Below are 72,089 nucleotides of genomic sequence, written 5' to 3'. Positions count from 1 at the left end.
GAGAGAACGTGGGTTTCTGACTTCTCATGGAGAACACATTATGCACGGAGAACTGGTGCGTGATCTCCTAAATGCGTTGCTTTGTCCAAAGAAGGTAGCGATCATAAAATGTAGCGCCCACAAGAAGATCACTGATAAAGTGGGTCAGGGAAATGCCTTTGCGGATAGTATAGCAAGACAAACGGCTATGTTTCGAACTGACTCCCCCATGTACGTGACAAAGTCTCAAGCTGAACGATGGAATGATGCTAGAGCTGAGATATTAGATATTCAGAAATCAGCTACTGAAGCTGAACTTGCGGCATGGGCAGTAGATGGGGTGCTAGATGATGAAGGGTGTTGGAGAAGCAAAGACATGGAGAAATGGAAATTGCCTGCAGCTTACTTGCAGGTGATGGTCCAAATGGCACATGGGTTGGCACACGTGGGGGCCCTTGCAATCACTCGACTGTTGACACGAGTTTGGGAGCATCCCGAGATTGCCAATACTGCTAAGAGAGTAGTGCAGACCTGTCTGATATGCTTGCAGCACAACCCTGGAAAGGGGACCCATACTCCGAAAGGAGGGTTCGTTCCACCTTCTGCACCATTCGAGGTACTCCAAATGGATTATATCCAGCTTGAGCGCTGCAATAACCTGAAGTATGTTTTAGTGGTGGTATGTGCTTTTAGTAAATGGGTTGAGGCTTTCCCCACGAAAGACAATACTGCTTTGACAACAGCTAAGGTTTTGCTCAAGGAGTACTTCCCTCGATTTGGAATTTGCAAATATCTGTGGAGCGACAATGGGCCTCATTTTGTCGGGAAAATAGTGGAATATGTGTTGAAGGGGTTAGGGATTCAGCAGAAGTTTCATGCTGTGTTCCACCCTCAATCTGCAGGTCTTGTTGAGCGGTACAATGCCACGTTGAAATTAAAACTGGCCAAGATCGTGGCGTCCACGTCATTAAAATGGCCGGATGCCTTACCGCTAGCATTGCTCTCCTTCAGATCAATACCCCATTCTCGAACGGGCCTCACACCATATGAAGTGGTGTTCGGAAGGCCGATGAATATCTGGGGGGTGCCTAAGCCGCGATTGATACATGATGTGCCTTGTGTAATGATGAACGACTATTTGGCACGATTAACAAATGATTTGCTTTCTATTCATCAACAGGTTCGAGAAGCGCTCCCTGACAACTCTACTGGAGAGGGCCATGATCTTCGTCCTGGGGATTTTGTGATGATTCGGTCGTTTGAGAGGACGAATAGCTTGGAACCGAGGTGGCGTGGCCCTGAGCAAGTCCTTCTCGCTACTCGGACAGCTGTACGAGTGACCAACAGGAAGCGGTGGATACACTCAACCCACTGCCGTCGTGTTTCTCCTGATCTGGCAAATCCTGTTGTGTTGACCGATTACAAAGAGATTTTGGAAAAGGAAAAGAGCCCAGCTGTGACGTCGGCCGAAGTTGAGGGAGCCTTCCCGGACCACACTGCTTCTGGACGAGAGCGTTACAATCTACGGCCACGATAAAGAAGAGTTTCTTTTTGTGTTTTTATGACTGGTTGGTTACCGCTCCAGGTTTGTGAAACGGAAACCGGGAATTCCAAGGGGGGGGGATCAGTTCTGCCAGTGTAGCGACACCCGTCTTGGCCCGGAGAAGAAAACAACGGCTACCTCGGAGTTCAGCACCATATTTTTCTTTTTTAGGTATACACGCATGTGTATTTGAGACTTTGTGACCAATTCGAACTATTTGAGACTCTGCAAGAACTTTTTTGAACTATGGCATCATCAGCATCACGAGATAAGCGACTCTTGGGTGCCATTCTCTTTGTTTTCACTATTGTGGTGATTGCTGTAATAGCCTGGGTAGTTGAACTTGTGGTACCTGCACGCGAACATTTGCTGCCGACTACCCCGGCCCCATCTGAACATTTTCATTTCACCCTGCCCTATCACGAAGAACGGCACCGACAGACTTATCTGAACAATAGCTTTATTCAGATCCTACATCATACACACAATATGACAAATACCTCAAATTGCTGGGTGTGTGGGATGTTGCCTGGGCACCAGAAGAAAGGGGGTACTCCACTCATTCCTCCCCCGTTTTCGCATAATGGATCCTGCAATGCATTGTATACTCTCCTCTTTACTTTGAGATGGCCCACAAAAGGGGGAGTGCTTTTCCGTTTGAATAAATTGTGTCACCATGACCGGGATGGGTATCCACAAGCTGAGGGTACTCGATTCAAATGGGAGGAATACCGTCCTGACAATGTGTCTGCTTCACGAATTTACAGCAATCAGCGAAGTATCAATGTATCGAATGCACATGTCATTAATGTTATTGCTACTAAAGCGGACCTATGTATACGCAATAAAGGTGTAATTTCTGTTGGGAAAAGTGAATGCAACACCACACTCACATTTGACAGTCCTAATGGTATATCGTTTGTGACATCCCGCAATACTTACTTCATCTGTGGAACGAAGGGTTATCATCAGCTTCCGTTAGGATGGTCAGGCACTTGCTACGTGTCTTTTGTATTACCTCCTGTATTCATTGCCCCACCAATGTATCACAATAACTACATTTTATATCATGACTTTGTTTTAAACCGTACCAAACGCTCTGTTGTTTTGGATGAGATAGATCAAACGGACACTACTTTGCAGCAGTATGTGGACTTTAATTTGGGCCTGTTCTCCTTCGTTGGGGCAGCTTTGAACAGTCGAAAGATCCGACGACTGACCCGTGTGGTTGAGGCTGTGGCTAATGATACTGCAATAGCACTTGGAAATATCACTGAAGAAGTACAGATTTCTAGAATTGTTGCGCTCCACAACCGAATGGTTCTAGATGTAGTGTTAGCTGACCGTGGGGGGGCATGTAGAATTATCGGAAGTAGCTGCTGTGTCTATATACCTGACAATTCACCATCTGTATACGATGCTATCACGAAGCTACATAAGATAGCCGCTGAAATACATCCGGATAATGGTACTTGGACTCTGTCAGGATGGTTCTGGTCAATACTCACCACTTGGGGATGGAAACTGTTAACGATTCTATGTATCATTGTGGGGATTCTGTTCTTTGTATGCTTATGTATCCAATGTGGCCCAGCTTTATGTTCTATGTGCTTATCAGTCTGTGTACCATCGAGACGAGCTCTTACTCATGACAAAATGATGCTTCATAAAGAAGTAACACAAATAATGCTAATTGAAATAGAAGATGAACACCCTGACTATGTCCACTATGAGGTAGCTTCAGCTAAACGCTAAAAGGGTCGTCTGTCGTATTTTGACGATGGCTGGGTTAGCGCTTAGCTTTGCTACACGTTTCTCGCTTAAATTGGCTATACATAGAAACGCCATTTTATATGTAGCGGCGGCCATTTTAGATCATGAGCGGCCTCGTGGCCAGCGTGCCCTTTAGTCCTTTGTCCGTTCCACTGACCACTTGAGTCTGCCCAGCAACAGGCTATTTTTAGTATTGGTCAAGCTCACACATGCGCAGTTCACACTGACCAGTCACTCCTTAGGAATGTGCCGCAAACTGACCAGTGGGTTTGAAACCCTCCAATGAGCTGGCAGTATTCCAAAACATGCCCTTATATGTACATAATGTTCTGTACCTTTGTGCCGCGTGTTCGTTTTATTACCTGTAGAATTGTATAAAAGAGGGGGTCACACCGATGTTCGGTGTGATACCTCTTGCATTACCGAAGGGTGCTGTATGAGTGTACCACCACCCCATGGGGTCTTAATAAACTTGTTCTTTGACTTTTACAGTTTCCGTGCCAACAGTTCTTCCAATGTATGTGGGTTATCTTCGGAACATGTAGGCCTTGGGAACCCGATACTACATAATGAGCCCCTATATGTTGAGTCTGTATCATGTTAAATGTAGTCGGAAATTTTGAAGCTTCCAGGAAGTAGGGAGTGGATATATGTAACAAGGTAGTCACATGGAGTTGTGCATTGTCTAGTTTCAAAGTTTGATAACACAGGAAGGTGTTATGTTAGGGAATTCTTGTGTGAGTCACGTTGAATAAATAGCATTAGGTATTCTTGTGAAACTCTGGCCTTAATTCTCAGGAGCAGTAGTCTCTACATGTGTTTTATCCCCAGAGAAACAGGTTTGCTTTCTGCTTGAGAGAAGGATAAGGTAGAGGGAAATGCTACTTTATCGGCAAAACGAAAGCGTGTGTAGAGTAGAGGTAAGCGCTGCCTACTGGAAATACAGAATTCTTTCATGTACGGACAAACTATCACTTTGGTTTTTGTGAAATAGACAATGGAAATGTGTTTTGTGTAGTAACTAACTGATTTTAGATGTATAAAATATATCACTAATGCACCAATAAATTTTGTAAAGGAGAGGTCAGCAGAAGCAAGAGTAGAGCTGACATCAGCAAGAGTCGCGCTGGGATAGGTCCACGTGACTGATGTATATAGTTCTGATTGGCGTGTTAGCAAGAACCACGCTGGAATAGGTTTGAGTGATTGTGATGTATACTGATCTGATTGGCGTAATAATGTGAGTCATGCTGGGATAGGTCAGAATATTGGAAAAGTCTGAAAGGGGGAGTACGATTTTGTTTTGAATAAACAACTGTAAAAATGGATTATTACTATGAACAAGACAAGGAGAAACCTTCATGGTTCAAGAAAATTAAGAATCTTTTTAAGAAAGACAAAGAAACAGTCACTAGAGAGGGAAAAATCCTTCCTCCGCCTAAAACGCCTGCATCATACATGATGACGAAATATGGCCTTCATACTTGTATATGGCTAGAGAATTGGGTGACATATACTAAAAATGATGGAGTATTGGCATTTCCAGAAATAGTTTGTTCAGCACAGCGGTATTACGAAATCTAAGAGAGAAAATGATGAAACTTTAGCCGAGACCTAGACCAGCACAATTTAAAGCTTTGATGGAATGGGAAGATGAGATGTATGAAAAAGAAAGATAGATTCAGAGATACAAAAGAAAACCAATGTAGTCCAAGAGGATTATGGGGAACTACACATGAGAGAAGGAAGAAAAGATGGAGATGTGCTGATATGTGGGATGGAATGTATCCTATGTGAACAATTGATGAGACAGTAGCGAGAAAGTGTACAGAGAAAAGAATCAATGTGGGCTAGCTAGTTAGAGGGAAGAAGAAGTTTTTTAAGTGACTCAGGTACGTCAGCAAAAAGATAAGGAAAAAGCACTGTTTTCCTTAGAAAGCCCTCACCCACCGACCTAGTCGGTGGCATGCTTCATCATCGGGCCCACCACAGTGGCACCGAATGTGCCCCGGGTGTGCTACAATGCCAGGTGACTGCGGAGCTGGTATATTGCTGAGTGTGCAGTGAAGGGATGTGATACGTGAAGTTTAAAATGCTATACAAGAGGTCCCAGCACCCGAGGGTTAACAATATTTAATAAACTAGGCCTCTGTTAGCTGATTAAAAAGGCAAAAGGACGTTAAAGGAGTGTTACAATGACCTCCGGCGTCCAGTGTGGTCTACATGTTTCAGCCAGTGCCTCCTGGGACCTAGATATCGGGCGCCGCGGATGGACTACTAGGTCCCAGGAGGAACCAGACCGAACTACTCGATCTCTTTCTCTGCCAGGCGACCCATGAGGCTTTTTACTGAGAAATAACAGAAAAAGCTTGAGGGAATCCCCCTCTAACAGTTATAGCACCTTAGCGTGCGCAACACATAGTAAAAACCAGACACACACTTAAGTTAAGTTTATTATAATTTTGCACTTTTTCACATTTCTCTTTGGTCCTGAGGAAAGCCAGCTTAGAATTAAAAGGCACTGGCTGAAACATGTAGACCACACTGGACGTCATTGTAACACTCCTTTAACGTCCTTTTGCCTTTTTAATCAGCTAACAGAGGCCTAGTTTATTAAATATTGTTAACCCTCGGGTGCTGGGACCTCTTGTATAGCATTTTAAACTTCACGTATCACATCCCTTCACTGCACACTCAGCAATATACCAGCTCCGCAGTCACCTGGCGTTGTAGCACACCCGGGGCACATTCGGTGCCACTGTGGTGGGCCCGATGATGAAGCATGCCACCGACTAGGTCGGTGGGTGAGGGCTTTCTAAGGAAAACAGTGCTTTTTCCTTATCTTTTTGCTGACGTACCTGAGTCACTTAAAAAACTTCTTCCCTCTAACTAGCTAGCCCACATTGATTTATATATATAATACTGGGGATACGGGCTAGCTTACCTAGTCCTCTCTCTCTCGTTGATCTGTATTACAGAGAAAAGAAAACATCAAATATCAGAAAAGAGTGGTTGTGGAATTAGTGACACAGAGGATGAGGTGTTGGAGGACATTCTAAATAGGAGACCCCTCCATATCAACCAGCTTCTGCAGTGGCGACACCAAATGCACCACCAACGAAGATTGGAGTACCAGAAACCCCAAAACGATATTCCGAAGTAAAAAGTACATCTGAAAAGCAGGAGATAATACAAATTGGAGAACCTATTACCTCTGAATTACAAAGATCAACAAAAGAATTAGCTGAAAAAACAAAAGAATTAACGAAAACTCTAGAAGCTGTAACTGTGCCAGTAACTATAGGTCCTGTAATACCGGTCTTTGAGAAACAGAAAATAGATCAGCATTCGTTAAGGATTCCTTTGAATTCCAGTATGCAAAAAGTAAGAGAACAAATGTATCCTGACCTTAATGAAACAAAGAGTACAATTAGAATGACACCACCTGATTTAACTATGAATCAAAGTCCAATGGATAGATTTCTTATGGGTGCAGACGCAGCAACAGAAACTCTGGAACGTAGTATAGATAAAATGAAGTTGTCTAAAACTCCAGTAGGACCAGCAGCAGAAGAATTGAATGATTGGGTTAAAACTTTACAAAATAAAGATTCAGAACCTAAACTTTTGGATGCGGTTAGATTGAAAATAGACATGGAAGAAATGATTATCGGAACAATTGGGACAGATAGACTAAAATCATATCAGGATGAAGAGCTGATGTTCATGTGTAAAAGTATAACTTGGAGAGCAAAAAATGTACATGATAAACAGCACATGAATTAGGGGTAGAATTTGCAAAAATAAAAATATTACAGAAACCTTCCAGAGTGAATTTCACCGAAAAGGATATAGAAAATGTAAACACAAAAATGTTAACACACAGCAGGAAGATTGACACAGATAAAAGAATTAATTGTATTACTGAGAAAAAGGAAAGGCAACCGACAAAACATCCTTAGCTTTCCCGGTTAAAGAAAAAGAACCAGTGGTAGCAGAATATCCGATGAGAGAAATACCGGGAGGAGGATATGTACACGTACCATGGACTAGACAAGATATATTATCATTTAGGAATGATTTTCCAAGATAACGAGAAAAACCTGTAGAATGGTATAGATAAGTAGATAGGTTTGTGAAAGTTTCAAAGGTGTTGTGGGAAGACTTAGATGGATAATTTGATATAGTTGTACCTGCAGATTTGTGGACAAAATGTAAAACTACAATTGATTGGCCAAGTGAGGAATATTCAAGTGATTCAAAAACAAGTGCTCCAGGTCCAGAGGTAATGAGGAAATATGACCAAGTCATAACCTTTTAAAAAAATAAAATTCCGCCAAAAGAAACTGATTGGGTAAAAATTGATAGAACTACTCAAGAGGCTAAAGAATCTGTACATGCATATTATGAAAGATTACTTTTAGTTTTCAAACAATATAGTGGATATGAGAACTTGAAATAGAAGGATATGAGTCACTTTGTATATCGATTTGTGTTTGATTTGAGACCTGAAATAGGTGACATGATAAAACATCACATGATGTGTTGGCAATCCAGTTCAGTTGATGAGGTATTGAGGTATGCAAAATATTATAGTGATGATATAGAAGCTAGACAATGTAAGCTTAAAGAAAAGGCTATGTGGGCACAAGTAAAAGTTGTAGAACAACAAGAAGCGCAATTAATCAAACTAATGAAATGGGTCAAACAAAAATGAAAATTAACAACAATTAAGGAAAGGGACAAATGAATATAGATGAGGCTAAAAAGAAATGGCTGTATCATAATTGCGGAAAGATAGGGCATTGGAAAAATGAGAGTAAGTTACCTCCAAAAGTTAATCCCGAAAACAAATCATTTAATCCACAGGTGCAGAATGAGGTGAATCAACAATCACCACCTCAACAAAAGGTAGTTACTCAACAGAGTCAGGTGCCTCTCCCACAGAGTGTTAATATTCAGAAATACAGTGCAGAGACAGGATTCTACGGAGGAGAGCAAGTAAAAAGATCGCCGCATGCAACTAGTGTTTCGCAGTATTGGTTGAGACCGGATGGAAATTACTCAGGTGAGAGTTATTGACGGTGCCTAGGAGAGGAAGAGGAGTGTGTGCTTGGTGCAACTCTAGGGGTATATCAGTATGGTCATTTTGTGAATGAACGGTGAATGGTGTAAATGTTACTTTCCTAGTGGACACAGGTTCTACCCGTTCTACAGTTAGATCAGTAGAAATTCAAAACCTTCCTCTCTCAGGGGAATTTATCCAAGTTGTAGGTGTGACAAACAGGCAGATTAAACCCCCTCTCACACAACCTGTGGAGGTGGAAATTGGTTCTTTTAAGGAAATGCATTGCTCTGTAGTATGTGATAGCAGTCCTGTAAATTTGTTTGGACACGATTTACTCTGCAAAATGAATTGTGCCATTTACTGTACACCAGATGGCATTGCTTTCTAGACAGCAGATAATGATATTTTGTATAAAATGACAATGTCGATAATAGATTCAGAGAAGAGTGAAACGTTCTCTGTGTTTTACAAAGAGAACATTCCCAATGAATTAAAAGGATCAGTTAAAGAGGAGGTGTGGGATTTTGCAGGAGAAGAGATAGGTCTAATGAAAGGAGTAAGCTCTGTAAAAATTACTGTAAAAGAAGATGCCATTTACCCAAATATCCCACAGTATAAACTGACACCAGAAATTATTGAAGGAGTAACTCCAGTAATTAACAAAATGATTGAGCAAGGGATCCTGAAAGAAATAATGAGCAGTCCATGTAATTCGCCAATAATGGGACTGAAAAAGCCAAACAGAACTTTTAGAGTAGTGCAGGATTTAAGAAAGGTAAACAACATTTTTATTCCAAGTTGTCCTATTGTACCAAATCCGGCTGTGATATTATATCAAATTCCACATGATGCAGAATGGAAACACAGTCATTTATTTGTGTAATGCATTCTTTACAGTTCCATTACACCCTGACAGCCAGCCAATATTTGCATTCAGGTTTGGTAGGCGTATTTTGGCATGGTGCCGAATTCCTCAAGGGTGTACTGAAAGTCCTTCCATTGTTATTCAAATACTGAAGAAAGCATTAGAAAATTTGAATATGAAATCTGTTTTGGTTTAATATATTGATGACCTTATAGTGGCATCAAGGACCAAATAAGCTTGCATTTCTGATACCATTGCTTAGCTGAATCCTTTGGCAGAGGAGGACATAAAGTGTCATCATCAAAATTACAGTTTTGTCAACAAGAGATGCAGTACCTAGGTCATAAGATTGGAAAAGGGATGAGAAAAGTAAATATTGAAGGAATCAGGATTATAAGAGGAATGAGTCCCCCAAAAGACACAGAAACAGGTGAGAATGTTTCTTGGAATGGTTGGTTACTGCTGACAGTGGATAAGTGGATTTTCAATAATTGTAAAGCCTTTACAGCGATTATCTAAAGGGGATGTGAAAGACCCTATAGTGCTGAATGAAAAAGAAATTGAAGCTTTTGAACAATTGAAAAACTGTTTGTGTGAAGCACCACTGTTAGGCGTGCCTGATTATGAAAAAGAATTAGAACTGTATTGCAGTGAAAGAGATGGGTGCGCATTATCGGTTCTGGTTCAAAGGCATGGAAGAATGAGACGACCAATTGCATATTTTTCAGCTGTTTTGGATCTAGTAGCACGAGCACTGCCTGGATGTCTAAAAGCTGTGGCTGCTACAAGTGTGAATTTGGAACAGAGTGAAGGAATTGTGATGGGATATCCAGTGAAAGTCTATATGCCACATTCAGTTGAAATACTCCTTACTAGAATGAAAACCCAATACATGGCAAATAGTCGTTTGACCAGATATGAGAAAGTAATTCTGGGAGCAGACAATGTCACGGTTGCAAGATGTGTAAATGTGAATCCTTCCACTTTATTGCCTGATGCATTGGATGTTGAAGTCAAAAATGACATTGATCATAAATGCTTGGATGTGCTTCAGTATTGTACAAAACCAAGACCTGACATCAAGGATGAACCTTTGGAAGAATCAGATTATGTGTTGTTTGTGGATGGTTCAGGTTTGAGAACAGATGAAGGAGCTTTGAGTGCTGCATATGCTGTATGCACAGTGGCAGCTATCATGGAAGGATCTTGTTTAAGAGGATTACATTCCGCCCAAGTGGCCGAGCTGATTGCTTTAATTAGAGCATGCAAATTGGGAAAAGATGTCTTAATCACTATAGTGACTGATAGTCAGTATGGTTTCGGAGTTGTCCACGACTATGGACAACTATGGTCCCAAAGAGGATATATGACTTCTAAAGGATCTCCCATAAGAAATGGTGAATTTGTGAAAATGTTGCTTGAGGCAATACAGCTGCCTAAAAGGATTGCAGTTGTAAAATGTGCTGCACACAAAAATGGAGATGATTACATCACTGAAGGAAACAGGTTTGCGGACGCTATAGCTCTATACTGTGCTAGACACATGGCATCCATGAATAGGGGAAGAGAAAAAGAACATGTTTCAAGTCCTTTGATGCTTAATAACATAGTTGAGACCTGGCATGAAGTGAGACAATTAAAAGAAGAGGCAAAGGGATGAAGAAAAAGATAAATGGATAAAAGCAGGTTGTAGACAAAGAGGGGAGGATGACATTTGGGTTTACAGAGATGAAAGACCAGTTATGCCTGATAGCATGATCTCTAACATGGCCCGGATGTACCATGGACAGGCACACATTGGCAGGGATGCAATGATTAGAATTTTCAAAGAGACTTGGTATAATCCAAAGTTTCGTATAATTGCGGAAAGCTTGTGTCAAAGATGTCTGATATGTCAACAATTTAATCCAGGAAGAAAAACTGTTGTAAGTCTGAGATCCATAGGACGGGAGGGAGGTCCTTTTACCAGAATGCAATTAGATTTCATTGAGATGCCACCATGCAATCGATTACGTTATGTCCTTGTGATTGTTTGCTTATTTTCTCGATGGGTGGAGGCATACCCAACCAGGAGGAATGATGGAGTCACTGTAACAAAACTCCTTGAGAGAGAAGTCATCCCCAGGTTCGGATTTCCAGTGACAATTGAAACAGACAGAGGAAATGACTATGACACTACCTAAACATAGGCAATCCCTAATACTAAGGGATTCCTTGTTGGAGCTACACCTCGCCACTCACCACGGACCTTGCCAGAATCAGCCTGCTGACTTGCCAGAATCAGCCTGCTGACCCGCTGCTGCTCGCCGGACCCGCTGCGCGGGTCCCGCTTCGCGGTGTCAGCGGCTGCTGCTTGATAGTAAGGGGATTCAGCTGGTGACCGGCAGGGCTGCGAGGAAACAGCGGGTGGACTCCACGGACCAGGAGTCCCCGCGCGCCCGATTCCAGCTGGGCTCCTCTCCCTGCCGGCCCCGCCTCCACCCATTCCAGCATTTAGAGGCTCTCTGCCCCTCTCTCGGTGGATTCCTTGTTGGAGCTACACCTCGCCACTCACCACGGACCTTGCCAGAATCAGCCTGCTGACCCGCTGCTGCTCGCCGGACCCACTGCGCGGGTCCCGCTTCGCGGTGTCAGCGGCTGCTGCTTGATAGTAAGGGGATTCAGCTGGTGACCGGCAGGGCTGCGAGGAAACAGCGGGTGGACTCCACGGACCAGGAGTCCCCGCGCGCCCGATTCCAGCTGGGCTCCTCTCCCTGCCGGCCCCGCCTCCTCGGTAACCCTAGGCTATCCATAAAGAAGAGCGGACATACCCGCTGCGCGGGAGCGCGCGGGAGGGTGCCGGGAGAAGCCCGGGACAAGGGCGGGACCGTCTGTGGCCGTCCGGGGCCGGAAGAGGCCGGGCTGGGCCTGACCGCTTTCATTTGCAGACCGGAGGACACTGTTCTTTACATAATGGATATGGCAACAGAAGCTGAAACTCCGGGGAAAAAATTGAGATTACGTAATGGTTCCCTGGAGAATTACTTTCCCAAGAGGAGTGAGGGAGATAAGGATTCCATCCTAGCGGAGCGTAGGGCAGAGCGGCGCCGCTCTGTTGAGAATATGAAACACAGACCCCTCACTGATAGTCTACTTGAATTGAACCGGGAAGGCGATTCGAATGGCCTATGTGAGGATAATGTAAGTCAAGATGGAATCCCCCTATTGTTTCGTGACTTTGTAGCGACTCCTTGTTTGCCCGAGGATAATATTATAATTGTTTCACCCACCCCTAGTGTTAGTCGTGTGGCCGACAAATCCAAATCTAGGAAGCAGAAAGCTAACATTTATCCTGTCGCCCAGATCCATCGCCCACCCCCTAGTAAAAAAAGAAGGAAGCAAAGGGTGGTAACAGGTAAAACTAAAACATCGCACGTTGATTTTGGTAAAGGGATTAAAACTCCGACCACTACTGAGACTCCTACAGCAGTTGAGCAGGAACACACTCCACATGTAGTTGCTTTACCGGGTCCTTGTCCATCCTTAACAACCGGACGAGATGAGGTTCCTGATAACAATACGAGAGTTACCCCACCTATCACTTCACCACCACTGCCTTCTTCAGTATCAGGGAACCTGGAATTTTTGTTAAGATCTCTCCTTCTACCCATTAATGAGTCTATTAAAAAGGTGGAAATTAGATTAACAATATTGGAAGCCGCCATAACTAGTATGGCTACCCATACCAAGAATAAAGGAAGTATGGCGGCACAGCCCACACCCCCTGCTACTCATACCAAAAATAAAGGAAGTGTGGCGGTACAGCCCATACCCCCTCCTACCACACCTCAAAGTAAATCTAGAATTCCTCCCACTCCAGCTCTGACTAAGCAAACGTGCCAGCCCCCGGGGGGAGCTGTGCCCCCAACTCCTAATACACCGCCATCTAAACAACCTGAAACATCAGCTACTGAGTTGGGAGCGGGCCCCTCAAAACCATCCATAAAGGACAACCAAAGCACACATGGGGATGATGGAAAAAGTAGATTGCCTCATAAAAAGATCCCACAAGTAGAGATCCCCCCAGAAGCTGTGCCCTACGTAGTGATCCTAACGGGGGTCCCGCAGCTATCTGAGAATAAGAAGGAGGGATTTTCCGACCTTAAAAACAAAATTATCCATTGGTTAAGGCTGCATAGGCCGATAGCACCTAACATAGATGGGGACATAGTTCATGTTAGACGGATCAATTGGCTGGGGAGTAGAACCAAAGATACTGAGGGAGACCTAGTGGTGGTCAATTTTAGAGACCCTCGGGCAGTTGATTACATCCTAAACTGGCCACCTGGGAGTAGCGAAACCTGTGTTATCCCACGGGCTTTAACGTATTTTTATCCCAGGTCAAAAGTTACCAACTCTAAACATTCAAACAGACCACAATGTTATAGGCCGCCCTTTATTCCGCCCTACATTAATAATCAACCTCAGTATGGTCATCAGCTGACTAGGATGCCAGATCTACACCCCGCCTGGTCCATGGTCCCCCATAGACATATGCTGAACCAGGGTCCCAGTATGAACCACCTGATGCCCTTTACCCCGTTGGATACCTACAATCGGTTTTCCCAGCTGTCAGGCCTGGAAGACTGCGATTGAAGGTGGGGGCAAGGGGGGGGGGGGAAACGATAATGAACCTCCAGGGGTTGAGGATTCTCGTCCTCCCGGGGGTAGCATTGGTAATGAAGAAGATAGTCTATCTACTGACCGCATGGTGACCACCAATGTAATAACAGAGGATTCTAGGCCTATTGGGCCCGTGTTGAGCACGGATGGCTGCTCAGCAACCCTCACTTCACTAACCCAGGAGGGGGGGCGCCCTTTGACTAGGGTGGTTAATGAGAGGTTGCCCAAGGTGGGTCACACTTCTATGCCTAGAGGAAGGAGGGAAATAAACCTCCTCTCCTGGAACATTGCTGGGCTAAAGAGGAAGTTAGATATCCCGGAGTGGCACACACAAATTGAGCAGTTCGATGTCTGCCTGTTTCAGGAGACATGGAGTTTTGTTCCGCTACACAAATCGGGGTATACTACCCACTGTGTGCCCGCAGTAAGTAAGGGAAAGGGCAGACCATCGGGCGGTCTCATAGTCTGGATAAAAATAGATCTGGATTGGGTGGTTACAAGACATAGTGTGGAGTGTAATGATATACTCCACCTCTCGGCAAAAGGAGGGGAGGATGTAGTCAGGCTTGACCTTTTTAATGTTTATGCAAGAGGGACACAGGGTGACTCTCCCTCTTTGACCCTAACATCCTTGGACTTGACCTTAGCCAATTGCCCCTGCTCAGCTAAAATTCTGGTGGGGGGTGATTTTAATTGTACATTTGAACCCCTTCTCGGAGACGACCCTTTAGGAATCGAAGAGGAGGATTCAAAATGGTCTATTCCATCTCTTTCCCTGCCCCCTGTTAGAAAGTGGTCGCCTAGAGCCATACAAATTAATGCACTGACAAGGGACCATAAATTAAGAGCCCTCAATGGTAAGACTATATCCGATCAGTTGGGGGCATGGACCTTTAATAGACTTTCGGGCCCGTCCAGAATCGATTACATCCTAATGGATGTTGGATTCTGGCCGGACCTGATTGACATGGAGGTCGTCCCAAGCCAGGATAGTGACCACAATCCCCTGTGTTGCAAGTTTCACTGGGGTGTGCTGAATGACAGGCGAGGGATGGTCATCCTAAAAACAACTAAAGAAGTTATCCCATTTAATAGCAATCGTAGACTGAAATGGGATAAGGCTAAGATCAATGAGGGCGATATAGGAAGCATCAAAGCAATGGTTGAGGGTTTGTCTTCTACCTTAGAAATATGGGTTGGTGAAAATCGGACTGTCAATCCCCAATACCCCTCCCTTGACTCTGCCTATAAAACCACAATAGATCAAGTTGGCCAATTTTTTATCTCGAAGAGGAAAGGTAATAGGGCTCCTGCTATACCCTCTACTCTTAGTAAAATATGGTACAACGACCTTTGTAAAAGTAAAAGGAAAAAATTGACAGAAGCTCTGCTTTCAGGGGACCCTCCACTGGTTAGAGCGGCCAGGAAGGATTACCTGAAAGCATTATCACTGGCCAAACGGGAGTGGGAGGAACAGCATTGGCAGGATCTTTCCAATGCAGTGAGTGGCAGGAACCCAAACCTCTTTTGGGAATTGGTCAATAGAACAAGGCAGAGAAGATCGCAACCATTGGCTGATCATATAACTTGCCAGCAATGGTTTACACATTTTTCATCTCTATATGGAGACTCGGAAGAAGCAACTAGTTCAGGGGTGAATAGCCAGGGTGATGGGGACTCCATGGATGATAACGACCTTTTGTTTTCAACGGGTGAAGTAGCATTGGCGATCAGACACCTAACCCCAAAAAAAGCCACGGGGCAGGATGGAATCCCTGGGGATCTATTGTTGGCGGATCCGGAGGCCTGGGCTAAACTAATCGCGATTATAATGAATCTGATCACGAGGGGACACCAGGTCCCAGACTCCTGGAAAGGGGCTGAGGTAGTCACTGTGTACAAGAAGGGGGCTAGAGATGACCCTGCAAACTACAGACCCATCAGTCTGATAGATATAATTCAGAAAGTGGTCGGCAGGGTCATCATTTCAAGAGTAGGCGACTGGATAGAGGAGGCTAGTATCCTCTCCCATTTACAAGCGGGTTTCAGAAGGAAGGTAGGTACGATGGACCAGGTCTTTCGTCTGTTCGCCATATATTGGAAGGCGGTTACTATTATGAAGGGCAGTTTGTATATGGCGTTCATTGATCTTAAAACCGCATTCGACCTGGTCCCTCGCACAAAACTATGGGGAATTCTAGGAGAGATGGGTATTCCCAGTGGTCTTCTGAGCCTAATTGTAAAGCTACACGAGGGGAACTATGCGAGGGTGAGATGGGGATCCCAGGGTCAACTTACGGATAGGATCCCTGTGCGAAGAGGAGTGCGTCAGGGATGCGTCATGGCTCCGACCCTCTTCTCCCTATTCGTAAACGGAGTGGTGGACCATCTAATGGGGGAGGAGTCGGACGCCCCATCCCTGGCGGGGGAGAGAATCCCCACACTTCTCTTCGCTGACGACACCCTATTAATTTCTAAATCCCCGGTGGGCTTGCAAAAACTCTTGAATAGGTTTAGCTCCTTCTGTACCACCAGAGGCTTAACCATCAACACATCGAAAACCAAACTGATGGCCTTTGCACCCTCGAAAAGATTTAAAAATAATTTTGTGCTTAATAACGCCCCCCTTGAACTGGTTGAGTCTTTTGACTATCTTGGTGTCCGGATTAACAGCCACATGACCTGGAAGGATCATTTGTCTAAAATGCTATTAAACCATCAAAGAGTATCTGGGGTGACGCTGAAGGAGATCCGTGAGTCATCCAGCAAACCGGTCTCCCCAGCTATGACCATCTATGAGGGCCAGATCCTACCCGCAGCACTTTATGGCTCTGAGCTATGGGGGTTTGAAGGGATTTCTGACTTGATGAGAGCGGAAAACATCTTTTTTAGGAAAGTGGTAGCTCTCCCCACTTCCACCCCAATGATCCCTTTAAGATTAGATCTGGGCAGAAAAACAGTAAAGGACCTGGTGAGGCTTCGCCCGTTGTTATTCTGGTCCCGATTAAGAAGAACTGAAGAGCTGGCAAAGTATGCAGAAGGGCTAGATGAACTACTATTACTGGACACCTGTAAAAAAATAGGATGGCTAAACAATCTGAAGGAATTGGTTTTCAGTTTGGGTCTCAGAGAGGCATGGGAGTTGCAGTCACCACCACCGAAAGATGTCATAAAAAAACTATACTGGGACTGGGTACAGAATAACGTTATGAGGTCTAGGAATCTGGGTACTCTCACTGACCAATTTTTGTCTTTTAAGTGTATGCGTAAAATGGAACCCTTTTTAGATTTAATAACCAAACCATTGGACCGAGCGCTGTACCTAAAATTGCGTTATGGGACGCTCCCGGTGCATGAGTTTACGGGTAGATGGAAGAATACAGATGCTTGCTCGCGTGGTTGCCCGGGCTGTTCGGCCCCTAAGGAATCGGTGGCCCACTTGTTTTTCGCCTGCCCAGCTTACAAAGGGGCACGGAAATTCTGGTTGAAACCTGTCTGTAGGGAACTAGGGCTGAGGTGCCATAGCCAGGCATTACGTGTCCTTTCTACAGACTCTTCATCTGCCAGTATGATCTGTGGGGTGGCCAAGTTTTTAGGAAGTGCGTGGTTGACACGTTGCCGTTTGCTGAAACTTCAAACTGGAAGTCCCACTATTTGAGGACGATTTTACTGCCAGTAAACTGTTGAATGATGTGCCCACGCTTCTACTGTATTTTATAATCTTTTATTAGAATTGAAATGTTATGTATTTGTATTTGTATTCTTTTATGGTGAAAAATTGCCGAATAAAGATATTAACATCAAAAATACTAACTACTTAGGCGTTAGGAATATATCTTACCTTAATCACCGTAGACAGCACATTACCTCCCACACCTGATTTGTTTTTGCTGCTATAATTGTTATTATAATGTCAACTGTTTAATTCTTCTATGTCCCTAGGTAATCCCCTTTCTAACCTCCCTGATAGCTCTCTGCCCTACCTCTATATATGTTTTGTTGCTATAAATGTTACCACTATGTCAATCTGTTTTCCATATGTTAAGCGCTCTGATACCCACGGGTCATGTCCGCGCTATATAAAACACTATAAATAAAATAAATAAAAGTCACTTTCAAAATGAGATCATACAATTGATATGTGAAGCATTTGACATTCAACAGAAATTGCATTGTGTTTACAGACCAGAGGCTTCTGGGGTAGTTGAACAAATAAATGCAACAATCAAAAACCGACTGGGAAAAATGTGTTTGGCCACAGGATTCAAATGGCCTGATGCTTTGCCACTTGTTCTAATGGCCTTAAGAAGCATACCAGACAGAAAAACAGGTTTGAGTACTCATGAAATACTGATGGGACAAGTAATGAGACAAGCATTTGTACCTGTCATCAAACTGCTGACAATAAATGATGATCTTATACTGGATTATTGTAAAGGACTGGCTGATGTAGTGACTTCTGTGTTTCACCAGGTTGGAACTGATGCGAATACTCAGGAAAAACATCTAGCTCATGACCTGAGTCCTGGAGACTGGGTCTGAATAAAGGTGCGCAGAAGAAGAAACTGCCTGGTTCCGCTTTGGGACAAGCCACAGCAAGTGATTCTGGTCAGCACCACAGCAGTGACGTGCGCAGGTGTGAAAAGTTGAATCTGAAGATCGACATGTGGGTTGACATCTGGAAGAGATAAATACTAGCTCAGGCTCTGACACAGAAAGTGAAACAGACAGAACTCCAGATCCAGAAGTTCGACCTGTGAGGCGAAATCTGGAGATATCAGATACAAGTTCCTCATCAGAAGCAGAGACTGAGATAATTGAAATTCCAGATCTTGAAGATCGACCTGTAAGTCGACATATGGAAGTATCAAACACCAGTTTGGACACTGAGAAAGAACAACGTAAAACTGGTGAAAGTGAGAACTCTGCAAATCAAACAGAAAATTCTGAGAGATGGAATATTAATCTTGAAACTGGTGAAACGGAACTAACTCACGATGAGGATGAGACTCCAAGCACCAGTCATGGGAAGATTCCTTGTAAAGGAACTGATTTAACAAAAGAAAAACAAGATTCAGTTGTGGAACCTGAAATCATAAAGTTCAAGATAAGAGGAAGTGAGATAAGATCGGAAACAGAGTCTGATGAAAGTGAAGGAGAGTTCAAGCAAAGAAAAAGTCCCAGGAAAAGAGCTTGGAAAATTTAACGTGTAATAAAAGAGCCTGAAAGTAAAAAGCCAAGTATAGGAGATAATGCCGTAAAGAAATCAAAGGTCTGAGGTTCAAATTGATAAATGTGAATAGAAATCAATAGGAACAAGTGAATGAAATAACCAGTCAAGAGGATCAAATAAAAAGAAATAAAGACATTTTGCAAAGGCCAAAAAGAGTAGGAGACCTAACCTGAAATATAAATCACCTGAGTGGACTTATGTTGCACTACCTGATATAGAGGAAGTGGAAAGTAGTCAAGAGAACCAAGGTGACTTTGGTGAGAGAAAAGATGATTAGAAATAAATGGTGTTTGTACTGGAAACCAAAGGATGACACAATAAAGAAGGTCGATAAAGTTGAAAAGAAAGAGACATTACGAAAAAGAAAAGAAATTAAAGACATACTTACAAGGAGTAAAAGAGATATTACAAAAGAGAAAGATTTAAAAGGACACATATTTTTGGTGTAATATAAAAAAAAAGTCTGAAAGAAAAATAGAAGATCTAAGGGCCATATGTATCATTCCAAATTGCGATCGCAAACGTCGAAATTCACAGAATTTCAGCGTTTGTAAACGCAGTTTGACTCAGTGGTATGTATGGGAGCAAAACTGCCTCGCAAAATAAGGAATCGTAAAATTTGTGATTCCTTATTTTGCAATTGCATTTAAGGAATTGCAAATTGCTATTCCTTAAATGCAATGTAAGAAGCACAGAAAAAGTGCAATTTGGCATTAAGGAATCGCAAATTACCACCAACTTCAAGTTGGTGGTAAATTTGCGATTTCTTTGAAAAGTACACTTTTTTGCATTTTTCAAAGTGCCATGTGGTGCACATACATGCCCTTAGGGCATGTATGTGTGCCACATGTGCACACATGTACATTTCAGGGGTGCAACAGGGTGTCCTTTTGAGATCCTGGCACCCTTCGAAATTGCATTCTCAATTTGTGATTCTCTAATTGAGAATCGCAAATTGAGAATGTCTGCCCATTCATTCCTATGGGCCTCTAGGCCCATAGGAATGAATGAGCAGGTATTCCTTAATTACGAATTGCAATTTGAGATTTGCAATTAAGGAATATGTAGGATTCACAAAATTATTTGCAAATCCTACATACATAGCGTTTTGCGATTCTCAAATAGCGATTCTCTAAAAATTGCTATTTGAGAATCGCAAAACTAAAGTTTCATACATATGGCCCTAAATGTGCTATTTTTCATAAATGGTGTAGAATGTGGTTTTATTGTACACGTTTATTAAAGCTTATATGGTTTATTTTAGCAATAAGGATTCCATTTAGACTAAGTTCTGAACATTCACATGGAGAACAAAACAACACTGTTGTAAATAAGGCCAGGTAGTCCATGTACTTTCTTGATGCTCCTTTATTCAGGTAAGATGGTAGGTAAGATATATAAAGGGGAAACCCCCACATTCAACTGCCAGACATCCACACAGAACATTCTAACAGGCTCTTGCATCACACATTCTAAGCTGGGCAGCAGGGACAAGTATAACAAACACCAAGAGTGAAAAGATACATGATTTAAGGAGTGATGTGAAAATTCTGGATAATACTGAGCTTCATAGAGATAGATCAATGTATGATTTTTATTACATTGTTATATGAATATGTGGAAACTATGAATATTTGTGACTGCTATGTTTGTATGCAGTTACATGTGTCTGTATCAGAGGGTGTTACGTATCATCACCTTCATTTGACTTATGGAATCACTTGTAGTGTGTTAGCCAGCTTATTTTATAAAACAGGCAAATTAGAATATTATTCAGATGTAGATTTTTGCAAAACTTTCTATAACACATGGATTGATTAAAGTGAAATCTGGTAAAGTTTTTGGTGAATATTTTCTAGAAACAAAAGATATGACTTTAGAATATGCTTTTAAATACAATTTAACATGTAAAATGCGTCAGGAGGAAAAGGTATTTTTAGATATGGTTGAGGACAGGAGAATTAAATATCAAAGAAAAGCAAGTGAAAGCAAAACGAAAACCCAATGTGAAATTTTGAAGATGGAAATCTTGAAAAGAATAATGTTAATGTAGCAATAAGTTAGATTTGCCACAACACAGGGAAATTGTGTATTCGTAGAGATAACACAATGTATGACAATTATTTTGTAGGTGTAAGTGAATGTAAAGACACGTACATAATCAAAGGGGGATGGGGATTTAAAGGTGGAAATGATCCTGTATTTCCATGGATTTATGTTAAATATGGAAAACAAAGCTTAATATAGGTTGCCAGATCATTGGTACAGGACTTGCTATGTGGGTCTGGTCTTTCCAAAAATATTTCATGTAGAGAGGGGAACTAAAGGAATTCATGAGATAGGTAAACCATTAACACGTAGAAGAAGGGAAAGTTTTGTAGAGATAATAGGTGGCATATTTGGAAAATTGATACCAGCAGTAGGTATATCAATGAATGCAAATAAAATTCAAAAAATATCAACAATAGTAGATCATTTATCAACAAATACTGCCAGAGGATTTTTAGTGGTAAATACCAAAATGGTTGCCATGAGAGCTACGGTGATGCAAAATCGACTTGCTCCTGATATTCTGTTGGCAAAAGAAGAAGGAGTTTGTGGAGTATTGAAAGTGCCACACTGTTGTACCTATATTCCTGACAAAAGTCAGAACATTCAAAGATACATTAAGAATATTACTGAATTACATATAGCAATTACTCCACTGGAGGTTGATGGTGTTCTAGAAAACCGTGGTAAGAGTTTTTTCTACTGTGAAGAAATGGTTTGCAGAAATAGGTAGTTCATTAGTAGGAAAAGTATCAATCTCAGTAACAATAGTAATATTAACAGCATTAATACTAAGATTTGTGTGCATATGTATTAGGAATAAGACAACTTCAAAACAGATAAAGGAGAAAATTGAGAAAAATGAGCAGAGAGAATGAGAAATGGGAGAAATAGAATTGGAAGAATATAAAGAGAAGGTGTATAACAAATCAAAAAGACAAAGTATGAAAGATACTAAAGTTTAAGCTAAAACAAAAGAAAAGAACCTGAAACATGTTTTTAGAAATTTAGTTGGAATGATTTGGTGGTGATAAAATCACCAAAGGGGGGAGTTGATGGAGCAGGGGAGAGAAAAAAAATAAATGTTTGTGTACCCCTTGTAAAGTCATTCTCCCATAACCATAATATTATTAATGGTGTGAAGAATGTAAATTAATCACCCAAGTGCACCTGAATTAGACACTACACGTGGGAAAACTAACTGCTGTTTTGCAAAACATTAATTTGCTAATAAGAACAATGAGTCATACTAATAGAGAGCTGTGATTTTGCAGATATAACTGAATAAATGTGTGTTTTTGTGCTTATGTTAGAAGTTTGGTGGCAAAAAGTATGCAGATGGTGAGTAAACAGCACCTATTTGTTCGCTTTTGCTAGGTAACACCTAACAGGGGAAAATTAGACTGGTGGGAGGTAAACAGAAGGGCTTCTATATCTAATTTATGTTGTATTTGTATTCATATTAGTTCACATTGTGGCCTGCGTGGCCTAGTCTGAAAGGGGCTGTTTAAACTCGAAGGTGGAAAAGAATCCAAAAATTGCCCCCATGCATGAGCGAAGCGAATGACAAATTGTGAGTGCATGGCCTATGCCCAGAGCAAGAGATATCAAGTTTTGCCTGGCCTATGAACGGGAGTTGTGCCAAAGGGTGCCTGCATGTAAAAGCCTGGGAAAGGAAGAAGTGGAAACTTGACTGTTTAAAATGGTAACAAGAAAATAAACGACAAATACAAATGTGAACATTAAGTCATAAGAAAGCCTGGGGAAATGACAATGCAAAATCACAAACTGGTTTGAACAAGGAGGACATGAGGTGATCATCACCACCCCTCTAATGGACCAATGAGAAATGAGTGCGGACCCTAAAAGTTTCAATTTTGAGTTTAGATAGTTAGTGAAAAGGGTATAAAAGAGCTTGTGCGAATGAGGTAAAAAAGTTGGTTCCGTGGACATGCTGTTGGTTTGAACAATTTTATGGTGCAAGAGACTTTTAATATTTTGGACTTTAATTTTGATGGGGAAAAGAAACGAGATCCGTCGCGGAGATTCTATGTCGGGAGGGAGACCTCGATGAGGTTAGAAAGACAGTCAGCGTGGGAACTGGTTCTATGCAGTTCTGTCATCTACCTATGGCAAATTGGTAATGCGTTTTTCTAAAATTTTCATTTCTTAAATGTACTCAATAATGATTTTGACAAGCGATTGTCTAATAAGATTTTGCAATATAAAAATGTTCCTTTCCTGAATGAACTTAGATAAAAATTCTGTGAAATATAAACTCAAATCCGATTTTATTAGAATAAAAAGTCATTAATCGCCATCCACTGATTCCTACTAGTTGGTCCATCAACCAAATAGCGGAGAACTTTGATGTTTTACTCCTTATGACTGTTGCGTATTTGAAAATGTATACAAATGTATAGAAATAGAGTATAGAGCAGCTCGCCTTATTTTTCACTGATTCAGGGGCAGTGGGTTCTTATGTGTGAATGTGTGACTCACGATGCTAGTGGCCCCACCGTCGAATAAGATGTGTTGCTCCTGGATTAGTGAGATGAGTTTGAGGGTTGTTTGAATGCCACGCTGCGTTACCACAAACATTTCTGCTGGATGGATTGTACTGGGATGGGTGGGACTGCAGACTCTGTTGTAAAGGGTTGAGAGTAGCCTTTAGGTGAGGGCGACCATTTTGTCCTTTCCTGATTAGTCCTTCTGTTGGGAGGATAGCAGACATTTGCATACTCTTTACACCTCATTATGTGTCTGTTATCGGTGCCCCAGTATTGTTATAACCCTGTTGTTAGATCCATCACTCTACACTAAAGGTCTCTAAACTGTGGAGTGTACCCCCTTGGGGTTAATGGATGAATTCCTATGGTGGGTTCAAAGGCCTCTGCAATTCTTGTAAATTAATATGACCTGCAAGCATGGCTTTGGCTATTTGATGCATTTTCCACAGTTGAAGTGCATAAAAATAGCATGCGTACTGTGATCATGAGTGCCTTAAGGGTGGGGGTCAAGGAGTGCAGTGGAAGTGTCAAAGACACGGGCAAATTGAAAAAAATATTCTTTAACTATTTTTTAGTTTTTGGGCTACAGCATACAAATTAACCCACACACCTTAAATGACAAATACATTCAAGTTAAGATAAATGGTGGGAAATCCCCTCTTTTATGTAATGAAACCTCAGTTGGTTACGGCATTCACTGCTGATGCCTGTGTGTGTGACCAGAGAGTCACAGAACTGAAATCTGGTTGGTGCAGTGAAGACTAGTGACTTCTCTATTTAAAGGCCCTCATTCACAAAGGACCTCCGCACTTGTGGCAGAGACCCCATATTTGGCGGGAGTTTTCACATTTAGGGCAACAGCTCCACAGTGTGAATTCTATTTACAAATCCATCTATCTCATTGCAGAGATTCCACACTGAGTGAGGAGGCCCTTTGTGAAACAGGGCCAGAGTGCCTTGAGGGCCCAGCCTGCAACAGAAAGCACTGTGAATATATAAGGCATTATATGTAAATGGTATGACACACAGTATAAGATAGGCTGTTGCAAAATGATTTATGTTTAAGATACAATAATTGCTTTCAAACTATGGGGCAGATTTATGATGCCCTTGCGCCGCAATTGCTTCACTTTATTTGACGCAACTGCGGCGTAAACAATGCGCCCTATTTACAACGTGACGCATCTAGGAGATGTGTCACGTTGTAAAGCCCTGTGCCATAAGGAGGCGTTCCTGCGCGGGGGGGCGTTCCTGCGCAGGAACGCCTCCTGAAAGTGGCTGAGTGAAATCTATGATGTATAATCTATAAGCAGGGATACCTTATATGCGGTAAGCTAATTCCCCAAAAAAATGCCGTGACCGTACAGCTTTTGCTTAATAAACCTGATGTTACAGCTAAATTTAGTCCACAACGGCATATTTAACATTTTTTCCCCCTTAGAATAATGGCAACAACATCTAAATAGGTAAGTGCTTTGATGCATGAATGCATAGTGGAAAGCAAATGAAAGAAGTGGGTGTCCGGTGTCAATTTCTAAAAACGTCTGTCTTGTCCTCCTCATTTAGAGTTGTTTTTCATCTAACTACGCCATCTACTCGAGGATTGTTCGTTTCTCACAAATATTAAGGTATGGCTAGGGGTTGTGTACAGGAGGGGTTACTAGTAGTAGGGATATTAGATTCGGACTGGAGACTTATATTATTGTTTGTTTATGTTTTGTAGAGTGTTGGTCCTGAGGAGAACTCTGTATTGGAGAGGTCGAAATGCGTCGATCTGTTTTTGGTTCCTTGTGTCATTTTGCAACGTCATGATAGTGTTCGTTAAGTCGGATTCAATCCTTTTTCTTTAAAAAAAAACTGTGTTTAGCACACTGACTGTACTTCTAGGATATGAAACGATTTATATGCATAAAGAACCTAGTTTTGACATGAGGTCCTAAGTATTCTTGTGGTATGATAGTATATGGATGAAAGTTTTGGCCAGTGTGAATGTGTGGATGTATTGTAAATTGTACTGTACATTAGGATTTCTATGTAATGTTATATTGTATATGTGTACATACACATGAAAGTAGTTTGTTCGTTCATGAAAATAATCATGGTGTACTAGTGAAAAAAACAAAAAAATAAATGAATAAACTAGTGACACAAATCAAATGAACGGACCCTTATGTTCATTTCATATAGGTTGGAACAAAATAACGTAATGTTGTCCAGTACTGGCAGTTGTGTTGTTCTTTAGTTAAGTTTAGGCTCAGCCTTACTGGTTCAGAGTCACGACCCTGTGTCGTTTTCTATACTAATGTCTATAGCAGCATGCACCCTACTCATTCTGTGAGCATCTAACTGACCATTGGTTTGGTGCTGTGTCAGACCTGGCATCTTTTGTCATGTTTCGACTGTCTTTTTGCTTTCTGACCTCCCGGTTTAGACTTTGTTTTTGCTGGTTTAATTTCTCTGCACACTTTCTCATCGCTGTTCAGTGTTAAAGTGCAAGTGCTCCTATTGTAAATTGTGTTATGTTTTGGTGTTTCCATGATTGGCATATTTGATTTACTGGTAAGTCCCTAGTAAAGTGCACTAAGAGTGCCAGGGCCTGTAAATCAAATGCTGCGTGTGTGCCTGCAGCACTGATTGTGCCCCCCACCACAAGCAGCCTTTCACTGCAGTGTCTGCGTGCAGTTTTTACTACCATGTCGACTTGGCAAGTGCACCTTAGCCAAGCCCAACCCATCCCTTTTGTTACATGTGAGTCACCCCTAAGGTAGGCCCAAGGTACCCTTATGGGCAGGATGCAGTTATGTGAAAGGTAGGACATGTCCTGATAGTGAACTACAGTTTGATTCATTTTTCACTGCTGAAAGGCTTTCTGCCCCATAGGATAGAATGTGGAATACTCTGTAGCATTTTATGAGTATATCTTGCCATTGGTACATGATGGAGAAATGGAGTTCAGTATGCTAGAGCTCAGAATGTAAAAATGCATCTTTTAGTAAAGATGATTTTTAGGTTCTGTGTTTGAAAAAAACACTTTTAGAAAGTAGGTAGTTTCTTGCTTGGCAATTCTGTGTGCCTCTGCTGGGTTATGGATTGACTGTATGGCTTTGGAGTGACTCGGGCCGGGGATGTGCATTCTCTTCAGACAGCCACCTGGGGGGGGTCGAGGTGTGTGCTGCCTTTCCTGGATGAGTCAGGGCTAGGCTGAATAGACTTGGCCTGCATTTGGAGTAGTGGGAGGAGATTTCCTTGCATCTGATTGGGCCTGGTCTGCCTTGGACAACGCTGTCTCCAACTCCTGCTGTGAAGCTGGGCCAGAGAGGGCCAAACTGGTTTGGACTAAGCACAGACACTCTTTGCCAAGAGAATAAAGAGAAATATAGTATAAATATTGGGGCAGAGACCCTAAGAACTTTAGAACTCGCTTGGATCAACTAACCTGCCAAGAAGAAGAGCTGGAAGAACTGCCAGGAGGAGTACTGCCCCTTTGCTGGGTCGGCATGCAGTTGCTGCTTCTGCCTTGGGCAGTGAACTGACTGGACTGAACTTCCTTCACTTGTCGCTGAGTATCTCCAAGGGCTTGAAATAGAGCTTGCCTCCTGTTCACAAAGTCTCAGGGATAGCAAAGAGTTCACTTAGCCACTGGATACTGTCTCTGGAAGCATGGGTTTCAGTTGCCACAAATAGGGAAAGCAGCCGACACCGCTGCTGGTTCAGTGTCTTGAAGGCACCTCAGAGGGCACTTCTGCACTTTGCAGTGAAACCCTGGACTCACCGCCACCGCCGACCGCCACCACACTGCTGCTTGCACCGCGGACTTTGGGCACTGCACTTGGCACCGCCTGGCTTCACTCCACCGCTTTAGTCTCAAAATGCTGCCCACTGATCTTGATACCCATGACCGCACCGTGGCAGGGGGAACTGCTTGTAAGTCTCACGATGCACCGTCCCATCCCACACCATAGTTTGGGCCGACTGACGCCATTTCCCATCAAACTGCACTGTTGCTTGCACTGTGACCTGTCATACTGCAACAAGCACCACCTCACTCTGCACCGCAGCCTTGGTCTCACCAATGCTGCTGGCCGACCATCATCGAGCCGCTGCCTGCACCTCGAATTGAAGACACTGCAAGCTGCACTGCTACACTTCACATCGCAACTGCAACGGTTGTCACGACCAGCCCACACCGAGAAGGTCGGCAGGAACCAAAGGTACTGTTTACGATTCTGCTGACACTAAAGCCGGTCCGCACCGACGCGTTCAGCCGTAGCTGTTGGATTCTGTTGTTTTCAGCACTGCGGTAGCCCCGGAAAGAGCTACTGACTTGCATTTTAAAGTTATTTTTTGCAAAGGGCCTATTTTTGAGTATGTTGGTCTTTTATCATTTTGGTCTTGTTTCCACAGATAAATATTGGTTATTTTTCTCTAACTGGTGTGGTGTCCTTTTTATAGTATTTTCACTGCATTACTCTTGGCTATGTGCAAATAGTTTACACACTGCCTCTGAGATAAGCCTGACTGTTCGTGCGAGGCTTCCAAGGGGGTGCGCAGGGGTTATTTCAATAGTTTATCCCCCTTAAACTAACTAGAAGGAAGGGTCCCTATTTGGATCTAGGTGCAATCCATTGCCAACTAGAGAACCCCATTTCTAACATGCTGTTACATAACTTTGAGGATATGGATGATTTGACTTCCCAAGAGAGGAAATGGTCTGATTTTTCATTGGCAGTGGCCAAGATCTGTTTTCTGAGAAAATGGAAAACCACTTCACCCTCATCAGTCTCAGAACCACTTGCACCCCTTCACCACTGTTGCCAAATGACTTATGTAGAACAGTTAGGTCTTTTCGGAAAGCCTTGGTATCACCCACTGCTTGTAGGCAGGTGCTCCTGGCTCTTCCTACCATTATCTAGGATGCTTGCCTATTCTGGAAAGCAATAGCTGACTGGTACCTCTTTTTTCAGTGACTCCTCTGTTATGATTATTATGTCTTTCTTCCCCCTTTCCTTTACTCCCTTGCAAAACCATACTCTATTAATATTTACTACAGACATTAGCCATACCAGTGTGTTTTCTGTTTTGTACCTGTAAAATTGAGTAAAAATGTTCAAACAACAATCTAACTGATCTTTGCCCAAATGTTGGCTTTGTAATTTCAACCAATAAAAACCTTCTAGGGCCGGCTCAGACTAGCAGCCAACAAATAGTATCATGTAACATCTACTTATTTACTTTTACTCAGTCCATGCCAATGTCTTCTGCAATATGAAGACACTCACAATTTTCTCTTTTTGAGCTGTGACGAATAATGTGTGCTCTTTCTTCAAAGGCATACCGGAGCCTTTACAAAATATTAATTCAAAATCACAAGTACCTTTCCAACCCGTCACTCAAAGCTGCAGCTTTCACTTTCCCATAATGTGCTTATCATCGTTATGTCATAATTTCACCCCAGAAGGGGGTTCACTTCTAGGCTTCTATTACACTTGAGAACCTAGATCTTATATATCAAACTATTCTAACAATTTTTGTGTTGTTATTATTCTTGCGTAAAGTACTCTAAAGCCTTTACATTATTGCACATTGACACATATTTTAAATGTACTCATTTTTTGTTCCATGTTGTACATTGCACATTTTAGCTCAACGATCCTAGTAAGTGTAGGCAAATTCTGGCACAATTGAGCAAAAAATTGTGAACTCAAGGGTTTTTCGTATTATTCCTACGAGAAGCACCTGGCACCTGTTCATTAGCGCCTCTCTGCCATTTATATTTAGGCTTTCCTGTTTTCAGTTTATATTTTTGGTAAATTCTGGTGGGATTTTTTCAGTGTTTTCAGGTGATGTCAATACCTTAAAAACAGTTGTTATCAGTGGTTACACATTTTCGTGCCACTAAAAACAACATACAAAGTGTTTTTCCAGTGTTTATGGAACGTTTTCCTTTTATTATTGCTTGCTTCCCGCACTGATAGAACATGGTATATAAACAGTGTACCTATAGTGTATATGAGGTCCAAATAGATTTTTGCAAATTAAACTTATTGTAGTCCACCATACAATACTTCTTAAGTGAGTCTTTGGTCATGTGTGCTCGCTCTTTCCTTCCCATGTAAACGTCTGTGAAAAGGCCCTCTCAACATTGGAACTTGAGACGAGCAACACCAAAACAGCGAGTACACAATTTGTTAATTCTGGCCACTGACATAGCTTTTCATGCCAATACTGCTGTACTTGAAGATTGCAATTCTCAGGGCAGGTTCTGCAACATTTGCATTGAGCTGGGCGCTTATGCCGTCAGAGTTAATGAAGCGGTCAAAAATGAAGCAGCACTTTTGAAACTACGGAGGAAATTCCCCTTTACTGAAGGGATCTAGAACATGTACAGAGTACCACAGTGAGATTTCATTGACTTCAAATGCCATTGGTGGTGAAGGGACATTTCTATGCATCATTGCAAACCATTTCCCATACATTGTAAAATAAACGTCCCTGAATTGCTCTTCAACATTGCTTTGCTTACCAAGTGGCAAGCACTCTAACATGGAATATGTTGCTGTGCCAAAGTCATTAAAGGTGTCACCCAGCCTACTCTCAAAGAGATGTTTCACATCTACACCAATTATGCTGAACACTTGGAACACAAGGTTTTTTTCAGACTCTATTTTTTTTTATTATGTCCACTACAGCAGTTATGTTTTCCTTTAAAAATATAATAATGCAGTAGAGTTTACTTTTTTCAAATCACTATCAATATGCGACCAAAGATCCTCACATTTCTTGCCTTTGGCATCATCACTCACCTAAAATTCTGTAAACGGTTGCCACATGGATAATATAGCATTCATAGCCCCTTTGACTGAGAACCATCTGCTAAGAGACACAGTTGGGATGACTCTTTCTTTGATGCCACACAAAGCACAAAATGATAAATATTTGAGTTTTAGTTCCTGTGCATAAGAACATAGTGCACCAGAATGGACTAAAAGTCAATAGCATCCCTCATTAAGTCTGAGGATTGTAAAGATGCTTTCAGCATACCATCTAACAAGTGGCATGGATTTCCTACAGGGAATCACTTCAGCTCAGATATCAATTTTGACAGGTCATCATACAACGTTTTCATATATGCAGCTCAAGCAGCTGGTGTCCACCCCCACCCACCTCGCCGGACACACACTCGACGCAGTCTTCTCATCCTGCAAAGACATCGTCTTCAACCACGCCACCGGACTCCACTGGACAGACCACAGCTGCGTCCACTTCACCTTCAAGAGAACGACGACCCACCACCACCAGCAACAGGCCGCCCGCAGAAGCTGGAACAAGATCACAGCAGACCAGCTCGCCACCTCCTTGAGCCAGCACCCTCCTGCCAGCTCAGCGAACCCCAGCCAGGCCGCCGACAACCTCACAAAGTGGATCAGCAACTGCGCGGATGAACTCGCCCCGCTGAGGACCCCGCCCAGCAGACCCGGCAGCAAGAAAGCCCCGTGGTTCACCGACGAACTCAAGAGCTCCAAGAAGAACTGTCGAGCCCTCGAGAAAGTCTGGAGAAGGGAACCCACACCGGACAACAGGACCACCCTCAAGCTGGCCACCCGGAAGCACCACCAGATGATCCGCGCCGCCAAGAAAACCGCATTCAAGGACCGGCTGGACAACAACGCACACAACTGCAAGGAACTCTTCAACATCGTGAAAGAGCTATCCAACCCCAGCGCAGGAGACAACGACATCATCCCATCGCAAGACCTCTGCAACTCCCTCGCTTCATACTTCCACAACAAGATCGCAGACATACACAACAGCTTCAACAACCAACCAACGCACACCAAGACCGAACAACCACCCCCCACCACCACCCTCCACGCCTGGACCCCGATCAGCACCGAAGACACCATCCGCACGATGAACTCCATCCACTCCGGATCACTGACCGACCCCTGCCCTCACCACGTCTTCAACAAGGCTGACGCCGTCATCGCACCCCACCTACGAGACATCATCAACACATCCTTCGACATCGCCACCTTCCCTGAGAGCTGGAAGCACGCCGAACTCAGCGCTCTACTCAAGAAACCCACAGCGGACCCCACCGAACTCAAGAATTACCGCCCCATCTCGCTCCTCCCGTTTCCAGCCAAAGTCATCGAGAAGACCGTCAACAAGCAGATGGCCGCCTTCCTCGAGTCGAATGGATCCCTCGACCCCTCACAGTCCGGCTTCCGAGCCAATCACAGCACCGAGACCGCCCTCATCGCCGCCACCGATGACATCCGAGCCCTGATGGACAACGGAGAAACAGCGGCCCTCATCCTCCTAGACCTCTCCGCGGCATTCAACACTGTCTGCCACCGCACCCTAGTACAGCGCCTCAGCAACGTCGGAATACAGGACAAGGCGCTGGAATGGGTCATCTCCTTCCTCGACGGAAGAACACAGAGAGTCCGCCTACCACCGTACAAGTCAGAAGCCACCGAAGTCATCTGCGGCGTCCCTCAAGGATCCTCTCTGAGCCCCACCCTCTTCAACGTCTACATGAGCCCCCTCGCGGCCATCGCACGCCAACACAACCTCAACATAATCTCCTACGCCGACGACACTCAGCTGATCCTCTCCCTGACCAACGACCCCGCCACCGCCAGAGCCAACCTGCACGAAGGGATGAAAGAGGTAGCCGAGTGGATGACGACCAGCCGCCTGAAACTGAACTCGGACAAGACAGAGGTCCTCATCCTGGGCCCCTCACCCTCCGCCTGGGACGACTCCTGGTGGCCTCCCGCCCTGGGCACCGCACCCAAACCGACAGACCATGCACGCAACCTGGGCTTCATCCTGGACTCCTCCCTCTCCATGACCAGGCAAGTCAACGCCGTCTCCTCGTCATGCTTCAACATCCTGCGCATGCTACGGAAGATCTTCTGGTGGATCCCCACGGAGACCAGGAAGACCGTCACCCAGGCCCTCGTCACCAGCCGACTGGACTACGGCAACGCCCTCTACGCCGGAACCACCGCCAAGCTCCAGAAGAGACTCCAGCGGATCCAGAACGCCTCAGCCAGACTCATCCTCGACATCCCACGCACCAGCCACATCTCCGGACACCTGAGAGACCTTCACTGGCTCCCCGTCAACAAAAGAATCACCTTCCGCCTCCTCACCCACGCACACAAAGCCCTACACGACCAAGGCCCGAGCTACCTCAACAGCCGAATCAACTTCTACGCTCCCAAACGCCACCTCCGATTAGCCAACCACGCCCTCGCCGCCGTCCACCGCATCCGAAGAGCGACTACAGGAGGAAGGTCCTTCTCCTACCTGGCCGCCAAGACCTGGAACTCCCTCCCGACCGACCTGCGCCTGACCCAAGACCACCTCTCCTTCAGGAAGAAGCTGAAGACCTGGCTGTTCGAGCAGTAGCAGCACCCCCCCTACCCCCAGCGCCTTGAGACCCTACGGGTATGTAGTGCGCTTTATAAATGTCAGTGATTGATTGATTGATATGTAGCTGAATCACTGCAAATACAAACAATATCCCTCCCATTTTTGTTGAACTTGGAAAGAACCTTTTTTGCAGCGTGTTCCAAGTGACACTGCATTCCATGTTTTCCAAAAGTCTGGTGTCATGTTTTCACCACTATCCCAGATGCTTGGTGATAGCGTACTTTATACATATACTTGTCACTATATCTTGTATTGCATGTTTAAAGCCTGAGATGTCGGCTATTCACCTACTATCAATACTGACTTTCTAGAAACTGTGGGCTGATGTATTAAGGGTTTTACCCATTATTTGTGTGTACATGTGATGACACATATTACGAAAGATTCTTATGAAACCAGCCATTTACCTATCAGTGAAAGAATCAAACACAGCCAAAATAATATGGTTTTGATATTTCCTGATTCTCTATAGTTTATAAAATAATTAAACCAGACCTAAACCATGCTGATAAACCCTGCATCTTTAGACCAAAAACCACAAAACTGAAAAAAGCAAAAGGAAGAAGAAACACTATTTTAGTGGCATTCCTAAACAACAAAACTAAAGCAGAGTAAGGTTAGCCCAGTCTTTCTAACTGCTAGCTTGTATAACAAAGTTACATTGTATTGACCTCATCAGGATTAAAAAAAAGACTCTTTCACTCTCTTTTTCCTTTCTTTGAAAGGCATTTAGTTTGTGGTTGTGCAGGTGTTTTTTCAGTGTTTATATGTTTTTACTGGTGAGGGCAATTTCTCTTTCAGTGGGGTTTTATCAGTTATTAGAGGTTTAAACATAAAACCCGACAGCCTATTTATATTCATCACATGCTCTTTCGTTAGTTTGCATTAGGAAAAACTTATAAATATATCTGTGAATTTTATGGATTTCAGTATTACATGTTCCAACCGAATATGGTTTAAGTTCTGGTCCATTGTTTTGGCATTTTGCCTTTGATTATTTTGATGCTTGCTGTCTATTTTTTCATTAAACATGAGTTAGACTTAGATTTCTCTGTGCTATCCCATGTCTGTTTTCTTTTACACGCTGGGGCCCAGATTTACCATGATTTCACTTTGGAGTGGCATCACTTTTGTGGTGCAGCCCTGACGCAAAATCATTATTGTCATTGAGTAAGCCATACAAAGTATCTTTGTGTGATTCAGTAAATACAATTTAATACAACTCAGTGAATAGAATTGCCTTCCATTACTTTGAATCGAGTAGGTGTTACATGGGTGAAGAAGCATAGGCTTTCCCATACATCTACACATGTATTTGTATGCAAACTCAGATTTATAAAGACTTGTAAAATGAGGTACTTACAAGACATATCTTTACTATCTTTATTTCTCCTTGTTACTTCCCCTTTTCATATGTGCTGCATTCTGCTGTACACAAGGAAGGAGAAATATGCTTTGAAGGATTGTTTTGTGCAGAAAGGCGTCCCCTATTGTGCAAGGGTGCTTCCATTGGTACTAGGCAGCACACAGTGTGCCAGTGCAAGGAGAGAGTAGAAATACTCTGTATCCTTCCAAATATGTGGCATTTGTGCAACTCCATTTGATGCATTACAGTGCAGCTTAGCAAGTTCTCTTTCTGCTCCATGCTGTTTGAAATAATAATAAATCTGCCCTTGAATGTTCTGTTCCCTGTGCCTCTGGACCCCCTTTCACTGTGCAAGCAACTCACTTGTATTTCAGAAGGAGAGAGGCAGGTTTAATGAGTGATTGCACCAGCTAGCAGGAAGATAACTGGAGGGGTGTCGCTGGGGCACACCTTTTCGCCCTTCCAAGGGATGCCTCTGACAGCCTCTTTTAAGTATAGCACAGGTGCAAAGACAAAGTGTTTCCTTTTTGGTATGGGGCTACACCTCCACACAAATGAGAGAATGCACCCTTAGCATTGCGTGGGAACATATTTAGCACCAGTGAAATATGTATTACAGAAGAGCATTTGCAACCCCTTCTTTAATACGAAAGGGCCCCTGGAGCATGAAAAGCAGACACATGTCCATTGTACCTCTGGACACTTTTCATGATACATCACCTAAGACACAAAGGAGGAAATCATTTTGAATGTGACTATGAAGACATTGGAGCTTGTGGAGCTGCTTGACAGACTTTTGTACAATATGAATAAAAGCATTCTCCGAGACATGGTCTTCTGAAAAGAGGAATCTTTGTAGTCTTGATATTTAAGTTTATGAACTGTCTGTGTATTACTATTTTCTTTTGTTTGTTTTTGTTATATTTTATGTGTGTGGAACAGAAAAGAAGTATTAGTCCTAAAATATAGCATACTCAATATAAAGGTTTTGCATCAGGTTTGTGTTACTTTTATAACGTAGGCCCAACACAAAATCCTTTTCAGGATTTACAAACCAAAGCAAATTGGTATTTGCATTGGTTTGTAAGGAAGAGTAAGGCAAAAGGCCCGGTGCTGATTTGCATTGCTCTGCATCAGAGAGGCATTCCGTGGGTGGTACATGGGCATTCCCATGCTGCCACCCAGGCATTTTTACCCAAAACCCAATCCACTAACCATAGTATACAGGGTTTTAAGCTAAAAACAATGCCACTTTGAAGCAGCCATTAACAAGAAAAACACTTTATTTCTCCTTTCTTTTCTAGCTTTGCATGTGTGCTGCACTGTACAGCACACCTAAAAAGTAGGAAAAGGATTGAAAAGTGTCTAGGATTAGTATTTTGTGCTGGAAGGGTACCCTTCCAGTACAAAACCTATGCTAGACTCAAGAAGACACCCTTGGACTATGGTTCAACGGAGTGTACTTGGAGCATGAGTGCCTGATTGTGTGCCCGAACTAGGGAGAGAGGAGGAGAGTGCCATATCTCTGTAGATATGGCACTCCCTGCTGTCTTCTTGTCACACAGCGCAGCAACTTTAGGTGCTATGCTGCGTTGACTGGCATCCTTGTAAATCTGTCCCTCAGTTCTTTCTTGGTGTTTCCCAGGAATCAACACCCTTCCAAGCAAACCACAAACAAACATGTATTGTTCCCGATTCTACTGTCTGGAAACTCTATGGCCCTCATTAAGAGTCATCTGGCATGGTATATCTGGAAGGGATACCGATCTGGGTGATTCGGAGTAGAATGGAGTTCCTGCATCCAGGATTACCAATGACCAGAGCAGAAACACACCTGTCAAAACCGATTTCCACTGACAGTTTTGCCTGTTCAGGGCAGGTGAAAAATATGTGATGAAAAATCACCAAAGTTGGGAAAAACCTGTGGTGTTTGGCTCAGTAATTTTAGTTCCTATTGTAAATTCAAGCAATGGTAACTTGTTGGGGTAGGCCAGCAGGCAATCTCTAATGCAGTTTTAACAATGAAAAGCCATGTTTCTTGCTGTACCAAATTCCTTTTTTGTCAGTGGCATCGCTAGAGGTGAATTTTAAGAGGGGGAAGTGGACATACATTGGGTCACATATTAAAACAGGTAGGGCCATCTAGAAAAGCTATTTATTTGCCAACGTGCACAAACACATGTACATGTTTGGAAATATTTTAGGGCCTTATTATGAGTTTGGCGGTCCGATGGACCAACCACCCTATTAGAAGTAGGTTGGTCCCAACCATCATGGTACTGCTGCTGCCACCAGAGATTTGCTATTTCTGGCAGTCTTGCAGCGGTCTGAGGCCCCTTATATGCTGGTGATGTCACTACAGCACCGCCAAACATACTAGTAGTTTCCTCACACCACAGTTTTCATGGCGGTGAGCCCACCATGAAAAGTGTGGCAGTGAAGTAACAAAGGGGGCCCTATAGGGCCCCTTATTGCCTCTGCGCCAGGGGATGCAAGCAGGGGGCACATGGTGTTCCCACCTGTATGCATGTACCCCCAGTTCCTGCAAAGCATGGACTTGACAATCTATGCCCTGCAGGAACGTGCAATGGTGTTCCATTACGGTGCCTTGCTAAGGCTCACGTATGAGCATTAGCACTGCACCACTGTGGGCCAGCCTCCACAGGACCGCCTGTCCTGGATTCCAGTCTGAATCCGGCAGGTGGACTCAATATGGCTTTGGTGGTGTGGCAGTGTGGCCACATCGCCTAAGTCATAATAAGGCCCATAAAACTGATGCTAGACACATTTATGTACCTGCTTTCTTCAAATATTTAAATCTGATTTTATATATATATGTATATATATATATATATCTATATATATACACATATATATATATATATATATATATATATATATATATATATATATATATATATATATATATATATATATATATATATATATATATATATATATATATATATATATATTATATATATATAAATCCATTCGCAGAAGTAATAATCCAGCACTCCGCTTGTTTAGAAATTACATTTATTCAGCACACTGTGAAAGCCTACGCGTTTCGAACCAGATGGTTCCTTCTCACGGCAGTGTTACACAGTTGTCCTACTTCGCTTTTGCTATTTATACATATGCAGATACTAGTGCATTGTGGGAGATGCAGTTTGTATGACATTTAGCCTGCTATAATCATTTTGCAACAGTTATTATTTTGTTTAAATATTCTGCAATGTTACATATTTTAACATTCTCATGTGTGGATTTACATCAGTACCTAAATACATTCTTTTTGTGATGGTTAAGTGCCCACATTCATTGTTATACTTGGAGTCATCAGGCTTGTGCATCATCCCATTCGCACTTTATGGTGACCCGGCAGTGTAAAATGCTGAGCACAATGTTCGGTGTGCATTGTCCTTTTTGTGGAACTTCTTTGTGGTTCATTAATCTGTGCGTGCATGCAATTTCTGTATCTCGGGCTGAGTGCCGAAGGAGTGTTCCACTCCGAAACGCGTAGGACGTTTGTGTCTGCAATAAATCTGCACTGAAATAGAGGCCACGGCTCCTGTGTGATTCCTTTTGCTCTACTTGGAAAGGATTGCGCCGGACTTCACGTGTGAATATATATATATATATATATATATATATATATATATATATATATATATATATACACACATATACATATATATAAATCTTCGTGTCACGTCATGTGATCAGCAGGCCGAAACGCGTAATGGCAGATTGTCACAAATAAAGTATACTTGCACTAAGTTATTGTGGTCGATACCTGTTGTGTTCCAGGAAGTAGCAGACGAGACACAGAGAATCTGGATATAAAAATATATATATATAAATATTGTATGTATATATATATTGTATGTATAAATATATATATATTTAGATACAGTTATATACACGTAAACGTACAAAGTCAGATTTAATTTTTTTTACCAAACAACACTACTTTCATTGAAGGGCAGTTGAACAAATTAATGTGCGTGGCAAGGTGCAGTGTTTACCTATTTTTTCTGTGTCACCTCCTGGCAAAATCAGCGGCTGTTGTGCTGATGCACGGGTGCGGGGATGATCAGGACAAATAAATAGAGCTGAGACGCAGGCTCCTTCGCCTCCCCCCACCCACTGACTAGATATACCAGTGTTTGTTTTACCGATTGTAAAGAAGAAACCTGTATGAGTGAGAACATAACATGGTAAAAGCTGTACTGAGCACGAGCAGACACAACAGAAAAGGAAAAGCTTTTGTTAGCAAAGTCTTTTTGCACTTATTGAAGAATGAGAGAAATTGCTTTCTTAACCCATGTCAAGCGCAAACATAAATATTCCATGGCAGCTTTTATTTTGTTATTGTGGATGATGTATAATAATGATTTATTCCATGCACGCCACAATAACAGGAAAAAAGCAAACGAGTACATAACCCGTTAGGAATGATAAAAGACTTGTGTTGATCTTTCGGGAATAATGCATGCAGATAAAGAGGAAATAAAGCGATCATCCTTCTTCAGTTTGCTTTTTTCTTTTCTTGTGTGGCGAAAGGCCAGTAACAATTTAATTCACTTCAATTTCTTTGTATTTAATGTCCTTTCATTTATCACCATAGCAGACCATGCCGGTCTCTTAGAGCAGTGAACAGACACATAAACACATAAGCAAAACAAGAGGGTGAATAATCAATGTTATAATGTAGCTGGCAAGCAAAACTACTGTGTGCTAAGGCACAAAATGAATACACACAAAAATAATTGGGATCAAATAATGTTATTAAATCCATCTTAAAATGGCTGGGAGCGGTAATCAGATGGGTGAGAGCAGGAGCAATAAGGTAATATTTCAAGTTTCACACAAATATGCCTCAGGCTCAAGGAAGTATTGGGCAAGACCCTGACTCTGCTTAACTCTTTATAATTACATATATTTATAAATTTATTTGAATGAATTGCCAGTCTGTGATCCTTATCCCAGACATACAAAATCCATTTAGCAGTCACAAAGTCTGTGATTCACTAAATCACTGGGTATGTGTAATACCAATCGGCTTTTGCAAATGTGCTGGACTTATTTAGGGCCAGATGTATGTAGCTAGCTGTTGGACTTGGTCCTTCTGGCAGGTTCTTCCCTGAACTTTTTGCCTTTTAATATTACATAATTATAGTGATTTCTGGTCTTTGCGCACTTTTACACTGTGTCCCAGTGTAAAGTGCTTGAGCAGTCTGAGTGCGTGTGGTGAGACTGGCCTGCCCTCCCATAGGAATGCATGGGGGATATGTGTGTCTATGGTAGTTCCTGATGTGTGGGGAGTGCAGGGGTGAGTTTGGTATGTGCGGACTCGTGAGATTGAATGCTACGCAATGATATGTGCAGATTTAATGTGTGTCTAGTGTGGAAGTGTCACTTCTAGAAGTTGGCATGTCTGTGCAGTGAATGTGAATTGACTGTCTGGCTTGTGATTGGGTGGAGCTGGCTGGTGTTCCTGGCTCCAGGAGTCAGGATGGGTCTGCCCCAGTGGTGAATGGAGAGATCTGCATGTTGATGGGAGGGAGGAGTGCACCTGGGACCTGAATAGGGCTGGGCCTTCCCTCCACAATGCGGGCTCTACCCTCTGTGGTGTGTCTGATGTCCCTGACCCATCCTGTGAATAGGCAGAGGGGCTGAGCAAAACAAAGTGCTCAAGAACCAGTTGCATCTGGCTCGCCCCTTGCCTGCACCTTTGACAATGAAGGATTTCTGTGTATAAAAGAGGGGCTATGAAAATGTTCTTGTTTTCTACTTGAATCTACCAGGGGCAGGCTGATGGTGGGGCCCAGGAGGGACCGCCATGGGGACTGCCTCCCTGCTGGCGTGCCCTGTGTGCTGGCCCCTGGACCCTGCCCTGCACCTGGTTGCCTGGAGTTCTTGCTGAGTCATGACAGAGGGGGCTTGCTGCTTGTGGGGCCGAGGAGGGACCGCCATGGAGGCTGTTGCTGGAGCACCCCGTGTGCTGGTCCCTGGGCCCTACACTGCCCTCCCTGATGCCCAGGACTTCTTGGATCTTTATTGCCTCCTTTTTGCTGGCCTTATGGACTTGAGGCTATCCTAGCGCCCTGTGAGCGCTTTACTTTCTTTCCAGGATTTTCCCCCAGCTGAGGGAGAGCGTGGGCTTGGCAGCGCTGTGCTGCACTGTTGTCTTGAGGGAATCCCAGGCGTGCGGATCCCCCCCGAAATGGCTCCACTGCGGGTGCCCACCCGCGTATTTAATTATTTTTATTACGGGCTCCCAGGAGGGGGCCAGGGTGAAGAACTAAGGTGGCTGTGGCCGCCAACGGCAGCGTGGGGCTCCCAGAAGCGAAGGGAAGCCCGGCGCCTCAAGTGCCTCTGCCGGTGTGTGGGGCTCTCCTAGTGTGGAGAGAGCCCCACAGATGCTGACACCAGCGAGAGGAGCAAGCCGCAGGAAGGAGACCAGTCCCCCAGGGAGCAGCCCAGTGAGTTAGGGCTAGGTCGGGGCACGGGGGGACATGCCTGTTTCAGCTCCCACGTGGATCCCAGAGTTAGGGCGGCCCCGGATGGCAGTGGGCTGCCCCACCGTGGTACCTAACCATGCGTAGCTCCAACGAGCGCCACAATGATCGAGAAGACCCCAGTGGGGGTCCCAAGGGCCAGGGGGGCCCGTGTTCTTGCCCATGAGGACCCCAGTGATTTCTAGAGCCTAGATGGCTCCTAGGGGGCACAGTTCCTTTTAAAGCCCCAGTGCGTGGGGACATGTGTATTTTCAGAACCTAGAGTGCTCCTTCGTGCTTTGGCGGATTACAGAAGTACCGACGGAGAGAGCGGTACTTCCCCCTTTTGTCCTGAGCCGTGGCCAGGTGACGTGAGGTCTGTATATCTTCCAAGCTGGAAACTTCTCCTGACTTGGAAGGGTGAAGAAAATGATGTGGACACCTAGTGGACTCAGGTGATCTCTGTATCAGTTTTACTAAATATGGTTTTGGGCACAGTTCTTGTTACTTTATCACTTGGTTTGCAGTAGCTATCAGTTTAAATGGTCCTGATGAAAGCAATGGCATAATGTGTCGCTAATTGCTGAAACATGTTGACCTCACAGTACATCTAGACAATCCAAAAATGTTGTGGTTGTCACTGACTACTTTTTAACATTGGTAGAGTGGGTAGCACCAGAATAAAATTCATTTCCAGTACACCCGCATCCAATTTTAAACACACATTTTCTCTTATTTTTTCACACTTTATTCATTTCTTGCACTGCAACATCAGTTCCCCCCTTAAACACTGTAACATCCTCTTAAGTGAGAAGCGAGACCACGGTAGTTCTGTCTGACCGGGTGAGAGCCATTTTTCAATCTAGGCACTCCCTGTGAAAGACGAGTGGCACCTTCAATGGTGGTCTTGAAGGAAACCCAAATGATGAAGGGCGGTTTCGTGTGGTGACTGATGGGCATCCTTACCTGACCACTTTGAGGGTTGGGTGGAGGGGTGACCTTAGAATAAACACTAGGAGTGGGATTTTAGTTCGCTGCTAGAGCAGCACCAGGTTTGGCTGAGAGGGGTTGCATGTAACACGGTTGTTCCTGTTGAAGAGCGCCAACTCTGGGCCCCGGCCCAGTTGTAGAGGCGGTGCGGACCCTGTCAGGTAAGTTTTTATTTTTAGTTTATACTATATATCGCGCTACTGTTTATTTTGATTTTTGATTTTTATTCAGCTCAACGGAGAACCAGGAGTTGAGATATTTATAGTGCTCTTTCCTGGTGAATGTTGGGATATTGAGGTTCTGTTTCATTTTGTATGATGTAACCTCACTCCATGCTGCAGCGTGGCTGTAATAAGTTTCCCTTTATATAGATACCTTGTCGTTGTGAAGTATTGAAGCCATACTATTTTGTCATTTTTTCATGTGTGTGTTGTTATCACACTCATCCATTTTCTTTGGACATATTGACTCCAATATTAGCCTTTTTCTTTCGTGCAAGCCTGCACATTTGCCTTGGTTTGAATCTATGTCGTGGCCAGGCATGGGCGAATTTTGCGGATCTCGCGTTCGCGAATTTTGCGGATTTGCGGATTCGCAATCCGCAAAATCCGCGAATTCCCGCGAATTTGCGGATTTTTTTTTTTTTTGTGTTCGCCCGTGTTTCTGCCAGTTCGCGAGGGTTTTTACAATTTCGCAATTTGCGAACTTACCTGTCGGGTCGCAAGTTTTGCGAACTTGTTGTTTCTACATGTCCAGCCTGTTTGGGACACTCTTTTTCATCACTGCCACTCTCTGTCACCACTGCCACTCTCTGACTACTCATGCCACCCTCTGGCCCACCCATGCCACCCTCTGTTTCATCACCACACCCTCTGGTTGTCCAGTGTACATTATTTTCGGCAAAGCAAAGCACACCTTCCCTGCCTCAAGTGACTTGAATTAATTTGGGGCTGATTAATGTGTCACAGAATATTTTTTTAGCTGGCACCTGCTTCCTTAGTGCGCCCTGATTAGTGATCTTTTGCACTTGCTAAGTGCTTTCATTGTTGCAAAATTAGTTACAACACCTGCCCTGCCCCAACTGACAATAATGAATTAGGGGCTAATTAATGTGTCACTGAAAGAATTTAAAGTTCCAGCCTGGCACCTGCTTGTCTGCTCCTTTAGCTGTAAATCAGGACCTTTGTGGCATACAGTTAAGGTCAGAGCAGGGTCACACAATAGTTGCAAGCAGGCAACCGAATTCTGGAGGGCCCCCTCAGGAAGCACTACAAAGAATCGTTACAAATCATGAGGTTGACCTTTTGCACCTGCTCATTGCTTTTGCTTTTGCTGAAATCGTTTTTCGTTTTTTTTCGCGCTATTCGCGGGGCGCGGCGTCGTGCGAAACCGACCGCGGAAGCCGCCAATTCGTGCGAATGAGCATTTTATTTTTTTGCGGCTTGTTGTTTCGCGAGTTTTTTTGCAGTATTCGCGAGCCGCTTGCAGCGCAACACGCGAATTTACCCCAAGGTCGAGTACGGGCGCGGCCATTTTGTTTGCGTGACGTATTTCCGTTTCCGCCCGCTATGTATAATCTCGCGCAGTAAGCGCATTGCGAGTAGAGGGTCGCACGAGATCGCGCGGGAAATCTAGAGGTTCGCACGAGATCGCGAGGAAAATCTCGCGCGAACTTACTTTTGCGCTCGTGAACGGGCGCCGGCCATCTTGTTTTTCATTCATTTCCTGTGTCTGGGCATGGTGTTTAATCCTCTTGGTATCTTTGCCATCCTTTGCTTGTTTTCAGTTTTTTTTTTACGATTTTGCTTCTTATCTATCCCTCTCTTTTCCTAGCTGTATATTTTTGTCTTTTCTGCTATTTTTCTTTACTTTTAAACTACATTTTTAAACTCTTTTCTTTTCTTCTTCCCTATCCTATTCTTTCTTAATTTTCTACTTCTTCCTACCTTACCTGCCCAGACCATGGTCAAGCCAGGCGCCGTGAAGCTGCCCAGGCACTTGAGGGCCGCAGCGGCGGCGGGGAGTAGTGCTGGACCCAGTGGCAGGACAGCATGCGGGAGATTGAGGGGGGAGCAGGTGACGCGACGGGAGATCTTCAGCCCGGAGGAAGTGGGCGCGCTGGTCTACTTCGTCCAGCGCCGCCTGCCCAAGACCATCGCGGGAGGCGGCAGGATCGCGGCCGGCGGGTACAACATGCGGGAGCGCCGGAAGCGGTGGGAGAAGGTGTGCTGGGCCATATCCCACCTCTACGGGGTCCAGCGCACCTACAGCCAGGTCACCCATCGCTGGACGGACCTCCTGGACCGCGAGCGCGACCTGCTGGACCAGCTCGGCTTGGAGATCCCCGGGCTTGGTGAGTAGTAGTAGCCATTTAATCACTCACTACTATGATGTTTTCTCCTGCTCTGTGTTGTTGTATTGCAAATATTTGTTTTTTACATGGAGCAAGCCAATAATGCCGCTGATGACGATTACATTGTAGTTAAATTATATTTCAAAATCTTCTGTGCATTTCAGGTGCACTGCTCTCCTTCTCAGTGGCGTTGCTACTATGCTTATTTGTTTTCTATTTCGTGGTCTCATTGGCCTGAGTAACTATTATGTATGAGTGTACTTTACAGAACTGCGTAATGCTAGACACTAGGGGGCAGATTACATTTACAAGCCCCTTGCGCCACGTTTACGTTGCCTTGCGTGACGCAACAGCGGCGTAAACGTGCCGCATCCCTGCGAGTCATTTACAGCATGACGCATCTAGGAGATGCGTCATGTTATAAAGCCATGGGCCTGCACCACAATGGGTGCGTTCCTAGTACGCAGGGTGGGCGCCGCGGTCCAGCGGCTGTGCGCCTCGCAAAATTGCCTGCGTGAAATGTACAAGATTTAACGCAGGCACTTCTGCGACGCTGCTACGTCAATTCAATTCCTTATGTCTGCTCGAAGCAGGCGAAAGGACTGACACAGCATGTTAAGTATTGGGTGGCCCTGAGCATTACTGGAGTTGCATTGCGTTGGCGACGTGACTCCAGCGATGCGCCGCTCTTACGTGACGAGATGCCTCACGCAAGTGCCTACCCTTGCGCCAGGGCGCGCCGCATTGTAAATGAGGCACATCTGCCGTGTCGCAAGGGTAGTTTTGCGTGACGCATTTGATCTGGCGCATCTCTGGAGATGCGCCAGAACGCGTAAGTAAGTATGCCCCTAAGGGGCAGAATTGCAATTACCGTCGCATCCCTGCAAAGTAGCAGGGATGCGCCATTAATTGTGCGGCCCGCTACCACCACCAAACATGGTGCGCCGTATTTGCAATGCGGCGCACCATGGGCCCAAAACGTCACCGAAGCTTTACTGCTGGAGTTGCGTCGCAACGATGGCGCAGCTCCATCAATGCTCTGGGGTACCCTATCTCCCCAATGCTGGGTCAAGCCGTACGTCTGCTTCAAGCAGGTGCAGGGTTTGTGTGACGCATCATTGTCCTAAAGGTGACTGATTGATATTTTGTAGATTTCCCTCAGCCACTATTAGGATGTGTTCCAGCGCAGGAATGCCCTCCCTTGCGCCGGAACGCCCCCTGATGGCGCAGGGCTTTATAACGGGATGCATCTCCCAAATGCGTCACGTTGTTATAATATTATACGCCGCACCATGGCGCCCTTTTTTGTTTAGCTGCTGCGTCACAAAAGTCACGCAAGAACGGCGCAAAAGAGCCGCAAGGGCTTAAATCTGCCCCTTCCTTTGTAACCCTGACAATAAGAAAAATAGTGGCGGTGGATTGATAGTTTGACTATTTAAATGACTGGTAATGTAGCAGGCAACTGTTAGTGTTGTCACTGATCTGACTGAAATCACAATGGAGTTTGTCTGTCACTTTGCGTCTTGCCTGCGGACTGCTGCCTGCCAGTCCTAGGTGAACGTTTCAGTACTTTGTTTAGTGAGTTACGTGACTTTCGAAGTCACAGGTCCGCATATAAATGAAAAGTAACCATAATCAATATAATTTCGCAGAAATATTTTGTTATTGTTCTTTTGAAATGTTTGATTTGGTTGACATTGACAAGCAACAATCATCCATGTTTTCTGTTCTTTCTTTCATGTTGTACGTCAGCTCCCCCCAGGGGCGAGAGGAGGACACAGGAGCAGCAGGCGGCGGATGCTGTTCATCAACAGGGCCAGGATCGGGCAGGCGAGGGCTCCTCTGCTGGCCCCAGTAAGTTTTCATTTTAGACTAGTACCTATTTTTCCTAGCGTTCCTCATTTGACTTTTTTCAAAATTGTCTTTGCTCTTCTTGTAGACTGTATCTAAATTCTTATCCTGCCTCTACTATGACTCCCTGTGGTATTACTAGATTATTCTTATTAGTCTGTCTGTGTAGCTAACTAAGATTGCACGGTTGGCGAAACTCCCATGATTCTAGTCAGCAATAGCTCTATCAACTTAGTGCAGTCCTCTGGGATTGTCCATAATGTCTTTTGAAGTGTTCTATCTGGACTCATGCTTGCAAAAATTGCAAAACCTTTCGCTCAGTCACTCTAGTCTGGACCAAAAAACACAGATTGTATTTAAGTTTAAAAGCTTTATTAAAAGTAAACACATTTATTAAAATGAAGTCATAATAAAACTAAACGTTTAACTGATAATGGAAAAGTGGTTAGTGCTGACGATTAATTGAAGACATTTCTTGTGGTCGAGCCGAGCTCTCACCTGGTTTCAACTTGATCTTGTTGTTAGAAGTCCATCTTCTGTCTGTGTGGAGAAAAATGGTGCGTGTTAAAAAAACAGCCTTCATCAGTTGTGCCAAAAAGTGCAGCAAGACAACCTTCCCTGGAAAAAGGGACATTTTTTTTTTAACTTTAACGACAGTCACAAATTACATTGTTTTCACATGTCTTCATTCCTAGACCAAATACTAGTGACTGCTTTATTCTAACATTCTTAAATGTACTTTGTAGGTGGAACATCTGGTGGCGGGGCCAGTGTGGAGGTGGTGGTGCTCGACACCGAGGCGGAGGGCGAATCGGGCGATGCTTCAGGGGAGGAGGCGGCGGCGGCAGCTGTGAGAGTTGAGACGGTGGTGGTGGCGGCCAGAGGTAAGCTCTTATATATTCCTTACTTATTGAGATTGAAGACTAGCTGGGAAGGCAAGAATATGAGATGCATGGCTGGGTGAATGATGAAGCAATGATGGGTGGAAGGACAACAGCCTGGGTGGGTGACACAGAAACTGTATGTGTCCATATACCTGGATCATGCTACTATCTGACTCTTAGATAGCATATGTGTATCTAGAGCAGGGGTACTCCTAGTACGGCCCGCGGGCCGGTGGTGGCCCGGCAAGCCTTCGTTGGCGGTGCGCTGACCTTGCAGACAATCACTGCTCCCCCGGCCCCCACAGAGCAGAGGCTTTTTTGTATTTCACCTGTTAGCGCCCCTGCATCTCCACTCTGACAATCACTGCTCCCCCGGCCCCCACAGAGCAGAGTGGAGATGCAAGGCCACAAAGAGGTGAAATAGAACTAAGCCTCTGCTCTGTGGGGCCGGGCAAGCAGTGATTGTCAGGGTGGAGAAGCAGGGGCGCTAAAACAAACAAAGCCTCAATAATATGTTAATGGTCTTTTAAAGACCTGTTAAGTACTTTGGTGTTGTTGTCTGTGTGTGCGCGTTGAGGAAGCGGTCTCAACCCGGGCTGAAGGCTGACACAGATAGACACACACACAGTAAGATGACAGAGGGGGAGGGAGAGGGAGGGCAGGAGGGAGAGAGAGATGGAGGGAGGGCAGGAGGGAGAGAGATGTATGTAAATGCTGGGTCTGGTGGCTCAGTGGATGAGGGCATCTGCTGCAGGGACCTGTGTGCAACCTCATGGTCACAAGTTATCGTTTTGCTTTAGCCCCGCCCCCTCTGACTCCGCCCCCACCAGTGCGGCCCTCGGCCCCAAACTACACTGTAAATGTAGCCCCTGAGAGAAAGTTTGTGAGTACCCATGATCTAGAGAGAGTAGACGGTCAGTGGATGAACTAAGTGTAACTTTGAAGAGCATGTAACACTAACACTGCACCCGCACGTCCGTTCCAGTGTAGGAAAGGCAAGGAAAAGAACTTTTAATTTTGTCCAAATACTACCATAAATAGTAGCAGTAGTTTGTATTGCAAGCACTGCATAGATCCGGTTATTATGGTGGCCACTCCCTACCTCTCTTAATAAGTTTAGTAGTACTCAGTCATTCATGTGTGGATGTATCACTGGTCACTCAATAAAAAGCAAAGCACCTAAAGTCATCCCATATATAAGCAAAAACATCCCATGTGAAGTGATAGATAATCAGATTATTTATCTTCTTCAATTTTCCATTTCTAGTACTCATTTCCACTGTAGGGTGAAAGTTAAATTAATTAAGCAGTAGCCCTTGAGTTGTAACAGAGTATTCTCAGTGCCACCCGTACTAGAAAAGTAAGAGATTCACCACCTGCATGTACTGGACGGGTACAGTAACGCAACGGCAACGCAAGTCTAGGTCACTCCTCATGGCGTGCGTCTCTTTTTCTCGGGTGCAAGTTTACCGCGCTGGCATTATGCCGGCTTGCAGAAAATAACGTACCAATTTTCCAAAACAAGAGATAAGAAGAAGAATAAGACTGGTGTACTTTCATAGTCGACTCCAATGGAAGTCCACAGTGCTCGTAGACTTTGTTCCTTAAACTCCCACTAATGTTAGAGCAAGGATGAAGAAGTGTGAGGTTAGATAGATACTGGCCTCAATAGTTATGTAATGCGCTTGCAAGTTGCTAGTTGTACTGCAACACAAATTTCTGCTGAATGATTGAGTTAATCTAAAAGAGCATTGGTTACAGACTATGTCTTTCTTTCTTCATATAGGTTCTCCTTCCAAACGGACAAGGAGGAAGGAGCTGGCTAGAGCGGCCCGGCAACGGAGGATCGAGGCCACTGTTGCGGAATATCGGCGGCTGGTGGCCCTGGAGGACGTGGAAAGTGTGCAGTCGACAACTACAACAACGTCGTCTGCATCGGCCTCCGTGGCCCCACGGGCTGCCACCCAGCACAGTGGTCCACCCAGACTGAGCCGGGCTGCCAAAGGCAAACGCCACCACCGAGCAGCAAGGCCAACAGCTGCCTCTCACAGGCATTGCACCTGCAAGGCAGTGAAGGCACGCCTGCGCCGCACCACCCTGATGGTGTCCCGCCTTCAGCAGGAGCTCGCCTTGCTCCGCGAGGAGCATGATGCCCTGGCCCAAAAAGTGAACAGCATCCACCCATAGTGTCCCTTGCCCCTTTTTTAGAGACTTTTGGGGGGTGGGAATTGGGAGTTGGGTTTTTGGGGACTTTTGAAGGACAATCGTTGGGGTTAGGGAGGGTCTTGCGGGAGATTATTTTGTTAGGGATATAAATATACTTTTTCAAACTTTATCTGAGCATACCTGTTTTTTACTGCTTGCCTGGTGGGTGGGGGTTTAACGTTGACTGTTTTCCTGAAAGTTTAGTTCCATTTTCTTCCTTTAAGTGTAAATGCCCAAATGTTTTCAACACTAAGTGCCTCTCACAGACTCAGTGAAGTGAATCCAAGAGTCCTAGGACTTTAGTAGTACTACCTTCAGTCTCTCGTCTCTCGTACTAATACTCCATTATACCCCCAAACCACCAAACGCTTATCTTACCTGTAATTTGTGTTTGAAAGTAGGGCTAGACCCAGGGCTGGCTCCACGGGAAACACCGAATAACGTTGGCAATCTTGGTCGGATAAAATTTCCTCATAGCGGTGGTACTATTGTTGTGACACAGTGGCAGTTGCATGCCTATGAAAAAAAAGAAAATGAAATCTGGTTTGTCCTCCTGAGCAATTCAACGGTACAACTGAGAATATAGCATGTGACAGAAGTACAGTAGAGCAGTGCCACATTGTAGCCTAACAAATGGTAAAGTATAACTACTAATTCGGTTGAAGTTCTTTCACATTAGCAATGGTTCTTTGTCAAGCTGAGTAAGAATATATCATCGACAACTGTGGAAAGAAAGAATGCGACAGTACAGGGCCTGTGTGGAATTATTGATAACGATATTCAACATAAGGTCTCTGTAGCCAGATACCCGAGAGCCTTGCTGGTCACTATAAATCCATTCACAACAACACTCAATGGGGTTGGTCTGGAAGGTGTCCGGTTTACTCCCCGTGATCCAGTCGATGCAAATATGGTTCCACTTCCAAATGTCACCAACACCCAGAAGTGTAAACACAGGGTGTTCGAGGCATTAGGCGGGGGAGAAAAATAACAAACTAAAATAAAAAATGTGGGATGGGTAAAGGTAGGGTCAGCAGGGAAAGGATACCTGTAACAGAAGACAAGACAGGCATCAGTGAAGTGCTGTCCTAACATACAAGAAGAAGGTATAGTAGATAGAAAAGGAGAAATTGCTTTTTTTCTAGGTGTCCCCTCACTCACCGGGGTTGCCCCTTGGTGACATGCTTCATCATTGGGGCCATCCCAGTCCTCTACGGCCTGGGGCGTGCTGCGACTTGCGAATTACGTAGGAGCACTTACAAATGACTATGTGTGGTGCAGATGTGATAGTGGAGTGGACTAAGTGATGTGTTAAGGGATCAATGTAGAAGCAGAGAGAGAGCCAAGAAATGCAGTCACAGTCAGAGAAAAAGGCAAGGGATACTGTATCTATGTGGTTGTAGTGGTCCTGTTGGAAGTGGTAAGTAAGTTGCCCGCAGAAAAAAAATCCTCCTATTAGCGGCACTCCTCCATTGCAGCCGACGCTTCGTCCATCGATGTTGGTCACCAGAAGACACCCTGTCCACTGCCTGCCTGATGCTGAATTGTGGCTCGCTACTGTGAAGCCTGACTCCATCCTTTTTTCCCCATTGCAGAGACTGAAACCCGGCCTGTAATTATTCAACGAAAAACAGGAAGTGATATAATATTACAACACCACTGATAAATAAATATAAGGCATGTAGGCTGTGGAGTGCAAAAAGTCACAATTTGTTTTTCCTAGTAGACAGTACAATGTTTTTGAAAGTGCGTACTCTGAGTTACCTTTTGAAGGATGTATGGGCAAATTAATGTATCGGATCTTGCCCCTCAAGCTAGGTGTACTGTAAACTGTGTTTTAGAACAAAATTAGATCTTCCTAGCAGTGCTCCCACCCAGACCCTTACTAAAGCCAGTCGCAAAAATGTAGAAGACCCCCAATCAAATCTCAAAAAACGAGGCCTAGCAGAAAACTGGTGACAAAACTTACTTTGAAAGTAAAAGTAGGCCGAAGTACCCTAATTACCCATTACCCACCGTGGATTGCATTCAAACCACTTGCAAGCAACCAAGCAAAAGTAGCCATAGCCAGCATCGCTCCAAGACTCGAAATCCCCCCCACTCAAACACATGCAATAGAAATACTGCTAACCCTAACGAACCCTAAGTTAAGAATAGTGGCAAAGGCTTTCTTTAACTATGCCAAATCCCCCCTTTCCCACCATGGATTTTCTTCAAATGACTTGCAACCAAAATTACACATTCTCACGAGTGCTCTAAGACCCCAGAACTCAGTTTGAAAAATCTAGAACACCCCGAAACACATGCAATCCTGCTGCTAGGGCTAACCCTAACGAACCCTAAGTTACAAAAAGTGCCAAAACTAAAGGCTTTTCCGCGCGGATTTTGTCCCAACCACTTCTACCCGGTATTAGACCTTCCCAGGAATGCCCCAAGACCCGGCAACCCACCCGCCAAGAAGCGTAACACCCCCAAACAGGCCAAAAGCAAAATCTCATACTTGCAATATTTCTGGGCCTTCGGTCCAAACGCGCTGCGTAGCTAGGCCATAAGTCGGGGTTGGCACGACGGATTTCCTGAAAAGCAAATGCAATCAAGATTAGAGTGTCCCAGCAGTGCTCCCAGACCACGAAACTCACCCGCAAACAGACGGAACCCCCCCTAAGAGCACCTCAAAGGCAAGCAAGTCATCAAAAACACAAAAAAAATTCCGCCTGGGATTTGGTCCAAAACACTTTTATCCGGTATTAGAGCTTCCCAGCAATGGCCCCAGAGCCGTCAACCCAGGAGAAAACGAGTAGAAGACCCCCAAACAGCCAAAGAGCAAAAGTACAAAAATGGGGACTTAGTCACTTTTTCACAAATTTCCCAAATCACTCCGCGCGCGCTCTGCAGCTAGGCCCTAAGTCCCCTCAGCCACCATGGATTTGCTTCAAACCTCTTGCAAAGTAAAGTATATATAGCCAGCAGTGCTCCCACACCACGAAACTCACCCGCAAACACCAGGAAGCCCCCCAAACAGGCCCCCGAAAACGCTACATAGAGCAAAATGTCTGAAATAGCCCAAAAAAAAATCGGCCTGGATTTTGTCCCAACCACTTCTACCCGGTATTAGACCTTCCCAGGAATGCCCCAAGACCCGGCAACCCACCCGCCAAGAAGCATAACACCCCCAAACAGGCCAAAAGCAAAATCTCATACTTGCAATATTTCTGGGCCTTCGGTCCAAACGCGCTGCGTAGCTAGGCCATAAGTCGGGGTTGGCACGACGGATTTCCTGAAAAGCAAATGCAATCAAGATTAGAGTGTCCCAGCAGTGCTCCCAGACCACGAAACTCACCCGCAAACACCAGGAAGCCCCCCAAACAGGCCCCCGAAAACGCTACATAGAGCAAAATGTCTGAAATAGCCCAAAAAAAAATCGGCCTGGATTTTGTCCCAACCACTTCTACCCGGTATTAGACCTTCCCAGGAATGCCCCAAGACCCGGCAACCCACCCGCCAAGAAGCATAACACCCCCAAACAGGCCAAAAGCAAAATCTCATACTTGCAATATTTCTGGGCCTTCGGTCCAAACGCGCTGCGTAGCTAGGCCATAAGTCGGGGTTGGCACGACGGATTTCCTGAAAAGCAAATGCAATCAAGATTAGAGTGTCCCAGCAGTGCTCCCAGACCACGAAACTCACCCGCAAACACCAGGAAGCCCCCCAAACAGGCCCCCGAAAACGCTACATAGAGCAAAATGTCTGAAATAGCCCAAAAAAAAATCGGCCTGGATTTTGTCCCAACCACTTCTACCCGGTATTAGACCTTCCCAGGAATGCCCCAAGACCCGGCAACCCACCCGCCAAGAAGCATAACACCCCCAAACAGGCCAAAAGCAAAATCTCATACTTGCAATATTTCTGGGCCTTCGGTCCAAACGCGCTGCGTAGCTAGGCCATAAGTCGGGGTTGGCACGACGGATTTCCTGAAAAGCAAATGCAATCAAGATTAGAGTGTCCCAGCAGTGCTCCCAGACCACGAAACTCACCCGCAAACACCAGGAAGCCCCCCAAACAGGCCCCCGAAAACGCTACATAGAGCAAAATGTCAGAAATAGCCCAAAAAAAAATCGGCCTGGATTTTGTCCCAACCACTTCTACCCGGTATCAGACCTTCCCAGGAATGCCCCAAGACCCGGCAACCCACCCGCCAAGAAGCATAACACCCCCAAACAGGCCAAAAGCAAAATCTCATACTTGCAATATTTCTGGGCCTTCGGTCCAAACGCGCTGCGTAGCTAGGCCATAAGTCGGGGTTGGCACGACGGATTTCCTGAAAAGCAAATGCAATCAAGATTAGAGTGTCCCAGAAGTGCTCCCAGACCACGAAACTCACCCGCAAACACCAGGAAGCCCCCCAAACAGGCCCCCGAAAACGCTACATAGAGCAAAATGTCTGAAATAGCCCAAAAAAAAATCGGCCTGGATTTTGTCCCAACCACTTCTACCCGGTATTAGACCTTCCCAGGAATGCCCCAAGACCCGGCAACCCACCCGCCAAGAAGCATAACACCCCCAAACAGGCCAAAAGCAAAATCTCATACTTGCAATATTTCTGGGCCTTCGGTCCAAACGCGCTGCGTAGCTAGGCCATAAGTCGGGGTTGGCACGACGGATTTCCTGAAAAGCAAATGCAATCAAGATTAGAGTGTCCCAGCAGTGCTCCCACACCACGAAACTCACCCGCAAACACCAGGAAGCCCCCCAAACAGGCCCCCGAAAACGCTACATAGAGCAAAATGTCAGAAATAGCCCAAAAAAAAATCGGCCTGGATTTTGTCCCAACCACTTCTACCCGGTATCAGACCTTCCCAGGAATGCCCCAAGACCCGGCAACCCACCCGCCAAGAAGCATAACACCCCCAAACAGGCCAAAAGCAAAATCTCATACTTGCAATATTTCTGGGCCTTCGGTCCAAACGCGCTGCGTAGCTAGGCCATAAGTCGGGGTTGGCACGACGGATTTCCTGAAAAGCAAATGCAATCAAGATTAGAGTGTCCCAGAAGTGCTCCCAGACCACGAAACTCACCCGCAAACACCAGGAAGCCCCCCAAACAGGCCCCCGAAAACGCTACATAGAGCAAAATGTCTGAAATAGCCCAAAAAAAAATCGGCCTGGATTTTGTCCCAACCACTTCTACCCGGTATTAGACCTTCCCAGGAATGCCCCAAGACCCGGCAACCCACCCGCCAAGAAGCATAACACCCCCAAACAGGCCAAAAGCAAAATCTCATACTTGCAATATTTCTGGGCCTTCGGTCCAAACGCGCTGCGTAGCTAGGCCATAAGTCGGGGTTGGCACGACGGATTTCCTGAAAAGCAAATGCAATCAAGATTAGAGTGTCCCAGCAGTGCTCCCACACCACGAAACTCACCCGCAAACACCAGGAAGCCCCCCAAACAGGCCCCCGAAAACGCTACATAGAGCAAAATGTCAGAAATAGCCCAAAAAAAAATCGGCCTGGATTTTGTCCCAACCACTTCTACCCGGTATTAGACCTTCCCAGGAATGCCCCAAGACCCGGCAACCCACCCGCCAAGAAGCATAACACCCCCAAACAGGCCAAAAGCAAAATCTCATACTTGCAATATTTCTGGGCCTTCGGTCCAAACGCGCTGCGTAGCTAGGCCATAAGTCGGGGTTGGCACGACGGATTTCCTGAAAAGCAAATGCAATCAAGATTAGAGTGTCCCAGCAATGCTCTCAGACCACGAAACTCACCCACAAACAGACGGAACCCCCCCTAAGAGCACCTCAAAGGCAAGCAAGTCATCAAAAACACAAAAAAATTTCTGCCTCGGATTTGGCACAAACCACTTTTAGTGCTTCCCAGCAATGGCCCCAGACCCGTCAACTCACCTGCAAAGAGGTAGAACAACACCCCCACAAGTGCTGAGTCTTTCTTCATTGGGCGTAAACCAGCCCTCTGCTTTGATGGAAATAGGAGTCTGGAGGAGGAGGATAGAGGAGCATGTTCTTCTGAACTTGTGAACCTGAGGAATGCAGACTGCGGCACCTTCAAATAAATTAGCAAACAAGTGAAGACAGTTCTGCTGATGGGCTTGTCTTTGTGATTATCTGATTAAAGTTTGAATTATATTAACTGTGCACAACAAAGAAAGACAGACACACAGGAATAAAAGTGAATAAGGATGAAAAAGAAAGTTATTGATTCGTTGCCTCATTTTCAGGGCTCGAAGTCGGTATCACGGTCCAGGAATAAGAATAAGGCTTCGTCATCATACTCTGCGAATTCAGCCCGGGTGAGGTCAGTGCCACCTGACAGAGTAGAAATTCCCTCATCTATGGTGCTGGCCACCTCCTCTTCATCCGGCACGCTCTCTCGTACTCTTATATCTGGTGGTATGAGGTGCTGATTCATCTTGATCATTGTTAACCTCTCCACATTTTTGGGCGAGAGGCGGCTCCGTTTGGGAGTTACAATCCCACCAGCCGCACTGAAAACCCGTTCAGAAGACACACTTGCGAGTGGGCAAGACAAGTAGTTTAAAGCCAGGTTGGTGAGCTGTGGCCACAATTCTTTTTTCCCATGCCAATACGCCAATGGGTCAGAATTAACATAGACCTCTGTGGAGTCATTCAGATAGTCCTTCACCATCGACTCAAGGTCCTCCTCCAAGGTTCCTCCACTTTGCGTAGCTCTTGCTGTGCCTCTGACCTTTTGAGAACCAAACCCACGCAGAGCTAGCCAATCCTCTTCAGCCTCCAATGTTTCTGTTGTCTTTCGTGCAGATGATCCGGTTGCCGGTGTCTTTAACGGCTGAGAGGTCACTTGTGCCACAGCCACAGGTGCAGAAGTGGATTGTTTTGACTGGGGATGGCCTGCTGATGTACTGCCATTTCCTTCAATTTCCAGCCGTTCTGTTTCAAACTTCTTGGCTGACAAGGCTAGCCAACGTTTGTACTTTGTAACATCTTCATCAGCAAAAGGAAAGAATGCTCTGCCTGCCAGCGCCTTTTTGTAGCGTGGATCCAGAATAGTAGCACAAATGTAATGCTGTTCTGAGTGGATCTTTTGAAGTCACCTTGTAGGAGCTCTAATAATTGCTCAGCCAGAAGCAAAGAAGAGTCTTTCTTTTTGTCATCTTTTCGAAACACAGAACACACCTCCTTCAGTTGGTCCTCCAGCATGTACAACAATGGGATAGCTTTTCCCAAATTAGAGTCCTCCTTGCTGACTGCACGCGTGAAGACCTCAAAAGGACGAAGCATGCGTGTTAGGCTTTCAACTATGTTCCATTGCGGCCCACCCATCCTCAGCTCCTCTATACCCTCTTTCAAGAAATATTGATCGAGTTGCGTATACTGCTCATACAGACGCTCAAGCATGTAGAAGGTTGAGTTCCAACGTGTTACCACCTCCTGGATGAGTGCTTTCACTGGCATTTGACATTGATATAGCATGCTCCTCAGCTGCTTGCGGGCCTTAAAAGAATGCCTGAAATGCTTGCAAATTTTTCGGCAGTTCTCCAATACACTGTACGCTGCACTGCGTTTATTACCCAAGAATTTTTGGACAACCAGGTTTATACAGTGCGCCAAACACGGCACTCTGAAATAGTAACCGTCCCTCATGGCCTTAACTATATTGGAGCCATTGTCCGTGGAAACATAACCAACCTTGCGTTTTAGTGGGGACAGACAGTTAAGGACCTTTGTGTTAAAGACATCCAAAATGTTTTCTGCTGTGTGACGTTTCTCCAAACCAAACATGGCTAGTGTTGCATGTTTCCGAGCACCTTTAAAAACAATGTTAGTGTCAACACCTGAGTTTAGCTTTGCTTTAGCCCCTGAAAAAGAGACCCAGTGTGCAGTGATGCACATGTAATCAGCGCCTGCGCCACTGGTCCACATGTCTGTTGTCAGATGTATAGTGTGAACAGCACTCTTCTGCAAAGCTGCCCCAATCGCCTTCAGAACATCTTCATGTAGTGCTGGAACCGCAACTCGGGCAAAATAGAACCGGCTAGGAACCTTCCATTTAGGGCAGAGCGCTGTCACTAATTCTAGAAAACCAACCCCTTCGACAAAAGAAAAAGGGAGAAGGTCCAGAGCTAGCATTTTAGCCAGCTTAGTGTTATACAGACGGGTCATTGGGTGGTTGCGTTCATATTGCGCTTCTGTAAACAACATCTTTTTAATGTTGCCCTGGACCAATGATTTACGGGATGATGATCTCTTCGACCCAGTTACGCTCGCTGATGAACTTTTCCGCATTGATGTCTCACTCTCTCCCACACTCTTAGTGTGGCTCCCATGGGGTGTGCTGCTGACATGGGAACTGGGTGTAAGTGAAGTGTTTGAATCGTCTTCTTCTACCTCCTCGTCATCAGCAGATGACAAATCAACGTTTTCATTACGTGCAATTCCGGCTTTCTTGACCGCCTCTAGGTGCGGAAACCATTCGACAGCGTGCCTTCTCTCAAGATGACCTCTCTGGCCTCCGGTACCATAGTTAGAACCAAGCTTACCACGACTAAATCGAAGCTTACAAAGGCTACAAATGGCTACGTTTTCCTTTTTTGGGCAAACACTAAAGAAGTCCCAAACTGGAGACTTGAAATGTCTTCGGGGGCCGCCGCCGGAGGAGGCGGCGATACTGGTGGTGGTGGTCCTGCTGCTAATGACAGATGAAGTGGAGGATGTGGATTGCCGAACTTCAGTACGTTTTGCACTTTCACCACCACGAATTGAGGTCGAGGACGAGGTGGGTACCTTCTTGCGAAGAAATATGGAAGCGGTAGGTTTTGGTGTACTACTTAACTCCAAATCTAATGATTCCATTTCCATTGCCTCCTCGCCGACATCATCATCACGCTCAGCAGCTTCTCGGGATAGGGTCAAAATGTCTCTTTGCTGCATGCCCGGTGGGGCTGCAGTGACCTTTGTGATGACTGGCTCGTCGTCATCGTGAGAGGCTTCATCACCAGCAGTATCTGTCACTTCTTGTTGAGCCTCATCACACTCCATAGGTTTGAGTTTTTGGACGACCTTCCTTTTACGCTTAGGAGGTACCGGTGTCAGATCATGGTGTGCCTCTGCCTCACTGTCAGACCGCAGTTGTGGTTCCCAAGACAGATCACTTGCACCAGAACGAGGTGGGCTTGAAGAAGATGTAGACACCCCCCTTGATCTTTTCCTTGCTAGGGATGTGGAAGACAATGAATGATCATCAGGAGGAGTGGCTTCCAATGATACCTCAGCTTCAATGTCGATTTCCAAATGTGCCCCTACTTCGGGAGGAACAACTATTGTGGGCACTTGTGAACGTCCATGCACCTTTGCTTGCGCATCTCCTTTTGCTGCCTCTCCTTCCACATGTACTTGGGCGTGTACTTGCACATGGTGTTGTTGTTGCGGCTGTGGTTGTTCAACACTTGTCAGATGAGTTACAACAACCTGTGTTGATTCAGGGACATTGCTGCTACTTTCTTGCGATGAGCCAACATCACTGGTCGATGGTGATTGGAGAAGTACACTGACTGCCTCTGAAGCACTCAAGGGCTTTGACTTAAGTTGGCGTGGTGGTGGAGGCACTGAACCCAATGGAGCAGGGGTGCTGCTCTCAGGTTGGTCCCCAGCAGATCCTGCTGCTGCAGGCGTACTTTTTTTTTTGCTCCCAAAAAAAGTGGAGGGTGGCACACCAGCCTCCTTGGTAACTTGCTTCTTCTGCTCCTTACTAGCAACTTTCTTGCTAGAGGAGCTACGGAGAACTTTCTTTGGGGCCATCTTCTTCAGAGCAGGTCAGACAGCAGGCCGCAGTTGCACGAATTGTAGAGTTGTCTGAGGCCAGACGTGACGTCGTGTGACGTTATGCTGCACACACACACCGCTGCAGGACTTCTTCCTGGCACTGGTGGTTCTCTTGAGTCTTGTGCACCTAAAAAAAATGGAAGACAGAGGAACATCAGTTCAGTTGTAGAGCACAAAAAAATCGAAAAACACTGCAAAATCAGCACAATCCCAATCCATCCATGCCCTCCATAATGTTTAAATTCAAGACAACCCACAGAAAGACTAGGCCCATGCAAGACTCACTACCCCTGGGCATAAATAAAGGTTGAAAAGTAGGCAAAATGGTTGGAGGCCGAACAACAAAGCCTGCATTCAAAATGGCCACTTGCCTGCCAGCACATGGCCAGTGCCTGTAGCTGCACTCAAAATGGCCACCAGCCACATGGCATGTCCCTCCCCATGAACACCCCCAAAAATCGAAAAACACTGCAAAATCAGCACAATCCCATTCCATCCATGGCCTCCATGATGTTTAAATTCAAGACAACCCACAGAAAGACTAGGCCCATGCTAGACTCAAATACCCCTGGTGAAAAGGCCACAAGTACAGGCCCAAAAATCGAAAAACACTGCAAAATCAGCACAATCCTATTCCATCCATGGCCTCCATGCTGTTTAAATTCAAGACAGCCCACAGAAAGACTAGGCCCATGCTAGACTCAAATACCCCTGGTGAAAAGGCCACAAGTACAGGCCCAAAAATCGAAAAACACTGCAAAATCAGCACAATCCTATTCCATCCATGGCCTCCATGATGTTTAAATTCAAGACAGCCCACAGAAAGACTAGGCCCATGCTAGACTGAAATACCCCTGGTGAAAAGGCCACAAGTACAGGCCCAAAAATCGAAAAACACTGCAAAATCAGCACAATCCCATTCAATCCATGGCCTCCATGATGTTTAAATTCAAGACAACCCACAGAAATACTAGGCCCATGCAAGACTCACTACCCCTGGGCATAAATAAAGGTTGAAAAGTAGGCAAAATGGTTGGAGGCCTAACAACAAAGCCTGCATTCAAAATGGCCACTTGCCTGCCAGCACATGGCCAGTGCCTGTAGCTGCACTCAAAATGGCCACCAGCCACATGGCATGTCCCTCCCCATGAACACCCCCAAAAATCGAAAAACACTGCAAAATCAGCACAATCCCATTCAATCCATGGCCTCCATGATGTTTAAATTCAAGACAGCCCACAGAAAGACTAGGCCCATGCTAGACTGAAATACCCCTGGTGAAAAGGCCACAAGTACAGGCCCAAAAATCGAAAAACACTGCAAAATCAGCACAATCCTATTCCATCCATGGCCTCCATGATGTTTAAATTCAAGACAGCCCACAGAAAGACTAGGCCCATGCTAGACTCAAATACCCCTGGTGAAAAGGCCACAAGTACAGGCCCAAAAATCGAAAAACACTGCAAAATCAGCACAATCCTATTCCATCCATGGCCTCCATGATGTTTAAATTCAAGACAGCCCACAGAAAGACTAGGCCCATGCTAGACTGAAATACCCCTGGTGAAAAGGCCACAAGTACAGGCCCAAAAATCGAAAAACACTGCAAAATCAGCACAATCCCATTCAATCCATGGCCTCCATGATGTTTAAATTCAAGACAACCCACAGAAATACTAGGCCCATGCAAGACTCACTACCCCTGGGCATAAATAAAGGTTGAAAAGTAGGCAAAATGGTTGGAGGCCTAACAACAAAGCCTGCATTCAAAATGGCCACTTGCCTGCCAGCACATGGCCAGTGCCTGTAGCTGCACTCAAAATGGCCACCAGCCACATGGCATGTCCCTCCCCATGAACACCCCCAAAAATCGAAAAACACTGCAAAATCAGCACAATCCCATTCAATCCATGGCCTCCATGATGTTTAAATTCAAGACAACCCACAGAAAGACTAGGCCCATGCTAGACTCAAATACCCCTGGTGAAAAGGCCACAAGTACAGGCCCAAAAATCGAAAAACACTGCAAAATCAGCACAATCCTATTCCATCCATGGCCTCCATGATGTTTAAATTCAAGACAGCCCACAGAAAGACTAGGCCCATGCTAGACTCAAATACCCCTGGTGAAAAGGCCACAAGTACAGGCCCAAAAATCGAAAAACACTGCAAAATCAGCACAATCCTATTCCATCCATGGCCTCCATGATGTTTAAATTCAAGACAGCCCACAGAAAGACTAGGCCCATGCTAGACTGAAATACCCCTGGTGAAAAGGTCACAAGTACAGGCCCAAAAATCGAAAAACACTGCAAAATCAGCACAATCCCATTCAATCCATGGCCTCCATGATGTTTAAATTCAAGACAACCCACAGAAATACTAGGCCCATGCAAGACTCACTACCCCTGGGCATAAATAAAGGTTGAAAAGTAGGCAAAATGGTTGGAGGCCTAACAACAAAGCCTGCATTCAAAATGGCCACTTGCCTGCCAGCACATGGCCAGTGCCTGTAGCTGCACTCAAAATGGCCACCAGCCACATGGCATGTCCCTCCCCATGAACACCCCCAAAAATCGAAAAACACTGCAAAATCAGCACAATCCCATTCAATCCATGGCCTCCATGATGTTTAAATTCAAGACAACCCACAGAAAGACTAGGCCCATGCTAGACTCAAATACCCCTGGTGAAAAGGCCACAAGTACAGGCCCAAAAATCGAAAAACACTGCAAAATCAGCACAATCCTATTCCATCCATGGCCTCCATGATGTTTAAATTCAAGACAGCCCACAGAAAGACTAGGCCCATGCTAGACTCAAATACCCCTGGTGAAAAGGCCACAAGTACAGGCCCAAAAATCGAAAAACACTGCAAAATCAGCACAATCCTATTCCATCCATGGCCTCCATGATGTTTAAATTCAAGACAGCCCACAGAAAGACTAGGCCCATGCTAGACTGAAATACCCCTGGTGAAAAGGCCACAAGTACAGGCCCAAAAATCGAAAAACACTGCAAAATCAGCACAATCCCATTCAATCCATGGCCTCCATGATGTTTAAATTCAAGACAACCCACAGAAATACTAGGCCCATGCAAGACTCACTACCCCTGGGCATAAATAAAGGTTGAAAAGTAGGCAAAATGGTTGGAGGCCTAACAACAAAGCCTGCATTCAAAATGGCCACTTGCCTGCCAGCACATGGCCAGTGCCTGTAGCTGCACTCAAAATGGCCACCAGCCACATGGCATGTCCCTCCCCATGAACACCCCCAAAAATCGAAAAACACTGCAAAATCAGCACAATCCCATTCAATCCATGGCCTCAATGATGTTTAAAATTCAAGACATCCCACAGAAAGACTAGGCCCATGCTAGACTCAAATACCCCTGGTGAAAAGGCCACAAGTACAGGCCCAAAAATCGAAAAACACTGCAAAATCCGCACAATCCTATTCCATCCATGGCCTCCATGATGTTTAAATTCAAGACAGCCCACAGAAAGACTAGGCCCATGCTAGACTCAAATACCCCTGGTGAAAAGGCCACAAGTACAGGCCCAAAAATCGAAAAACACTGCAAAATCAGCACAATCCCATTCCATCCATGGCCTCCATGATGTTTAAATTCAAGACAGCCCACAGAAAGACTAGGCCCATGCACCACTCACTACCCCTGGTCAAGGCCCCAACAACAGGTCAAAAATCGAAAAACACAAAATTTTACAAAAAAAAAAAATCGAAAAACACAGAAAAATCAGCACAATCCCAATTCATCTATGGCCTCCATGATGTTTAAGTTCAAGACAACCACAGTCCACCCACCACTGAGTACCCCTGGGGAAAAGGCCCCAAAACAGCCCAAAAATCGAAAATCCCAAAATTTTAGTTGCAGCAACTGTAATGCCCCAAACAAACTTACTTGTAAAATTTCTAATCCAACAGTGATCCAAAGAAAGTCAAAAAGGCCTCAAATCCAAAGATCCAGCAGCATCCACAAAAAGTAATCCTTCCAGGTCCACATCCGAATGAAAAGTGACCAGGAGATGGACAAAGCACTGGGAGGAGCCTGCTGAACAGGAACAGGAAGTTGAAGACTATGGGGCACTTCCTTCCTCCCACCCCCCTGCCCCCCTCCCCAAAATGGACTCCTCGCTAAAAAAGTGCAGGCAAATGTCAAACTAAGGAGTTATTCACATAAAAATCATCATTTCTAGAAGGTTTATGCTGCTTGCTGGTGGATTTCTTGTGCAGAATTGCAAATTTATATTTTCGCTCGCCGCATCTCAAATCTCGCAATTGCGAAGTACCGCGAGACGTGATCTCGCCGTACTCGCGTTGACAAACTATCGCTGGCAAGCCGCGATGACGTAATCGCGCTCGCCAATTCCCGCGGGATCACGCAAAAATTGTATCACCAACGCCGCGCGCCGCCAAAAAAATCCGCTGCGTGCGAATTTGCGGATTTTGCGGGAAATCCGCAAATCTCGCGGATTGCGGATTTCCCGAAAATCCGCAAAATCCGCGAGCGGAACGGATTTTCCGCCCACGCTTAGTCGTGGCACAGAATTTTGAGAGCCAATTCCGTTTGCTGCACAAAATGGTGTCTGTCAAACGTTTCCATTATATTCAAGTCATTTATGTATTCAAATACTTAAAGACTTGCAAAAGTGTGCTCGAGACGCTTTGGGCTATGATTAGATGGGGGCATATTATCAAGGGCTAGCGATATTTTTATCGCCGCATTTGCGTCCGTTTTCAGACGAAATCCGACAATAAAAATATTGCATTTTTTTACAAGAGCACGCTAAGGCGTGTTCAATGGGATTAGCGCTAGCTTCAACAACACATCGCCTTGCATCGCTAATGAGATGCAAGGGAAGCGTGTCCCGTGAAACAACATGGGATATTATCGCTAACCCAGCTTCTCTCTATTTACAAGTGTATCGCTAACACTCATAGCGATATTAAAATCAGCGATAACCGGGTATTTCGCCGGTTTGTAACGTCTGCTATTTCTATTACTAAGCCATATCTATAATGGGAGGTGGATTGTTATGCTGAGTCCACGTCTCCCTATCTACAAGGTTTTTGGTATTTAAACAACAAACGTATGGATTATATAAGAAGATTTCTAAGGGGCATATTATCAAGGGGGTTAATCTCCGCTTTTTTGGCTTTAAAAGCTAAGAAAGCGGAGATAAAATTATCTCCCTATTACCTAGCTGTCGCTAACACCAGTTAGCGACAGCTAGTAGGAGATAGCGACCATCTTGGGCCCCGCTTTCCATGTCAGTGATATTTATCACTAATGACATGCAAAGTGGGCGTGCCAGGATGTTAGCGACTGAAAACAGTTGCTAACATCGCTATCTCCTATTACCAACTTTTGGAGATATTCGCGCTAAGCGCAAATATCTCCAAAAGCTAACACCTGCCCTGAGCAGTTCTTAGCCATGTTTCAAATGGGAGGTGGATAACATGGCTAAGAGCATTAGCTCAGTAATGCATGAATATCGCTGACTTTTCAGCGATATTCATGCTTTGCGGCGATTTTTATCGCATTTGTGTTAAACCTTGGTAATACCAAGGTTTATTTGCGGTAAAAATCGCCGCAGCTCAGCGGTAAATTTTTGTCTCTAACCAAGCAATAGCGATAATTATTGCTATTGCTTGGTAATATGCCCCCAAGTTTTTGTTTAGGCTCTTATATTTTTGATTTGAAAATGCAAAATCAGTATACAATGGCAGAGACCAAGGCTTCAATATCTTCGTTGCATGAACTTCCAGCTAATAGATTCATGTTGAAGTGCCCAGTAAGTATAAATTCTGCTCCTATACATTGCTCCTTTACCTTTATAGATCCTCTCTAGTTTGTGTTTTTTTTTCTGGGGTTGTGAAGCCGGACTAACATTGTTATTATTACAACATATACTGACTGTGGCGCATGTTTTCTGTACCCAGTGAGAATTACTTGTAAATTAAATATATCTATTGAGATCGGTGTTTCTTTACGGTCTAATGCCGTCGCTATGTATTTTGCCAGACCTCCAGTCGAGAGGCCCGCTTTTTTCTGTTGTTTTAAGATACAGAATATGCGATCATTGGAAACCATCCATGGGTTCGTGCTTAGCGCACCACGTTTCCTAGCAACATAAAATGTTGAGTGATTTGATTATTTCAAATCCAACATCGATGTTTTTTACCCTTTGGTGGCCGGTCACACTCCAGGAGCCAACATTTTTTTTTATAATAAATTGTTTGTGACTTTTTTTCCACGGTGCACTAATTAGGTGACAGTGCGTTAGGATCGATTTTAGTATAACTGGATTTACACAAGACGAGGTGCAGTTAGACCCGGCCACACGATGACTCTTCTGAGTATTTCTGTCACTGGATCCGTCAGATAGCAGTCATGGAGAGCCCATTCTCCAGGGAACTTGTATACTTGGCTAACGTCAGCATACCAGGCCGTTGGTGCGTCACTTTTGACATGGGAAATAGTGACGCACCGGCGGCCCCGTTGTCGGTTTCTTTTGCAAATTCGTTTGCAAATTTCAATAGTGGGTCAGGGCTGCACCCTCGGCTCTGCAGCACAGGTTCGCTCCATGGGCCTCATTTATGAGGCCCCTTGCGCCATCGGAACTTCACTTTTCATGAAGTTCCGTGGCGCAGAAACCAGCGTGGTATTTATCAGGCAGCAGTACGCCAGTTTTTGTGGCGTACTGCTGCCTGATAAATATCAGTCCCTTTAACGCAGTGTTCTGCGTTAAAGGGGCGTGCAATGGGTGTTGCTGGGGGCGTTCCCAGCAACATCCATGGCCTTTTGACACTGCCCCAGATTTACGAGAAATCGTAACTCTGAAGCAGTGCCAAAAGCTTACGCCTCCCCAGGGGAGGCGTAAGGGAGGCGCAACAGGGAGAAATGTCTTTATTTCTCCTCGTATTTCCTTTTTCTATGTGTGCTGCATTCTACAGCACACATAGAAAGAGGAAAAGCCTCTTGTGATTATTTTTGTACAGAAAGGTTTCCCTTCCTGTGCAAAAATAATCTTCCCCGCAACGCAGGCACCCTTGCACCATTGTGCAAGGGTGCCTGCGCTGGCGCAGGCAGCCCATTGTGCACCGGCGCAGGGGAAAAGGACAGGAATGCGCTGTATCTTATAGATACGGCGCATTTCTGCCCTTTTCTTTTGCCGTAGGGAAGCGCAGCAGGAAGGCCTGCTGCGCTTCCCTACGGCAAAAAGTCATAAATGAGGCCCCATGTTCATGGGATAGGGTATAATAACGTTCGTGGATTTTCTACACTTATTGCCCGATTTGCAAAATCATGCCTATCGTTGTTCCAAGTCACAAGAGTTGTATCATAACGTCGAGACTCTGTTGATGTAGGGAAGACGATGTTGTGTATATCTTCTGAGGGTATAAAGCTTAGCGCAGGGTGTGCCTTAAAGAGTCGAAGCGGGTTCCCTCTATTGAAGACATGGATCTATATTAACTAAGCATGGGCGGAAAATCCGTTTCGCTCGCGGATTTTGCGGATTTTCGGTAAATTCGCAATCCGCGAGATTCGCGAATCTCCCGCAAAATCTGCAAATCCGCGAGCAGCGGATTTTATGGCTTGCTCGCACTGTTCGCGTGAGTTCGCGGCTTTCCAGTACAACTTCGCGCCCCGCGAATAAGCGCTAAATTGCAGAAATACGATCTTAGCAAAACTGAAACTACTTACCAGGTTCAAAAGTTCAGGCTCATCATTAGTAGCCATTTCCTGTAGTGCTTCCTGAGGGGCCCCTCCAGAGTTCAGTTGCCAGTTGCAACTATTATGTGACCCTGCTCTGAACCTCAGAATAGTTACACATATGCCACAAAGGTCCTGAATTACAGCTAAGGGAGACAAGCAGGAGCCAGGCTGGAAGTTCAAATCCATTAATCAGCCCCTAATTCATTATTGTCAGTTGGGGCAGGGCAGGTGTTGTAACTAATTTTGCAACAATGAAAGCACTTAGCAAGTGCAAAAGATCACTAACCAGGAAGCACTATGGAAGCAGGTGCCAGCTAAAAAAATATTCTGTGACACATTAATCAGCCCCAAATTAATTCAGGTCACTTGAGGCAGGGAAGGTGTGCTTTGCTTTGCCACAATAATGTAAAACTGGACAACCAGAGGGTGCTGTGATGAAACAGAGGGTGGCATGGGTGAGCCAGAGGGTGGCATGAGTAGTCAGAGAGTGGCAGTGGTGACAGAGAGTGGCAAACACACAAAAAAAATCCGCAAATTCGCGAGAATTCGCGGATTTTGCGGATTGCGAGTTTGCAAATCCGCAAAATTCGCGAACGCGAGATTCGCAAAATTCGCCCATGCTTAATATTAACAAGACATGGATCTATATTAACAAGTAAAATTGAGTTGAGAGCCCATTGCGTCCTTGTTGCGGCAGTGGTAATTTTGTGATCTTGAGTTTTCATTATTTCCTTCAGGGCTCGAGTCTGGGGTACACACGCAGGTACACAGCGTCCCCCCACTCTTTTCACAGGGTTGACCCCGTCCCCCCTGCCAAGAAGCTGCCCCCACAGAAATATGCTGAATGTGTCCTGGCGTAATTTTTAGACACCGGGGCACGTTCAGCGCGTGACATCATGAGGTAATTTGCATATTGTCAGTCCCCGCACTTCTTTTTATAGGACTTGCGCCCTGATTTCCTTGCACTTTTGCACTTTCCTCCGTGAGATTTGGTTTTTGGTGCTCGGTAGTTGTCGATGAATGGAGTCTGCTCTAGTGATCTTTCCACAGTTATGTTCTTTAGATGCTGAAATCTTTCATTTCTTTGTGTTGATGCTTTGTTTTGTGGAAAAGCCTCATGGATACAATTTCTGGTGATATGCCAAAATTATCTCTTATGCTTTTCGCTCCGGATGATTGCCCATCACAGACTTGTGAGTTAAGTCGGGTGTTGTTGACTGGGAGATCGCCTCATTTTTATTACTGCTTTGCAGATTAATATGTTGTGATTTGCACAGTTTTTGGTTGATCATTTCTGCTGATGGTTGGACTTTGATTTCTATTCCTTCCGCGTTATACTAAACTTCCTTGTCGTCTGCAAAGCTCGGCTGAGTAATTATTTGATTAGCCTGTAATGGGGTTATGATTCCTACTATATATTGGGGATTTTTACTTTTGGAAACCTCCGAGTAGGTACTATGCTGATTTCTAGTCAGGCTGTCCTTGACATCTACTACTCGTCTCTAAACCTTGCCTGTTTACTCGTTGAACGCTTAATATGAAATTAGTAATTGTACCTTTGTCAATTGATTGTTTTTTAAACTACTTTTCTAGAATGTTTGAGCTCAAATCTAGAGGGGCTCGAGGTCCTTGGACTGTCTTTGAAAATATGGCTTGTTGGTACTGTGTCATAATCATGCATTGAGAGATGACAGTTGTTTTGTCCCAGTTAACACTTTGGGGGTTTGCCCTAAGAGTCATCCAATATTAAAAGGCCGTTGGTTATAGAATTTGGGTTGCGTTCCTCCAAACCTGTCTTAAGTTTGTTCCTATTGGATATTGTCTTGGGTGAGACCTGTGGTTATGAATTTGCCATTTTCGGAGCCATGTTCCTCGTGGTTTCCAGCTTATCACTTACACTAAAGTTATTGAGAGTGCATATTCCCCATCAAACTTTTTTTAACATTCATGCAGGGGAAGGGCTTGTAAGTGAATCACTTCCCTTTTGCAGATGGGTTACTACCCTAAATTTGATTGCTCAATAATTTTCCAATGGTATAAGACCACTATTTTGGTTTTAAACATTTGACGCATATGATTAAGAATCATTATACGGAAGTAGCCGCGGTCCATGCAGGTAACAGAGGTGGGGCTTTGGGGCCAGATAAGGGGGGATTTCGAGGAACAATGCGAAGGGAAAATTAAATAAATAAATAATTTTCCCTCGGCGCCATCCCTCGAAATCCCCCCTAACCCAGCCCTACCACCCCACTGATGTTACCTGCACGGACCGCAGCTGTGAAGGGCCGCCTACACTATGGGTCTTCAAAATAGCAATTTCTAATCTATTTCTAAACTCATTTTAGTTGTCAGAAAAGGTTACTGACTCCTAAAATTGGCTTTGTATATTGCAAAAAGAAATGTTGCAGCTGCAAACTCATAAGCAGGGTGTTGTGCCCAAAAAAATGCTTTGTACATTTGGCAGTAGATTTGGAAACCATGACTGTTGTCTAAGATGCACAGATTTTGTTGCCACCAAGTGACAAGACATTATCTAGGAACATGTGCGGTGGCTTTCATTTATTTGAGGGGAACTTTGATCTGAAAGTTAATTTTGCCTTTTTTTAAAACTTTTTGTTCAAGAGAAACACAAGTTAGATATTTTTTTAAACCTTTCCATACTCCAAAACCCAAACCAATTCTTAGGTTTTTATAACACATGTTTTAAATAACACCATATGAAATAAGCCCACATTGCCCGGAGTATGAGGGAGATGAGAACCCAGCAGAAGAAGACCCTGCAGACGAAGGATGAGCCCTGCACCCCGAACTCTGCTCAATGACGAGTAAAGCAATTGGCATACAATCACTGTATCCAAACTGGCAACTAGAGACAAATTTCGGGGGGGGGGGGGGGGGACGGGCTGAAAAAAACTTTCATGGGGGGGGGCTAATTCTTCCAGCCATAGGCTAGAGTGGCTCTAAGAAGGGGTGAAAACACAACAAATGCCTCATTAACAAGTAAATGAAATTTTAAAGACCTGTGAAGTACTCCGTGCTGCTGCAATTAGACAGTCTCCAGCCAGCGAAGCTGTCTCAGTCGGGCTGACACAAACGACGGGGAGGGGCTGAAGCCTGGTGAGCCCAATTGGTGTTGCGCGCCTGACTGTATCCCCTATTATTGTCAGGATACCAATATTGGCCTATAATAGTATCTATTTGAGCCAATAGTAGGGCATTCCTAAGCCAGCTGCGTAGGGGTTTAGATATATGAGACACACCTGGGAGGGAGTTTAGTAGGGGGGGAATAGTTAGGGTTAGTTTATAGGTTACGATACTGGACAGTGAGTATACGGTTGGAAAGTAATGATTCTGTAGCATTAGGTTCAATTTGTTCGTAGCACCCTCTTAAGGGATAGAGGTAGCAGGGGTGCAGGACTATTGTAATGATGCACTAGAATACTGTTGACATGTATCTATGGTACACAGTAGTTCTCACATTGATGTAACCAAAGAATAATAAGACTGTAAACTGTTGAATATTTGAAAATACCAATAAATATGTGTTTAAAAAAATAAATAAGTCCACATACTGCACGTCTTTCATTTCATACAAATAAACATTTGTTTTGAAATCTTACAAACATGTATGTATCATAGACCTTCTGTGTGAGGTATGAATGTTGTTTGATGTTTCCTAATTGATATGACCCTCCCCTCATCACTGTCAAATGTTCCTGTTGAAATTCCAAGCAGTATTTTTTTTTTATCTGCATTGATTTACCCATATTGGATAATCAGGACTGAGTGAAGGGTCCTATCTGTAGTCTGAAAACCACATCCCACTGACTCCTGTTGGGCACAGAAGTTCTCTTCCAGCAGGATAGGCCTAAAGTGACCGCAGTCATGAGGCATGCATGGATGACACTCACTAGGCTTCAGAGGAGGCGAAGTTGAATTGAACAACACAGAGATGACAAATGAAGGGAATGGCAGCCCATGAAATTATGACAGGAAGTGCAGAACCAACCAGTGAATGTTGGTAGGTAGGAGGATAATCTCTGATGTGGTTCCAAACAAATGTGGATTCACAATCTAGAAGTTTCACATAAGAGAGAGTGCATATTGACAGTGTGCCCTGGAGGCCAGGCATGCAGGCTGAACGTCCACCCACGATTAAAGGTGAACGAAGTTCAGGAGGTTCATTACAGGGGTTGTGAAGAGATTGGACATAATACAGTATTGTACAGACACTTATGGCGCGCACAGTAATATGAAACAAACTCAACATTTACAAAAGTATAATGGAGCAACTTAATTGCTTGCTAAGCTTAAACTAGATTATGCGTTTTTTGAACAGGTAATGAGGATGATGTTCTGAAACTTAATAGCCTATTTGACTCTGCCATAGCCATGGCCTAGCAGGATGATCCATGGTCTGTGGAGACGGTACCCATAGCAAAAGGGGTATGTCCATGAATGTCCCGCTTGTCACTACCCGATTTTGAACTGTTACTGTGAGTGAGTCCCACCCACTGAGTCTCACTCAAGCTAGATTATGTAGAACTAGACGGAGAGTCCTAACCACCAGTGTCTGCCTTCAAAGAGAAAGCTGGTGTTGTGCATCTAGGGTAGCAGGAGCTGCATGAACATGTGAGAATACATGTCCGAGCTGCACATGTGAATATACTGTCTTGCACAGCATGGTATCTATGCACATGTTGCGTGTCACATAAGGGACCCTTCAATGATTGATGCTGACCTGGGGTAGGCCTTATAATGTTGGTGAGCATTCATAGTGTATGTCTGTAGTGCTGCTTAACTGAATTACACATCATAGGTGAAATCGGCACTAAAGTATAGTTACACCTACTTAGGACTACATGGTTCAGTGAGGTATCAATCTTAAGGTAAATATGTATCCCAAGTGTAGATTAACAGTCCCATTCATCATATCTACACTCTTATGGAACTTTAAGAATCTTCATATTTTCCTTAGTCAGTCATAATCAGGTTTGTGGCCTTTGTCCCACGTACTGGGCCAAGTTACTTACTCTGCTGACGAACAGGAGTCTCCTATGCTTCCCAGCACATAAAGCCATTAAAATGGTGTGACCCAATTCCTGGGAAAGCCACTTCCTGGCAGAGAAAGGAGTGGGGAGGACATCTGTATCTGTTAATTAGCTGTTCATACTGCATCTAGGCTGGTCCAAGCCCACAGAAACAAAGGAGGCAGGCCATGGCATGGGGAGATACACCAG

The sequence above is a fragment of the Lissotriton vulgaris genome, chromosome 4_1, assembly GCF_964263255.1.
Source record: "Lissotriton vulgaris chromosome 4_1, aLisVul1.2, whole genome shotgun sequence".
NCBI lineage: Eukaryota > Metazoa > Chordata > Amphibia > Caudata > Salamandridae > Lissotriton > Lissotriton vulgaris.
This window is presented reverse-complemented; position numbering follows the sequence as displayed.